The 72,089-nt window shown below is 33.6% G+C and overlaps 4 protein-coding genes, 1 long non-coding RNA gene and 1 pseudogene across 6 annotated transcripts in view; 4 read left to right on the top strand and 2 right to left on the bottom strand.

Annotated features, from left to right (window-relative positions):
• The window catches only part of LOC120139864, a 3,869-nt gene extending 322 nt beyond the window's left edge, over positions 1-3,547 (top strand). Inside the window, exons 2-5 of one of the 2 annotated variants that reach the window (XM_039154978.1) lie at positions 441-593; positions 1,060-1,131; positions 2,543-3,040; positions 3,254-3,547. In XM_039154978.1, coding sequence (XP_039010909.1) covers positions 441-593; positions 1,060-1,131; positions 2,543-3,040; positions 3,254-3,307 — 777 coding nt within the window. In that variant the 3' untranslated portion in view covers positions 3,308-3,547. Of the gene's footprint in view, positions 1-440; positions 594-1,059; positions 1,132-2,542 lie in introns of both variants that reach the window. The other variant, XM_039154977.1, reaches the window with a different exon arrangement.
• A 400-nt stretch (positions 3,548-3,947) lies between these two features.
• On the bottom strand, positions 3,948-5,925 carry LOC120139865 (reticulon-like protein B3). Its single transcript, XM_039154979.1, has 6 exons — positions 5,646-5,925; positions 4,998-5,178; positions 4,766-4,907; positions 4,514-4,583; positions 4,181-4,427; positions 3,948-4,129 (listed from the first exon to the last, which is right to left on the bottom strand). The coding sequence occupies exons 1-5, from the start codon at positions 5,833-5,835 to the stop codon at positions 4,267-4,269; spliced, it is 744 nt and encodes a 247-aa protein (XP_039010910.1). The 5' UTR covers positions 5,836-5,925; the 3' UTR covers positions 3,948-4,129; positions 4,181-4,266.
• Positions 5,926-46,684: 40,759 nt separating this feature from the next.
• LOC120139898 lies at positions 46,685-47,371 on the top strand. Its single transcript, XM_039154998.1, has one exon. The coding sequence runs from the start codon at positions 46,700-46,702 to the stop codon at positions 47,354-47,356; it is 657 nt and encodes a 218-aa protein (XP_039010929.1). The 5' UTR covers positions 46,685-46,699; the 3' UTR covers positions 47,357-47,371.
• Positions 47,372-48,098: 727 nt separating this feature from the next.
• Positions 48,099-61,088, bottom strand: LOC120140064. The gene is made up of 4 exons (XR_005517696.1): positions 60,969-61,088; positions 58,634-58,650; positions 51,083-51,085; positions 48,099-48,111 (listed from the first exon to the last, which is right to left on the bottom strand). It is a non-coding gene; the product is annotated as an uncharacterized LOC120140064 (long non-coding RNA).
• On the top strand, positions 50,355-51,519 carry LOC120140062 (annotated as a pseudogene).
• On the top strand, positions 59,257-61,276 carry LOC120140063 (probable phospholipid hydroperoxide glutathione peroxidase). Its single transcript, XM_039155124.1, has 6 exons — positions 59,257-59,447; positions 59,570-59,646; positions 59,908-59,969; positions 60,176-60,294; positions 60,715-60,882; positions 61,023-61,276. The coding sequence occupies exons 1-6, from the start codon at positions 59,400-59,402 to the stop codon at positions 61,047-61,049; spliced, it is 501 nt and encodes a 166-aa protein (XP_039011055.1). The 5' UTR covers positions 59,257-59,399; the 3' UTR covers positions 61,050-61,276.
• The last annotated feature ends 10,813 nt before the right edge of the window (positions 61,277-72,089 follow it).

Here is a 72,089-nt window from a genome sequence, read left to right as displayed (position 1 = left end):
AAGTACAAGAGCACACGCATTATTGTTCTTTCATTTTTATGTTGAATTTTGGCTTTGAGAATATGAAGCTGAAATTTTGAAATGTATTTTGTTTGTTTGCCGAGAAAATGGAGGAAAAATTAATTGTAACAAAATTGGAAGTTTTAATCCATCTAAGGCTGCCTTGGTTAAACTTTTACATATATGAAAATTTTGTTGATACTGGTTTTAGTTAGTTTGGTTCTGCTTGGTTGCTCTGAAAATGGAGGAATAAAGAGTAAAACTACGTATATGGAAACTTGATTAGGCCATTTAAACCCAGAAAGTAGCTTTTATTTACTAGAGTTATTTTTGGCTTCAATTGGTTATCTCATTTTCTCGGTTATGTTTAATGAAATTATGCTAACTGTACTATTTGTTTCTAGCTATTTATGGTTAATGGTTTTGTTTTTAAATTGCAGAAATGGAAAATTTCATGCTTTAGGCATGAAGGGGTTTCCCCAGAAAATCCAAAACCTGTATACATTGAGCATTTTCTGCCTGAAGAATTAGTGCAGATCAAGTTCGACAAGTCAAGTGCTCAGAAAAGAGATTGGAAATATACTTTTAAAGAGGTGATGTTTTCCTTTAGTCTGGTTCAATTCGATGAAGTGGCATACTTTCAGTTTAATCTGTATGCCAACTATTTGCTCTTTGGTTGATCACTGACTCTGTAGCAACCAGCCTCTTGTGAACCTGGACAATGAATTTGTGGGAAAATTAAGGTGCTGCTTCTTGTTTGTCACTCAGATATAATTTATGGGAGAATTAAGATGTTTTCTCATAGTTGAACTTATCTGCAACTGATGAGAATAAGTTTATGGCATATTTTACTAAATACCAACTTGGCTCTTAGCAAAATACAATCATGGTGGTTTTAGATCAAAGCGTTAGTAATGGATTGAAGGGATAAAAAATTTGAGCTTAGTGCAGAATTTGTCGATTGTGTCGACATGTTTGCTAATCTCTTTACATTTTTATTCTTCATTCTTTTTTTAAACTTTATAGGGAAAATGATGAAACTAGCTGGTTATGATGCAGGCTGCAGATGCAATCTTGAGGGCTATTGGTAGCAGGTGGACTGTACCATGGACAGCAGAGACCATTCTGCAGGTTAGCTTTTTTACTTGGTATTCTGTAGAAATATATTTTGAGTCTGTAACTGCCTATTTAGGTTTTATAATTAAGCATGTTTGGTCAGTTATTGTACTGAAGCAAGCAGCTAAGGTTTTATATATGTTAGTGAGACTTAAAATTTTAAAATGGACTTACCTTGTTTGGAAAATGAAAATTGGAATTGTGAAAATACTTTGAACGAGGGATTTTGGAGTGTTGATTTCTCTTTTCCAATTCTACCTTTTGAGGTGGAATTTGTTAAATTCTTTGGTTCTATGGTAAGAAATCATCATATACTATGTTTCCTTTTTTTTGTCATTCTTAATTTCTTCAACTGGTTTAAATATGTTAGGTGTCCCTGTACTATTTAAAATCTAGTCGCTATACTTTATTTTTTTGAAATTGAGTCCCTATACTATTTTTTATTTGAAAAGATAGTCCCTACTCCGGATTATGTTCAATTTTACTGTTAATTTCTTACTTGACAGTTATAAAAGAAGGCATAATAACTTTTTAGTCCCTATGTCTGCAGTTTTTATCAATTTGACCCTTAATCTTTAAAAATAAATAAATAATTTCATTAATTGAAAAATACAATTTTCCAATCATCTATGTTTACAGCTTTTTAAGTGTTCAATTGATAAAAATTGTTAAACATAGAGAACTAAAAAAATATTTTTCATTTTTTTATAGCTGCCGGGTCAACAGTTAATGGTAAAACTGAACAGAAGCTAGCGGAGGGATCAAGATTTTGAAATTTAAAATAGTAAATGGACCAAATTTTGCAAAAAAAGTATAGGGACTAAATTTCAAATTTTGAGATAGTACAGGGACCTATGACATACTTAAACCTTCTTTCAAATCTCATTAAAAAATTTATTTGTTTCATTATCTAATGTCTATACGCTTCTATAAATATAATTATACCCATATTACACTATCCCAGCAATGTAATAACCAATGCTGTTATTTGGAATTGGTGCATCTCAAAATTTTCTTCTGGAACACACCCTAAACAAATTTAAGAGAGGAGAAAATTGAGACTTTCTTTTATATCCTTCCTAATTTGTCATTAGTTGTAGTTTCAATATTTTCTGGTAGATAACATGAACAAATCTTTGTTTATTGTTTTATATCTGATATTTGATAACTTGTCTAGGAGATAGGTAAATGAATTTCAGTAAATAAGTGGAACACTATATGGTAATAGGTTGAAATGATCATATCTGAAACTAGATATTAATAAATAATCATGCTTGTTAGCATTTCAAGACTAGGAACTATAGTAATGGATTGGATGGAACTGAAGGAATGCCACTTTGTTGTATGACAATCTCATTGAAAGTTTGATGAATCACAAATGTGTCAATTAGTTGCATGATATTATGTTCTGTGCTTATGCATGCAGGTTATGCTTCTATGGGTAGCTGCATTCTGGTTCATTGGGTCTTGGATGGTTCCTTTTGCTGCTTACATGGCAGGGTTCAGCAAGGAATCTCTAAAATTCAGAGGGCAAGCCTTGGTCAGCCTTGTGACTGACGTAACTGAAGGCCTTGCTGGGATTGTAATACTCAACCGCTGCCTGTCTCAATTTCATCCCCTTCCATCAGATTGGTTTAAATTTAGCTTGAGAGGGAAGTGGCTTTTTGATGTTGCTCTAGGATGCCTCATGTTTCCTCTCGTCAATCGATTATCACAGTTCAACCTCAACTTGTTGCCACTGATGCCTTCTACTCCTGTAACCCTTTCAAGTGTTGAGCAATCAATTTTAGCAAGAGATCCGGTGGCGATGGCACTATATGCGATTGTTGTTTCAATTTGTGCTCCTGTGTGGGAGGAGATAGTTTTCAGGGGTTTCCTTCTCCCTTCCTTGACCAAATACATGCCTGTATGGCGTGCAATACTGGTAAGCTCAGTTTTCTTTGCTCTGGCACATTTTAATGTACAGAGAATGCTACCGCTTATTTTCCTAGGAATGGTGATGGGTGTCGTTTTTACACGGTCAAGGAATTTATTGCCTTCTATGCTTCTGCACAGCCTCTGGAATGGCTTTGTGTTTTTGGATTTAATGAGATAATCAATCCTGTCTTCTAATATTCAAGTGAAGCATATGCTTCAGGCCGATTTTGTGGGGTGTGCTTTGAATGAATGCGTAGAGAGGTCTGCCATCTGAATGCCACCAAGTAACACGAATGCTGCATGCCAGCCAGTAGGCAATTCAGTTGATCCAGCATGGCTCGTTGAATTGCTCCACTGTTTCTGTTTGTCTTATAACATGGACCAAGGAATGAAGATTTTATGTGCAGTTTGGCTGAAGGCAACCTACAATCTTGAAACTGTAAAACTGCGTTTTTAACTTGTTAGGTGAGGACTCTTTCATCCTTCATGGTAAATAGTATTTCTTTCTTTTCCATTTGTTGATGCCTGTTTTAAATGTCTTTCTGCTGTGTATAGGCCGAAACCATCAATCTGATTAGATTTAAGGGTTCTGATTCTTTAATTAGATATATCCAATAAAAACAAAAATGTATCGTTTTTTTTAAAATACGCTCATAATTATTAATCAGAAGAATTTTCAGGCATAGAAAATGCACGCTTCTCAAAAGACATGTCTGAAAATTATATATAATGTCGCTCTATTTTTAAATTTCAAGACTTCCTGCATTATGCTACAGTAGGTGTGGTTACATTCCAAGAAAATTCCACATGGGCATCTTCATCTAATATCCAATATTATAGGATGCAGGCTAGGCTAGTGCCTGCAATGTTTTCTCAATCTTTAATAAACACAATAGAAATTAAAAACGACCATGAATCCATCAAGCCTCCAACAGAAAGCAAAGTGAATCATTCAGAAAGATATCCATAACAAGTAGAGATAACCTTCAACCCAATGTACAACACACTGATCCACAACATGCAATATCATAACATATTGTCACATATATAGACATATAAAAGCCTACCATGTGTGTAGTAAAGACGAGAATTAAAAGATCACAAATTCGACAAATTGTGAACATATGAAAGCATGGTTCTAACTAATACTGGATAAAATTTGACACCACCTTCACAGAAACAGCTAGCAGTTGTTTGTCAAAACCTAGCAACAGCAACATTTTCACCAGTAACCTAATCTTTCTTCAATGGCCCCTTGGGAATTTTACTCAGGACTTTTTTATCGAAAACTGCACACTGCTTCTTGATCTCATGCCATGCTGTCTCAGCAAATGGATCCACCTTGTCTTCATACTTCTCATACAGCACAGGCACGGTGTGAAGTAGTGCAAAGACTACTTTGCACAACCATTAAAAAAATCAGGAAACAAAAATGTATTCGAGGGAGTGAAAGCAAAGCATTTAAAGGTAAGTAATATACCTATGTAGAACAGTGTCAAGAAGTTGCACCAATTTCCCACAATAGACAAGACCCATAAGCCAGCGATCACCTGAAAAAAATCAGGGTGCCAATCCAATATGATAGTCAAATGCAAGGTAAATTACTTGGGAATCTTCAAATAGAGCAAAGCAACCCAAGTAACCATTGCACCACTATCTTAATTCCAAGTTGGATGAATATTTGCAAATGATCAACAACAAGAAGACTATTCAGTGAAATAAAAATACATACAGAGAGGAACATCTTAAGATCTCTTCCAGATGCAATATCCCGCAGGACAGCAAAAGTCCGGTTAATCTCAAACCTAAGTGCCTGTGCAAGCTCTAAAACTGGGTCCTTGGGGATTTGAACTTCAGGAATGCGCGGTGGAGATCTATTCAAAACAATTCACCATTATGTCCAGTCAAAAGAAACCAGAATCTGAATGTATCCCCGGAATTAGAGAACAAATTCAACAGCTTACTTGTGAATGAAGGTAGCAGCATTTGACCACAAGAAGAGTAGTGCAAGAGCAAGTATCAACAAGTGACACACTAACGTGAGAAGGTGGTATTCTAGCAATTCAAACAAAACCCATATAGCAGTTGCAACACCTAGAGCGCCAGCCGAAATCTTTTTGTTCCTCCACAGGAAAATATCAGCCTCTATCACACATACACCCAATTATAAGCATGCATCATAAACAATTATTGTCGGAATGTAATAGTTACAGATGATAATCAATTAAAAGTTATCAAATTAGTATCAAGGAACATGATTGGTAAACAAATACGATGTTCTGAAATTACTGGTAAATAAAGATAATCCCAGATTTCGTTCACTCTAATAAAGCGAAAAAGTAAACTTCTGTAGAACTATTCTCATCATTCAGTTAAAGATCTCGAAACTCCATAACCTACTTTCATACTCAAACAACATCAACTAATCAAAACCAAAAGCTCGATCTAAATCATTGAGCAAGATCTACCTCTTTAACAATCGTCGATTTTTCTAACAAAATGGGAATTTAACTGTTTAAAAACGGAAATCGGGAACTTCAAAAAAACCCGGACTTGAAAAGAACTGAAATGAACAGATTTAAGGAGTGAAGAAAAGGGTTTGTGCAACATACGTTTGCCTCCACCGAGAACGTGGTGGACGGGCTTTTCTCTTCCGAAGGGACGGAAGACTTTAGCTTTCATAGATGATTCCGATGGCTTGTCGTCATCGGAATCCGAAGACGATGATGATGAATCACCTTTGATCTTGTCCGATATCTTCTCCAACAACGATTCCTCGTGCTTCTCTTCGTGCTCAGCCATGTTTTTTTCAACCGATTTTCTACTTTCCTAGCGTTTTGAAGATCCAAAAGGAAACCCACTGTTCTACTGTTCTCTTCTACCTCTTCAAACCCTCTACTATCTTTTGCGGCTTAATATAAAATCTACACGTTAGATTTAATCTGGGCCGTTTAATTTTATACGGTTTTAATCTGGACTGTTGGTAGGTTTGGAAACCCGGAGCTGTAGGTTTGGCGGAAAACCGGAACCTGAAGTGGAGCAGGCGGTTTGACGAAGATACAGCCGGACCAATCTTATACAGACACGAGGAATTTTAAGAGATGTCCGATTTATTTTTGAATTTACGTGTGCATTTCCGATATCCGATATTATATGTTCCTTATATTTCTTTAAATGACTTTTAGATACACCTTCTCTCCTCTAGGATTATGATTAAATTTAAAATTTATTAAAAAAATAATTTATACATAATAAATAATTAAACATTATAATTCTTAAGTTCAACATTAAAGGGTTCAAAATAAACATATTTATTCAATTTTAAATATCCAATTTTAATCAGATTTTTAGATGATCTAAAATTAAAATTTAGACGATGTATATCTAATCTAATTATTTATATTTTTTAAACAATAATTTAAATTATAAAAAAATTAAAAATAAATTGAAAATCTAAACTTTTTAAATCAGATCAAACATATTAAAAAAAATCAAATTAATGTAATCAAACTCTTTTACACATTCCTGATTTGAATATCTTAATGGCATTAGAAGATGGGGCGAGCAAAATTGTTAATTATTACTCCCTTTTCTCCGAATTGACAAATGGTGCTGAATTTTATTTTAAAAATTTTAATTAAAAGTTATATTGGTCATTGAGGGACCTATTTAAGTAATTAAATAATTAATAAGATAACTTATGAAAGAGGTTTTTACTTAAATATTAATAAGATAACAAATGGACACAATTTTGACAGACGTTGGTAGGATGTACAAATGTAGAAACTTTTATTCTTAAAATTTTAATATACTACTCCAGATATTTTTTTATGTTTGAAAAGTCAAAAAGTAATATCATAGATTTAAAATTATCAAGAAAAAATAAAATTAAAGATAAAAATAAGATTGTCAGGATAAAAATGATCACAATGTCCCACTGGTCCTAGATCTAAAAAAAATTATATGGATTCAAAACAAAATTATTTTAATTGAATATTTGAAAGTTTAATAATATAATTATAATTCAAATAATAACATGATTCAATCTTTAAACTCATTGTTTCACTTAAAAGAATAATTTTAAAAAATTATCTTAATCCCTATAATTTTCTTTTCTTTTAATTTAATTTTAAAATATAAAAAATAGATGAAATTGTCGATATTTTTTCCAAAATTAATTTCACCTGTCGAAAACTTTAGTGATTAGTATTCAAATTACTAAACCTATAAAGAATTTTTGGATCAATATTTCCTTTTTTCTCTCTCTCACCATGTTTACCAATTTTTCCGTTTTAAATCATCTGGAACATATAAACTATGGTGAAATTGTAGCTTAGATTGTGAAAAGAACAATTTACCTAATAATTCATCAAGCAACCATGATAGTTAAAGAGAATATTGTTATTTCTAGATGTCTAGAGTTCGAACAACTATAGTATATGTATTATACTAAAATTATAAAAAAGAAAAATTAGATTCGTTGTTAGTACTTTGGACCATTATCTTACATTTACAACCACAAGTGGAGTTTCCTCATGGGGCCAGAAGAGGAACAAATATCCTTCCTCCAAATAACCAAACAAAAATATGTGAAAGAGGGACCAATAAAATAAACATCACAACTTGAAAAAAGACAGCAAATTCTCTCGCTCAAAACTCTTTTGAAGATTGAAATGTATGAATTTTGAATTAAACCAGTTGATTTAGATGAGACTACTACCTACTAGTCTCTATTTCACATTCCATTCCTATAAAAAAAATTATAGATGACATTTAATAAGTCTAATATTCGAATCTTAAGATTACGATCTCTTTCATGGAAGAGATGTTTGAAATATAGTTACACCCCTAAAAATTTCCATTTCCTAACCACACAAAAGAAGATCATGTTGCAATTTGAGTTCCCAACATTAGTTTCCTTGCAATGTTGCATGTAAGACTAGTTCGAGTGTTCTTGAATCTTGATCAAAATCTCACCATAATAACTATTATTCATTTTCACTTTGATTATCAATCTTTTAATTTTATCAATCAGATCGTTTAACTATTTAAATGATACTAATCGAGTCACCTGTCGTTAATATTTAATGAAAATATGATGTGACAGTTAACAAAAATTGTATAATTACACATTTAATCCTTATTAATTATATATTCTATCAATTCAATCATAATTTTAAATTAATTCAATATATTTAATCATCCAACCATACACATGGTTTACCCTACTAAATAAACTAAAAGCAGAATCGAGGAAAAAACACCAACTGCTAGGCAAAAGTATAGTATGGTAACTTACCTCATTTGTTGCTGTAAAGATTGAAAAAAAAAGGCACTGCAGAAACCCTTTTCTATCTGGCTGCATGATATATGCTTTAAATTAACCCCCCCAAAAAAAAAGACTTGAGCTTCAAATGCCGGGAGTGGAGCTTTAATTGACCATATTTGAAGCCAATTTTTCTCTCTTTGGATTTGACCGATCTAACCATATCGAAAAGATATAATTTGAGGCTATGGTCTGTAGTCTTGAGTGGAAATAAGGGCATTGTTGTCAAGAAAGCCAACGACAGGCTTTTCTTTTTGATCGGAAAACTGCAGGCAGGAGAGAAGCTAAGAGGATATATATTATAGGAATATTGCTTTGTTTGTAAAAAAGAACATTCCACAGCTCGACGAATATGCCAAACCACTACGCGTATATGTATATCAAGTATTGTGACCCACTTATTTGGGCCTTCTTACAACCTAAAAGGAAGACAAAATCTTGATATCATGGATAATCCCTCGTTAAAAGATAACGATATACATAATAATCCTAAGATACATCAAAATTTTATAGAAAGATTTAAACCGATTAAAGTAGCTGATTCAATGATTTTAAAATGACACAATAAAAATCAATAATTTTTAGAATATGTTGTTAAAAATTTTCAGTTGACACATTTTCTTTCCCTTAAATTGTAAATTATCCTCTCTTCAAGTAAAAATTATTTAAGAAAAGAATTAAAAGTTTTAAATTTACACTCGTTCACACTTCAAATCTATAATGTGACATCTAATAGTTATCAAACCAAATTGAGGTTGTTAAACACTACTTCAAGTCCCATATGAATGCTTTCAAAAGAGGCTTCCGCAAAAATACTTGTGGAGGAGGTCTATTTGAGAGTCATTCATCGTACACTCCCGTAAGTTGATTCTTTTGACCCATGTCTCTGTACACGCTTTCTTGACGATTGATCGATGTGATCGTAATCGTCAGGTCCAATCTAAACCAAAACATGATATCACTAGAGATAAAGTAAGTTAGACTTAATGATAGGAGATTGATGTAATATTTTATGTTAGATGATGAATTTATAAAATTTAAAAAAATAAAAAATTTAATAAAAAAATATAAAAATGTATCTAAAATATATAGGACTTTAAATTTTCAAAGGATAACTACTCTCACCTACCTCGATGCATCCCTACTAATGATGGTCTTAATCTACTAATATCAATCCCATCACCTTATTCCTCTCTACCGTCTATATGTGTTCAACACATTACACCTTGAGATGGAATACAAATAAGGTATACTTCTTAATACATCTGATCATCATATTCAATGAATATTTATCTAATTTAACCTGGATGAATGGTCATAAATTATTGTATTCTATTTATACCTTCAACAAAACTTTACTATTATACAAGGTAAAGTACACAAATGGTTCTTTAACTATAGAGTGTTACTTTGTTGAGTCATCGGGCTATTAAAAGTTACAAAATGGTCCTCCGACTATATGATATTGCTTTGTTAAGTCCATCAACTATTAGAAGTTACAAAATGGTCACCTGACTATTCATATGTTTCAAGCTCATCATTTTTCGGTAAAAAATAACAGTCGTCTGAGCTGGACGTTAACATATTGCATGAGATATGATATTCATTTGAGATTTTGGGATCAGATTTTAGCATATCTCAGTCAGTAGGTTAACGTCCAACTCAGACTGCATTTTTTTCAACGAAAAAGGATGAGTTTTGAACATATGAATACTCGGATGACCATTTTGTAAGTCTTAATAGTCAAGAACCTCAACAAAGAAATGTCCAATAGTTGAATGACCATTTTACAACTTTTAATAGTAGGAGGACTCAACAAAACAATGTGTTGGGATTACATGAAGCTCAAATAAACAACCAGATAATTTGCCAAGAGGGGGCGAATTGACTTTTTTGAGTTTAACGAGTAAGGAGTATAAAGAGATAGACAATTTGCACAAGGATTTATAGCGGTTTGACTTCTCAAGCAAGTCTACATCTACTACCTTAGCTCCCCACTAAGGATTTTCTAACACATTTACTAATTTGTTCTTTTTTTCCATGATAAAGAGATAACCTTTACAACTCCCTAGCTTTTCACAGGCTAAGCTAGAACCAATCCCCTTTTATAAAGGTTGAAAGATGTAAACAAGAAAACCTCTCAAAGGAAGGGTGCTTACAAGATTTAAGCTCACAAAAACAAAACCTAAGGATATACAATTAAGTTCAAAACACAAATATTTACAAGAGAAAGAAAATAAAGATTGAAAACTTTTCTCTTGTGTATGAATGCTTGGATAGGTGTTGTTAACCTTCTTCAAGTGTAATCAACTTGTTTTTATAAGTTGGAATGAGTTTGTGGCCGTTTCTAGAAGTTGGGGATGTTTTGGAGCCATTGGGGATTAATTTTATGCAAAATAAAACTGCCATGGACAGGGAGTATCGGTACTCCTTTAATGAGTATCGGTACTACCTTTGTAATATTTAAATAAACTAGCATTTAAAAACCGTTGGGTTTGACCAATATCCTATGCTTCATGGTATCAATACCACTATGTAAAGTAGTATCGATACTGTAACACCCCAACCCGTATCTGACCTGGATCTGAGTCTGAGGTGTCACATTGACTTTTCAAATCTTTGCTTTTACAAAACAACTAAAAATGCAATTTGTCATTTACAATAAAACCGAATAATCTCTATTATATAAAACATATGGTTTTACAAAACCTATCAGAGCATACTTGAACCAAATCTTTATTTACATGCCAATGAACATCAGTGTTATAAAATACATATGATTCAATTGTTTTCTAATCTAATTCTTGGAAATGAGGAGCTGACATGTCTTGCCTGCCTTCGATCCCTTCTCATCTTCTCGAACCTATGTGTGAAACACTCACACACTAAGTCATTGACTTAGTGAGGCATAAAACACATATAATAGAAACTCTAGATACTTAACAATGCATGAACATTTTATATTTCATATAATATACTACAAAAATCATATAATAATTCACATAACAAACTATATACATGTACATATATCATCACTGTCCTAATCACATCATTGTCATTAATCCATTTAGAACATATAATCTTGTATTTAACCTTTATAGCAATTCATACCATACCTTTCATAAACAAAGCACATAACATCACACAATGTTTATTTATGTTATTTATTTTATTAACCCGTGTACACTTTTGAGAACTAAAAATATGTGAGTACATTGAGGTTGTGCACATATGCTGTCACCACAACTCATATAAATTCCCACTAAGGGTACATAGAATTTATCCCGAAGGACCACGTAAAATGTCCCGAAGGACCACATATAACACATATGTCCCGAATGACCATTCCTTAAGAACCATATACATATTCCAATGGACCAAATAGGTGTACCGAAGTACCTCATATATGTTCCAAAGGATTACATATATGTCCCGAAGGACCACGTAGAACCCTCGACTCTTGGCATGCCAACTATACCTCTAGCTCTCATTACACATAACATGACCATTATCATTTATTTCATTTCACATAGTCATATCACATAAACACATATTCTCATAGCTTCTTATAATATAACTCATATCACATATACTTGTATTCTCATAGTTCATAACCACATAACTTATATTCTTCTTCACATAATCACATAAATCAATATCATTGAGCTTATTTCACTTTATCATGTTATTACATAAGCATATAATTTCATAAAATCACTTATATTATCACATATACATGTACTCATATAATTCTTATCATATAGGTTCACACCACATAACATATAATACAAACAAGACATATTCACATAATATAAATCAAAATCATGCTTCTACTAATGCAATCATATATCCAAAATATCGGAAACATACTTGTCGCAAGTCTAATTCCCATATAACAATACATATATGCTAACAGTATGCACTTACCTGGCCTCACTAGTTAATTCCAAACTTATAACTCTTTCTTGCTCGATCTTATCACGTTGACTCATCAGATACTCGCTTCCGATCGATATCTACACAATTATCTAACTTATATGAATATCGGAGTTTGAACCACTTGTAACCAATCAATATAATGTAAGATGAAAGAAACATTTAACTTATCATTTTATACATAATAGTATTGGTATTCCCCATATAGTACCGATACTACTCTTCTATGGTATCGATACCCCTCCTCGGTACCGATACCATTTTTACATTCGATGTTTACAACTTATAATTTTGTGCCTTATGGTATCGATACTCCTTCAACCAGTATCGATACCCATGCTTCAATTAACACTCATTTTCTCTTTGAAGTATCGGTACTGGATGAACAGTACCGATACCTTTTGCCCAAAATTCATTTATCTTACCTGAAAATTTACCAAACTTACTTATATCTTCTACCATAACCTCCTTTTAGTCCTTTAAGCTTAACTACACTTATTCTAATCAACTTAGATCACTTTAATTCATCTTAACTTCCCATATCTAATTAGTACACTTGAATTCAATAATCATACCAATAAATCAACTTGTTCCAAATTCATTTCTAACACTTTGAATTTCTTAATTAGACCCTTGACAAGTCAAATTCAACTTAAAAAATCATTTACTCTTCTTTTTCAATAATTCACTTAAAAACTCTTTACCTTCAATCTTTCATAACTTACTCATCTTTGAGTTTTAAGCCACCTTAAGCTTTCTTACCATCCCAAGAATAAAATCCAACTTTAAAATGAAAGAAAACCTTAACTGAAGACAAACTTACATTATGCAAGAACCCATGGTGAAGAGGAAGAAGAAAGCTGAAGAAGACTCTGGATAAGTTTTCTCCCATTTCCCACGTGCTTTATGTCATTTAAAGAGGGAATATAAAAATCTTTATGTTGAAAACATTTTGATGTTTCGATATAACAAATAAAGTATTATTGAATTTTAAGATTTTCAATTTTAAATTATATATTGGATTAAATTATTCGAATATCAAAAATATTACTCCAAGTTTTCAATATCAATTTTAATCCTTACTTAAGTATAAAATTGTATTTTAATCTTAAAATATTTAGAAACAATTTTTACAAAGTATTTCGAACCTTAATCGAGCCAAAAAAAGTTTAAGCAGGGGTGTACCGATACACTATTTTGATGTACCGATACCCCTGAATGTCGAATGTAATAAGGGTACCGATTGTAACATCCCAAAAAGCGGGATAGTGACCAAAATGTAAATTTTGAAAGCTTGAGGATCAAAGTAGAAAATTGGGAAAAGTTTAAAGACCTAAATGGTATTTTTCCCAAAAAGAAATTTATTCTATAAATGGATTTAGTTTAGTGACCAAATTATAAATTTGTAAAGTTTGGTGACCAAAGTATAAACTTTGAAAAGTTTAGAGACCAAACTGATAATTTTAAAAAGTTACAAATTGGTCAAGAAAATAAATATATTATTTTCATATTTTAAAAATGTTGGAAAATAATATTTAATGGTTTAATTCCATGTTTAGTTTGGACCTTTGGATTAAAGTAGAAGATTGTAATTTTTGGAAATTACAAGGGCAAAATTGTAAAGTGAGAAAATATTTTGTTCATCTTTGACTATTGGAAGATGATAAGGTTGTTGTTTCTTGGTATTAATGTAAATATCAAGTTCATTAAGGGTAAATTAGTAAATATATTTTAATTTTAAAGGTAAATTGGTAATTCAATATTTAATGAATTTTTAATTCATTAAATATTAAAAAATATGAAGAATTATCAAAATTTCTTCATCCTCATCAGAGTGGTCGTGGGTTTCTCTCAAAGGTAAGAAAAAATTTTCTTTTCCATTTTTGAGCAATTTTCTTTGGATTTCGGGTTATGTCGTGAAATAGAAAACTGTTCTACGCGAAAAACGCTATCATTTGATACCAATATTGCTTTCTAATCTTGCTGGATTTTAAAGATCCCAAATCTAAGGGTTTATGTTCATGATAGGATTCATGAAATTGATTTTAATTCTTGATGAATTAGAGGTTGTAGATTCATTTTCAAGCTTGATTTATTGTTAAAACATGTTCGATCTTTCTAGAAATTATTCTTTAAATTCGACCAAAAGAGGAAACTGTAGAACTTTGTGTTCTGATGAGATTTATTAGGGATTTTATTGTGGAGATGTTAAAAGGTTGATTGAAAGTTGATTTCATGCTTGAATCAAATCAAAATCGAGAAAAATCATGAAAACGTAGTTTAAAGGATAAAGTATTGGAATAATGCAAACAAATACCCTAACGTTTGACACTACATGCATTTGTGCCCAAATCGTTTTTTAGCAGTTCTACCCACAACGTTTGTTTATGAGGCATAAGTCCCCCCCCCGTTGTATGGAATTCGTTAGTCAACTGACGGCCCAACGGGTCCTTCTGATGTGGCATGCACATGGTCACTGACGATGACGTGGCATTTCCATGTCATTATTTTATACTGATGTGGAATTTACACAAATGATGATGTGGCATGTCCACGTCACTAATATGTGCTAACGTGGAATTTACACGTCAGTTTTTTTAAATTTCAATTAAAATTTTGTACCAATAGGAGAGCGACATGTATCACTCTCCTATTGGTGCATTTGGAAAGAATTAATAAAATGTTGTTATTTGCGTGGAAGGGGAATCAAACCTGGGGAAAGGGCATGAAATGAGATGGCCCTTGCCACCAGCCAAGCATGCTACTTGGTTAAGTAATGAAACAAAATCTTATTTAACCCATCACCCGATTATAAAACAGAAATGGACGTGGAATGCTATACACCTCTTCCTTATCTGTTTATAATACAATTACTAATATTTAATTTATTAATTTTGGATACAATTTGCAAACTCATACACCAAATATTCTACTGACCATTCTCAACTAGTTCTTCGGTCTTCACCCGACGCGAGTATTGTATGGCATTGAGTTTTAGACTAGAGAAAAGATTGGTAGCACATATTTTGTGAAGAGTTCTCCAAAGTGGTGAAACGGGTATAAACGAGAGCCCAAATTCATTGAATCGATAGGCTTGGACGACATTGACGATGGTTCGGTTACAAAATACGAGGTCTTGTTCTTTCAAGACTTCTTTCGTGGTTGTTTTCAATGAAACGACGACGGTGAATAAGCTGCCGAGTTAGAGACCCATAACGGTGCCGTGAACCTGAGCGAGCTTAGCCAATAACATGTGGGGTTTATCACCAAGATCGAAGAGGTTGCCGAAGAGGACAACATCGACAACGGTATGGTTATAGAAGATGAGGTCCTGTTCTTTCAAGACTTCTTTCGCGGTTGTTTTAAATGAAACGATGATAGTGAATAAGCTGTCGAGTTGGAGACCCATAACGGGGCCTTGAACCTGAGCGAGCTTAGCCAATGACCTGTGGGGTTTATCGCTAAGATCGAAGAGGTTGCCGAAGATCGGCAGCCACCTGGGCCGGGTGGGAGCTTGGTTTTACTTTGTTTACTTCTGTTTCTAAACGAGCTTAAAGCTTGAAAAACACTTACCCTTTCTTAATTGTCGTCGCCGGAGTCAAAACGTCGGTTCAAGAAGTTGAGGAGCCAAGTTCCTCTAGACGTTGTAGTGGCTTGCCGGGTTTGGGGGCTTATTTTTTTAGGTTTAGACTGAGAAAGGAGTTGGGTTTGTTGTAGGTCTGAGTTTTTGGTTAGGTAGACCACCATAGGTGGTGGCCAAAGGGTAGAAGAATGTTGATTTACGACGGCGCTGGTCTCTCTTTAGCTTCTGTAGAGATTTAAAAAAAGAATGGAAAGGAATGTGAGAGTTGTCGGCGTTTTTGGGTTTGTTTGGGCCTCTTCAGCTACCTCAAGTGGTGGTTGGGGAGTAAACTGCCGTCGAGGTCCGATGGCTGGGGAGTCGTAGCATTGGGGCCTTTGGGGTTGAGAGGCATCGCCGCTCGTGCATGTGTGAGGAAGAGAGTGGAGAATAAGAGGGTTGTTTAGTTTATATTTTAGGGTTTCCTTTTAAACAGATTAGTAATAACAGTAATAACATGTTTGGCCTGGTGGCAAGGGCCATCTCATTTCATGCCCTTGCCCCAGGTTCAATTCCCATTCCATGCAAGTAACAACATTTTATTCATTCTTTCCAATACGGACCAATAAGAGAGTGACACGTGTCGCTCTCTTATTGGTACAAAATTTTAATTGAAATTTAAAAAAAAACATACGTGTAAATTCCACATCAGCACATATTAGTGACATAGACATGCCACATCATCATTTGTGTAAATTCCATATCAGCATAAAATAGTGACATGAAAATGCCACATCATCGTCGGTGACCACATGTGCATACCACGTCAGATGGACCCATTGACCGTCAGTTGACTGACGGATTCCATCCAACGGGGGGGGGGACTTATGCCTCATAAACAAACGTTGTGGGTAGAATTGCTCCAAAAAAATGATTTGGGCACAAATGCATATAGTGCCAAACGTTAGAGGTATTTGTTTGTATTATGCCTAAAGTATTTGATCATGATGTATTATGGAAAAATTATATAAGGTCTGGAAATGATGTACGAAGTATTCTACAGAAAAATTTAGGGACTATTTTATAATTTTTGAAAAATTGGGAGACCAATTGGTAATTTTGGAAAAGTTGTGAATGATTGTATAATTATCTAATAGTTGATGTACTATACTGGAAATTATTGTTTTGGGATTGAAATGAGCGTTTAGATGTGAAATATGATCATTTTGGAAGTTTGAAAAGATTAGTGATTTAAGTGCAACATTCACATAGTTGGAGTGCTAAAATGTAATTGTACCTTTGTAAAAGTACTTGGTTGGTAATAATTTCAGTACTGGAATTTTTTGTATTTAAAATTTAAGTGATAAAATGGTGAATGATCATTTTGTGTAAATTGGAAAAGTTGGTGCCAATATTAAAAGGAATTATTGAGTGTTAAGTATTTTGATAGAAAATGAGTTTCAAGTATATTATGGATTTTGCTTTGGGATGTATTTATGTTAGTACAATACTAACATATGTATCGTTATGAAATTGTGATTTGTACAGATTGTGATTGATTTGTGACTAAGACAAGTCAAGTATAAAACGGTTGTTGTGGATTATAGTAGGGAACATCTTATAGATATATAAAGTGTCAAGGTGAGTGCAATTTAATTTGTACTTATGTTATCGAATAAACATTGGCTTGCGATGAGCCAATAATGGAGTTATTATGGTAAGAAGTGACTCCTAAAATGTTATTTGATTTGTGATGCATGCATAATATTATACATGGATGTTTTATACATCATTGGGTAAGATTTACGATAAGTCTATTTCCCATGTTTGAATACATGATTCCATAAATACAAGCATGTGATTGATATTATTCTTATGTGTGCATGAATAAATAAAAATGGGTATATGTGTCTGACATGTTATTTTATGTGACATGATCGATGTGAACATATGAGAATAAAATATGTGATACGTAAATCTAATATATGTGAATACATTCATATGTGAGCAAGATATGACATACGTGTTTATATGAACACATGAGAAATGATATAAGCTATATGATACGATCTACATGGTTATATGCACATATGATATATGTGATATGATATGAACCTATGTGATATGGTTATATGAAAAGGGATCTATGAGATCATACAAGTGATATGAACTGTTATAAATGATAATGCCCATGTTATGTGAAATGAAAGCTTGTGGTATAGTTGACATGCCAAAAGTCGAGGGTTACCTATGTTCTTCGAGACATATGGACAGTTTACCTATGTTCTTCGGGGACATATGGACAGTTTACCTATGTTCTTTGGGACATATGGACAGATTACCTATGTTCTTCGGGAATATGGACATATTATTATACGAGTCGTGGTGACAACATATGTGTGCACAACCTTAAAGTACTCGTATACATTGAGTTATCAATAATGTACATGGGCCTATAAAAGATATCAAAAGTATACATGGACTAGTGAATGGGTTATTAAAGAGATATCATAAATAAAATGTATGTGATGTATATGCTTTGTTATATGAAATATATTACAAGATTTATATGCGATACTCTGTATATTGCTTTGTGAAATGTATTATATGATATGTTACAAAGGTTAAGTACAAGATGACATGTTTTAAATGGGTTAATGATAATGATAGAGATCATGATAATGATGTTGATGTTGATAATGGTGACATATGTGCATGTATGTATTATGTTATATGAAATGTTCTATGGTTTTTATTATATGCTTTATATGCCTCACTAAGTCAACGACTTAGTGTGTGATTGTTTCACACGTAGTTTCTGAGAAGAAGATGATTGATAAAAGTTAATCAAGACAGGTCAATTTCTCCTTTCCAAAGATCATATCAAAAAAGAATTGAGTGGTATGTATTTTGTAATACTGATTGTGGATGGCATGTAAATAAAGATTTAAATTCGTTTATGCGCTAATAAGTTTTATAAACCGTTTTGAGATAATTTATTTAAATTATTCAGTTTTATTTAGTGGAAGATTTAAAATTATTCACTATTTTGTACAAGTAAAGGTTTGGAAAAGTCCATGTGACACCTCGGATTCATATCCGGGTCGGGTACGGGTTGGGGTGTTACATTTAATGGAATCAAAGCTATGGTTTAGCCGGTTCTAGGCTTAAACCGAAGTCAATTGTGTTTTAAAAAGTATACATGCCAACATGAAGTGAAATTTTTTTTGATCTGATAGTGTAAAGAGTGTGTTGTCTTATTAATAGAGAATATTTTTCATGATGTTGAATGATATTTTGATTTGTTTTCAATCTTCTGATCCTTTAATTCATAAAATGAATGTATCAAAAGAGTTAAAAGGGATAAGAGCAGCACCCAAGTTCAAGGGTGAATTTGAGGAAGGTTCTGTTGTTACAAACCTTTGGTTAAATGATATGAAGATAATGTTAAAAGGGTTTTCACTACTCCGAAGTGGAGAACTTAGATGAAGTAGTTTCGTTACTATGTGGACAAGCTAGAATATGGTGGACAAATGTCACCATAAGAATGATTCAAAAGAATCTTTCAGCCGTCATTAAACTCTTTTTCCTTTGTAAATTCGTAACCTTAATTTAGGGTTATACAGACTAGTAAGGCGTGCCCATGCCTTAACTGAAGACTTCCTCTGCGATAACTCAGAATGAATAAGTCGTGCCCACGCCTTATGCGATAACTTCTTCTGGTATTGTCAACTTCTTGAATTCTGATTTTTTCCTCCTTAATTTGAGGAAAATATCATAGAATATATGAGATTGAAGCAAGGGAATTACACCGTATATGGATATGAATGTAAGCTTAATAAGTTAAGCATACTTGTAGCTAAGTTATTAGTGAATCAACCGATTATGAGTTGGATTGAGAATAGATATCAAGTCCATAAAACTTGATAGAGTTACCTTTTGAAGGTAAATTTACGAAAATGGATTGTATACAATTCCATGCTGTAATGAATTATTGTTTAGATTGAGATGGAATCTCAAGAACTTGAAAAGTGTCAAGTTTGTAATGATAAGAAAAAGAGTAAATTTGTTTACTAGGGTGATTTTAGCATTAACTGCTATGAAGTTGTTGCTACAAATTGTCAATTCTTCTTATTGAACAATGTGGACATTTAAAGTTTCATTTGATATGGAAAATGTTTCAACTGTTTGAAAATAATTTCAATGGATCTGGAAAAGTTATACAGATTACCATAGGAATGAAATAAGGAATTCTAAATTAGAGATATTCAATTCAACTGGATAAAAAGTGTTATTATTATTACGGAAGACCTATGGGTCATGATACAAGTGTTAGTCGGACAAATAGTAAATGTCCGATAATTATCGGTGAATCTTATGGTATTATTATTAACGAGTTTTAGATCATTTTAATCATAAGTTGGTTGTCTATTTATTAAGGTTGGGTTAATGGTCGCAAGAAGCGATTAATTTAGAAAGATGCGGAGAAATTAAAAAAAAATTAATGATTGATGAAATAGTGAAATCATCAATAACGTGATATCAACAATGGTTACGATTAAGATGATGTAAAAGGATGTATAACTTTTCTAGCTAAGGTGATAGATACTCAAGTATCTGAAGTAAAATTATATGATATTTCCATAACTCGGGAATTTTCATATGTCTTTTTAGATTTATTATTTGGGTTACCTCCATATTGAGAGGTGAAATTCAATATTTATGGTTATCAAGGCATTGATCCTATATCTATGGGTTTGTATCGAATGGTTGTGATTGACTTGAGAGAATAAATAACTCATTGCAAGAATTGCTAGATTGAGGATTTTTTAGACTGAGTATTTTACCTTGTGGTGCACCGATGTTGGTTGTGAAAAAAAAGATGGATCTATGCGATTATGCATAGATTATCGATAGTTAAACAAAGTAATTATCAAGAACAAATATCCTATTTTGAGGATTGATGGCTTGTTAGATCAACTTAAAAGGAGCATCAATTTCTCTAAATTGATCTTCGAATGGGATATCACCAGTTAAAGATTAAAGAGGAAGATGTTTCAAAGATAGTTTTCAGAAAACGGTATGGACACTACGAGTTCGTAGTAATGCCGTTTGGTTTGACAAAGGCTCCGAAAACATTCATGGATTTGATGAATCGAGTATTTCAAATTTTACTTGGATCAATTTGAGATGGTCTGTATTGAGGATATTATGGTATACTCGAAGACAAAGATAGAGCATGATGCTTATCTTCGTACTGTGCTCGAGATACTTAAGGGTAAAAAGTTATATGCCAAACTATCAAAGTGTGAGTTTTGGCTGTCAGAAGTTGTTTTTCTTGGTCATGTTGTCTCTGCAGAAGGCATAAGAGCTAAAAAAAAAAGAAAAAGAGGAAAAAAAGAAAAGAAGAAGAAGAAAAAAAACTGAAAAAATGAAAAAAAAACAAAAAGATGAGAGATGCTTAAAAAATGTTTCACTTGTGAAAAAATGTGAGACTAAAGACTTTGAAGTCAAGTCTGATGGGTGTCTATTTTATCGAGGAAGAATTTGTATTCTACATAATGATGAGTTAAAGAAATATATTCTTTCTGAGCCACATTATAGTCCACTTACTATACACCCAGGTGAGAACAATATGTATCAGGATATAAAGAGTCATTTTGGCGGCCGATTATGAAAAGAAACATTACTGAGTTTGTTGCTAGATGTTTGACGTGTCAGCAAGTTAAAGCTGAACATCAAGTTCATTCAGGATTGTTGCAACCAATTTCTATTCTCCAGTGGAAAAGGGAGAATATGACAATGGACTTTGTGACGGGGTGACCTCTAACTCCGAATAAAAGAAATTCGATTTGGGTGATAGTTGATCGATTGACCAAGTCAACATATTTCATCCCTGTTTAATCTGATTTTTCTACGAAAAAGTATGTTGAACTGGTATGAACTCAAAGATCGGAGTATTGTTGGTCCGAATTTGATTCAAGATGTAAAAGAGAAAGTTCAGGAGATTCAACATAGTCTCAAAGTGACATCCGATAGACAGAAGTCGTATGTTGATATTAAAAGAAAAGAAATTGAATTTCAAGTCGGACATAAAATATTCCTGAAAGTTTCTCCTTGGAAGAAAGTGCTACGTTTTGGTCGAAAAGGAAAACTTAGTCCCCGGTTTATTAGACCTTATGATGTTGTTAAAAGAGTGGGACCAGTGGCATATAAATTAGCTTTGCCACCAGAAATAGAAAAGATTTATAATGTTTTCCACGTTTTGATGCTTCGAAAAGATAGATCTGATCATTCTCTTATTATTGCACCAGAAGAGATAGAAGTTCAAAATGACTTGACTTATGAGGAAGAACTGGTGTAAATCTTAACACATGAAGTGAAACAGTTAAGAAATAAAGTGATTTCGTTGGTTAAGGTATTGTGGAGGAATCACAAGATAAAGGAAGCAACGTGGGAACGTGAAGAATACATGAGGAATCAATACCCCTATCTCTTTGTGCAGTGAAAATTCGAGGACGAATTTTCTTAAGGGGGAGATTTGTAACATCCCAAAAAGCGAGCTAGTGACCAAAATGCAAAATTTGAAAGTTTGAGGATTAAATTAGAAAATTAAGAAAAGTTTAAAGACCTAAGTGGTATTTTTCCCAAAAATAAATTTATTCTATAAATGGATTTAGTTTAGTGAGCAAAGTATAAATTTGTAAAGTTTGGTGACCAAAGTATAAATTTTGAAAAATTTAGGGACAAAATGATAATTTTAAAAAGTTACAAATTGGTCACGAAAATAAGAAAATAAATATATTATTTTCACATTTTTAAAATGTTGGAAAATAATGTTTAATGGTTTAATTCCAAGTTTAATTTGGACCTTTCGATTAAAGTGGCAATATTGTAATTTTTGGAAATTGCAAGAGAAAAATGGTAAAATGGGAAAATATTTTGTTCATTTTTTACTATTGGAAGATGATAAGGTTTTCGTGGCTTGGTATTAATGTAAATATCAAGTTCATTAAGGGTAAATTAGTATGATATTTTAATTTTAAGGGTAAATTGGTAATTTAGTATTTAATGAATTTTTAATTCATTAAATATTAAAAAAAGATGAAAAATTATCAAAATTTCTTCATCCTCATCAGAGTGGTCGTGGGTTTCTCTCAAAGGTAAGAAAAAAAATTCTTTTCCATTTTTGAGCAATTTTCTTTGGATTTCGGGTTATGCCGTGAAATAGAAAATTGTTCTTCGCGAAAAACGCTATCATTTGGTACCAATATCGCTTTCTAATCTTGCTGGATTTAAAAGATCCAAAATATAAGGGTTTATGTTCATGATAAGATTCATGAAATTGATGATAAATCTTGATGAATTAGAGGTTGTAGATTCATTTTCAAGCTTGATTTATGGTTAAAACATGTTCGATCTTTCTAGAAATTATTCTTTAAATTCGGCCAAAAGAGAAAATTGTAGAACTTTGTGTTCTGATGAGAGTTGATTAGGGATTTGATTGTGGAGATGTTAAAAGGTTGATTGAAAGTTGATTTCATGCTTGAATCAAATCAAAATCATGAAAACATAGTTTAAAAAATAAAGTATTCGATCATGATGTATTTGATAGAGAAAAATTATGGAAAAATTATATAAGGTTTGGAAATGATGTAGAAAGAATTCTACAAGCCTTATAAAAATTTGGGGATCATTTTGTAATTTTTGAAAAGTTAGGGGATAAATTTGGTAATTTTGGAAAAATTGTGAATAGTTATATAATTGTCTAATAGTTGATGTACTATGCTGGAAATCGTTATTTTGGGATTGAAATGAGCATTTAGATGTGAAATATGATCATTTTGGAAGTTTGAAAAGATTGGTGATTTAAGTGCAACATTCACATAGTTGGGGTGCTCAAATATAATTATACATTTGTAAAAGTACTTGGTTGGTAATAATTTCAGTACTGGAATTTTTGGTATTTAAAATTTAAGTGATAAAATGGTGAATGACCATTTTGTGTAAATTGGAAAAGTTGGTGTCAATATTAAAAGGAATTATTAAGTGTTAAGTATTTTGATAGAAAATGAGTTTCAAGTATATTATGGATTTTGTTTTGGGGATGTGTTTATGTTAGTAAAATACTAACATATGTATCGTTATGAAATTGTGATTTGTACAGATCATGATTGATTTATGACTAAGACAAGTCAAGTATAAAATGGTTGTTGTGGATTATAGTGGGGAACATCTTGTGGATATATAAAGTGTCAAGATGAGTGCAATTTAATTTGTACTTATGTTATCGAATAAACATTGGCTTGCGATGAGCCAGTGACGGAGTTACTATGGTAAGAAGTGACTCTTAAAATGTTATTTGATTTGTGATGCATGCATAATATTATACATGGATGTTTTATACATCATTGGGTAAGATTTATGATAAGTCTATTTCCCATGTTTGAATACATGATTCCATAAATACAAGCATGTGATTGATATTATTCTTATGTGTGTATGAATACATGAAAATGAGTATATGTGTCTGACATGTTATTTTATGTGACATGATCGATGTATATGTATGAAAATAAAATATGTGATACGTGAATCTAATATATGTGAATACATTTATATGTGAACAAGATGTCACATACGTGTTTATATGAACACATGAGAAATGATAAAAGCTATATGATACGATCTACATGATTACATGCACATGTGATATATGTGATATGATATGAACCTATGTGATATGGGTTATATGAAAAGGGATCTATGAGATCATACAAGTGATGTGAACTGTTATAAATGATAATGCCCATGTTATAAATATGAGAGCTAGTGGTATAGTTGGCATGCCAAGAGTCGAGGGTTACCTATGTTCTTCGGGACATATGGACAATTTACCTATGTTCTTCGGGACATATGGACAGTTTACCTATGTTCTTCGGGACATATGGACATTTTACCTATGTTTTTCGGGACATATGGACAGTTTACCTATGTTCTTCGGGACATATGGACAATTTACCTATGTTCTTCGGGACATATGGACAGTTTACCTATGTTCTTCGGGACATATGGACATTTTACCTATGTTTTTCGGGACATATGGACAGTTTACCTATGTTCTTCGGGACATATGGACAAATTACCTATGTTCTTTGGGACATATGGACAAATTATTATACGAGTTGTGGTGACAACATATGTGTGCACAACCTCAAAGTACTCGTATACCTTGAGTTCTCAATAATGTACATGGGCCTATAAAAGATATCAAAAGTATACATGGACTAGTATATGGGTTATTAAAGAGATAACATAAATAAAATGTATGTGATGTTTATGCTTTGTTATATGAAGTATATTACAAGATTTATATATGATATTGTGTATATTGCTTGGTGAAATGTATTATATTATATGTTACAAATGTTAAGTAGAAGATGACATGTTTTAAATGGGTTAATGATAATGATAGAGATCATGATAATGATGTTGATGCTGATAATGATGGCATATGTGTATGCATGCATTGTGTTATATGAAATGTTTTATGGTTTCTATTATATGTTTTATATGCCTGACTAAGTCAATGACTTAGCGTGTGATTGTTTCACACGTAGGTTCCGAGAAGAAGAAGATTGATAAAAGCTAATCAAGACAGGTTATTTTCTCCTTTCCAAAGATCAAATCAGAAAAGAATTGAATGGTATGTATTTTGTAATACTGATTGTGGCTGGCATGTAAATAAAGATTTGGATCCGTTTATGCGCTAATAAGTTTTATAAATCGTTTTAAGATAATTTATTTAAATTATTCAATTTTATTTAGTGAAATTTTAAAATTATTCATTATTTTGTACAAGTAAAGGTTTGGAAAAGTCAATGTGACACCTCAGATTCGTATCTTGGTCGGGTACGGGTTGGGGTGTTACACCGATATACAGCCGAGTGTATCGATACCCCTCTAGCTCTGAGAAACATCGAATGTAATTAGTGTACCGATACCCCTGGAGTGTATCGATATACTACGTCAAATAACGGTCGAAATATTTGAATTTTGCATTGAGTGTACCTATACCCTTTGATGATGTACCGATACACCTACGTTCCCAAATTTTTTAAATGGTATTCACAGCATAACAACTCTATTGACTCCACCAATGATGAAGAACGTTCAGAATCAATCCAAGGTGTATTTAAACAAGTTTTGAAGCCATTGATCAACAAGAATTGAGAAAGAATCAAGAGAGAAAGCATCAAACATCAAGTTTGTGAAATTCAAGCCAATTTTCCTTCAATATTCATTTTGTTTTCAAGAACACATTTTGTGATCAATTGTATTCATCTTTGAGTTTTATTTTCTTGTTCTAGAATTGTGTAAACAATCTACCTTGTGAGATTTTTCTGTAAAGTTTGGGAATTTGTAATTTTCTCTTTGAGAAAGAGTGTTCTCAAGAATTTGGGGTATAATTTTTGAGGGAGTTGTAAGGTTACTCTTTGTCATCAAAAGAAAGACAAAATTAGTGAATTTGTGAAAAATCCATAGTGTGAATAGCTAAGGTAGTGGATGTAGACTTTGGTTGAGAAAGTCGAACCACTCAAAATCGTTGTGCAAATCTTTTCAAATTTTTGCAAAAGCTTTCACCGAAAATTTTTTAATTGCCAATTCATCCCCTCTTGGCCAATTCATCGGATCGATTAACTCAACAATTTGTATAAGAGGTACACTCATTTAAAGGTTTTACCACCACTTGAGTTAATTCGGGAAGAGTTATATCGATATTCAAATCATCAATGACCTCTACATCAAACTTTGACTTCGCTCTTTAGTTATTGCCCGTCAACAAGCCTCATTTCTTCAATGGAGTTAACTATGCTTATTGGAAGAATATGATGAGATACTTCATTCAAGCTAGTGACATGGTAGCATGAAAAATCGTGATAAACAGATACTCTAAATCATTCACACATCCAAATTTGTGGAGTAAAGAAGAGATAGAATGTTCCAGCTCAAATTAAAGGCTATCCATATTCTCTTTTGTGCTCTTGGACCAGATGAATACGGGAGAGTTTCATCTTGTACAACCGCCAAGGAGATATGGGATAAACTACAAGTCATTCATGAAGGCACTAATGAGGTAAAAGAATCCAAAATCAGTCTTCTTACTCGTAGCTATGAAAATTTCAGGATGAAACCGGATAAAGACATTAAAGCTATGACGGATAGATTCTCCGTGATTGTCAATGGCCTTAAAGCGTTTGGAGAAGTAATCCCCAACGAGAAGCTTGTGAGGAAGATAATTTATTCTCTTTCAAAAGCTTGGCAATCGAAGAAGACAGCGATTATCGAAGCTAAAGACCTAAAGTCTTTAACTCTTGATGAGCTCATTAGTTCTCTCCTCACTCATGAAATGATGATTCAAGATAAGGTAGACCTCGAAAAGAATGACAAAACAAAGAAGGAGACAGAGAAAAAGAAGAATGTTGGAGTTGCTCTTAAATCCACAAAAGTTGAGAGTGATTCTGATGATGATGATGATGATGAAGAGATGACATTATTTGCCAAACGGTTCAGAAAATTAATGAAGCCCAACAGAGGAAGAAAATTCAAAAGAAATGAAGCCTTCAAAAATTAACCAAGGAGAAGGATTCGATCATTTGTGAATGCAAAAAGCCTAGGCATGTCAAATATGATTGCCTGCAATTAAAAAGAAGGTCAATCAAAGAAGAAACACAAGGCACACGTGGCTACTTGGAGCGATGATGATGAATAATCAAATGAAGATGAACAAGAAGTAGTGAACCTGTGCTTGATGGCCACCGGGGAAGATTCTCAGGTAACCTCTAACTCATTTGATTTCGAAGATTATTCTTATGATGAGTTATTAGAGGAATATATTGGGTTGGCTTCGGATTATGAGAAATTATTTTCAAAATACAAGAAAGATATTTCAAAATTGAAAAATGAAAATAATCTCATATCCAAGGCCAACAATGATCTTGAAAGTAAAATTAATGATTTGAAAATCAAACTAGATGAGTTTGAAAAGAAAAATACCGATTTTCATAGCTTACTTTCAAGAGTAAATGACGATCATCAAAAAGAAATTGATGATCTTAAAGCTTCTTTCAATAAAGTTGGACCAAAACGTTTTGAAAAATGAAAAAGTTCGAAATCAACTATATTAGAAATAATTTTAAATCTTACAATCATAGAGGTCCTCAAAGAACCTCTAATGAAAAAATAGTTAGAAGTATACGAGTTCTTAAAGAACTCATTACTACTAAAGATAAGGATATCCTACACAAATGGATACCCAAGGGGACTAGAATTTTAGGAACTAATGAATATGGACCCAAAAGAATTTGGGTACCAAAAATCAAAAATTAATCTATGTTTGAAGGAAAATGAGCATGGCTACAAGGCATAAAATACAAGTTCAAATTCATGGTTCCTTGATAGTGGATGCTCAAGACACATGATCGGAGACAAGAGCCAGTTTATAGAGCTTAACGACAAAAATGGAGAAGTGGTAACCTTTGGTGACAACTCAAAAGGTTACATTGAAGGTATAGTAATATAGGTAATTCCTCTTCCATACAAATATAAAAAGTATTATATGTGAATGGGTTAAAGCATAATCTATTGAGTATTAGTTAATTATGCGATGAAGGATACAATGTCTTATTTGAATCAAATGGTTATAAAATTGTTGACATTGCATCTAATCGGATTATGCTTATTGGTCATAGAATAAGAAACATATACATGGTGCATTTAGATTCTATGAAGATGACTAATTTGTGCCTAGTTGCTAAGGATGAACATGATAGTTGGTTAAGGCATATGAGACTATGACACACTAGCATAAGTGTTTTACAAAGACTAATTCAAGGATATTTAGTAAGAGGGTTGCAAAATCTAAAATTTGATAAAGATAAAATCTATGATGCATGCTCAAAGGGAAAACAAAAGAAAGTTTCATTAAAATCCATTAATGATGTATCAACTAGTAGAGTATTACAATTGATCCATATAGATCTTTTTAGGCCAATTAGGACTACTAGTTTGGGTGGAAAACAATTTGGTTTTGTCTTGGTAGATGACTATTCTAGATATACTTGGGTTCTATTCTTAAGTACTAAAGATGAAGCATTAGAAAATTTCATCACATTTTCAAAAGCAATCTAAAATGAAAAAGGTTACTCCATTTTCAGTGTTAGGAGTGATCATGGTACTAAATTTGAAAATCTTGGATTTACTGAGTTTTGTAATTCAAATGGGATTAGCCATAATTTTTCAGCACCTAGAACCCCTCAACCAAATGGAGTTGTTGAGAGAAAAATCGAACTTTAGAAGAAATGGCTAGAACCATGCTTTGTGAAAACAATTTGCAAAATATTTTTGGGCGAAAGCCACAAATACCGCTTGTTATGTTATAAATCTAGTAATGATTAGTCCTATTTGAAGAAAAATCCATATGAACTTTTCAAAAATAAAAATCTAACATTAGCTATTTTCATCCATTTGGATGTAAATGTTTTGTTTTAAACAACGATAAAGATAATCTTGGCAAATTTGATGCTAAAAGTGATGAAGGAATTTTTCTGGGTTATTCATTAAATTATAAAGCTTATCGAGTATTTAATAAAAGAACTATAGTGGTAGAAGAGTATATACATGTTAATTTCGATGATAATCCCCTTCCGATGAAGGATTTTTATGTTGATGATGACGTAGGTATTGTAAATGCACATGACGTTGGACATGACGTTGGAGAATCATCATCAAAGGAAGAAGTGAAGGATGAAGAAACTCAAGATGCCCTCGAGAATCCAACCATTGAAGAAAAGGAAGTCTCTTACCCAAGAGAATACAACTATGTCAAGGATGGTGAAATTATAGGTGATCCATCCAAAGGGGTAACTACTCGATCTTCTCTTAGAAATATATGTAATTATGTTGCATTTATCTCATGCATAGAGCCTAAGAATATTCAAGAAGCATTAAATGATGAAAATTGGATTATGGCTATGCAAGAAGAGTTAATCAATTTAAGAGAAGTAAAGTATGAACATTAGTTGAAAAGCCTAGTGATAAATCTACTATAGGTACTAAATGGGTGTTTGGGAACAAACTTGTTGAAAGTGATAATATAGTGAGGAACAAGGCTAGACTTGTTGCTCAAGGCTATACTCAAGAAGAGGGCACAGATTATGATGAAACATATGCTCCAGTAGCTATGATGGAAGCAATAAGAATGTTATTAGCATTTGCATGTTTCAATGAATTTAAATTATATCAAATGGATGTTAAAAGTGCATTTTTAAATGGTTTTATAAAAGAAGTGTATGTGAAACAACCTCCTGGTTTTAAAGATTCAAAATTTCCAAATCATGTTTTTAAGTTGACAAAAGCTTTATATGGTTTAAAAAAAGCTCCTAGAGTTTGGTATAAAGATTGTCAAACTTTTTAATCGAAAAAGGTTTTTCAAAAGGAAAGGTTGACATTACATTGTTTTTAAAGCGAAAAGGTAAAAATTTAGTAGTTCAAATTTATGTTGATGATATAATATTTGGTTCTACTAATGATGCTATTTGCCAAGAATTTTCTAAGCTAATGCAGAGTGAATTTGAGATGAGCATGATGGGGGAGCTTTTATTTTTCTTGGGTCTCCAAATCAAGCAAAGAAAAGATGTCATCTTCATCAATCAAGCAAAATAAATCAAGGATATGATCAAGAAGTTCGGCTTGGAAAATGTCTAACCCAAGATACTCCAATGAGCTCATTTACAAAGCTTGACAAAGATGAAGGAGGTAAATGTATAGATGTTAAAATTTATAGGTCTATGATTGGCTCTTTGCTTTATCTAACCACAAGTAGACTAGACATTATGTTTAGTGTTTGCTTATGTGCTAGATTTCAATCATGCCCTAAGGAATCACATCTAAAAGCCATTAAGAGAATCTTAGATACCTTAAGGACACTCCTAGTTTAGGACTTTGATATCCAAGAGACTCTAGGCATGCCTTTTCTGATGCGAATTATGGAGGATACAAAATAGATAGGAAAAGCACATTCGGTACTTGTCAATTCCTAGGAAATATGTTGATTTCTTGGTTTTCAAAGAAACAAAATAGTGTTGCATTATCTACCACTGAAGCAGAATACAATTCAGCGGGTAGTTGTTGCGCACAAGTTTTATGGATGAAACAACAACTTTTAGATTATGGAATTGAAGTTGGTATCATTCCTAACAAGTGTGACAATACTAGTGCTATATGTCTCACTAAAAATCCCATCCAACACTCTAGAACTAAGCATATTGAAATTAGACATCATTTCATTAGAGATCATATCACAAAAGGAGATATAGTTTTAGAATTTGTTGATACTTTGCATCAAATAGCTGATATTTTTACAAAACATTTAGATAAAGAAAGATTTTGGACACTTAGGAGAGAATTAGGTTTAATTGATCTACCTTGACTTAGTGTTTAAAATGATTTTAGCACTTTTAATTAGACATAAAAATGCTTATAAAAATAACATTTTTGAATGCATTCTATGCTAATAGTTAGGAGGAGTTTATGATCTTTAGTGAAAATTAATAATATGTTCAAATAAAATTTAAAGATAGATTTGATTGATTGAACATTGTTAATTTTTGAAATATGAGTTGCCAATACCACTAGAGCAAATTAATTTAGCATTCTAAGTGCTTAAAAATATATTTTAACATTTTTGTGCATAGTGTATCGATACCTGCAAATTAATTTAGCATTCTAAGTGCTTAAAAACAGATTTTAACATTTTTGTGCATAGTGTATCGATACCTAGGTATCGATACCCCCTTGCTACGTATACACCTTGAATGTGTCGATACATCCTTTGAATGTGTATCGATACCCCCGACGGGTTTTAGGCTTTAAATCTCTAAAAACCTTTATTTTTTTCAAAAATATCAAAAACCCCAAACATTCGATGTTCATCCCTCTTTCTCACCCTATTCTCTTTTTGCTCAAAACCTTCAATACAAGTCGGAATTCAACTAGTTTTCAACATAGAATCCTACTAGCATCATCAAATTAGTGCAAATATCATCACATCTCACTCAATCTTCAATTTTCAAGGTAATTTTTCTAAAACCACTATTTTATTGATTTTTGAACATAGGACTAGTTTTAGATTAGTTCTAGTTCGAAATAGATATCGGGCATTTGATTGATTTTGGTTTAGAACAAGAATCTACAACAAATTTCATCAAAAACACAATTTGTTTTTATTTTTCTTAATTTTCGAAATAAAAAATGATTTTATTTTAAAATTGTTTTTTATTTAATTATGTTGTTTTGAAAACTATATAATAATTTTCAAACTTAATTTTCAAAAAGTTTTCAAAATTGCCCATTAGGATATTTTTTAGAGAACCTTGAATATTGATGACTCATATTGAGTTTTGAGATTGATATTATTGCATACATGTGTTTTTCAAATTGCAGGTATCCTTATCCCATTCCGATTTAAAAACATGTCTCATTCCAAATGACTTAGGACCTCGTCTAGTCGGTCAAACAAACCTCCTATTCCACCTCCCAATCCAAACTCAAATGAACCCGAAATGACTATATGAAATTCTTGTTTTAACGAACCTGTCTGTCGGGAAAACCTCTACACTAGGTTTGTTGATCTATTTGAGTCATACAATATTCGGGAAGAATGTATCACTTCTCTTCAAGCTATGATCGATATGAATTTTCAATATCTTCCTACCCTCAAATCTTGGAATTTTGATAAACTTTTTCAGCTTAAACCTATCGTTTATCACCAACTCGTCCGCATTTTCTACTCCAATGTGGTTTGTGTCCAAAACAAGTCCCAAACTGCCACTGTCAGTATTCTGTCTTATCTTTTAGGCTAATACATTCACATTGACTCTGACTCAATCGCTAGGACATTCGGTCTAGATAACGATGGTTTAGATAACGAGAGAGAAATTATGGCTACTCCTTATAGAGCCAAGGCTAGTGCGAGTACTTTGTTAACTTATCATGAATGGTTTCTTCATTTGATCATCTCTTGGTGGTTTAGACTATCCGGAGGTAGATACTCCATCCTTAGGGCTTTAGATTTATGGTGGATACATTGTATCCAACATAATAAGAAAATAAACTTGCCACAAATTGTATTTACTGAACTAGTTGAAACCGTAAACAACGTCCTGTCTAAACACGTAGAAACCTTAGTTTACGGTTGTCTTCTAAGTAATTTGTTTATCAAATCAAATCTTAGGGTCAACTTGATGTAGCCATCCCTCTTAAAAGCCAAATAAATCTCAAAACCTTGAAAAATAGGGATGGTCCGGGGATAAAGATCAATGGGTTCGATCAACCCAGAAAACATCGGGTGATAGTTCTTCACGAGCTGCACCGGTATTGGCTAATGATCCAGAACTAGATGAACTTCTATAGGATATCAACGATCCCGCTAACCTACCAGAGGACGAGCCAGCCGAGCAAGATAGTTCGATGTCTCCATACTTTTGCTCATTCATGGAGACATTAGATATGATGTTTGCATCCATAGAGTCTTACTTAACCACTATGGGGGCTCAACAATTGGAGAATCAACGGGAGATGCGAGCTAACAATGAAGCAATGAATTATCGATTCAATGCTATGGACGATAGACTCAATGCACTTACACTCGATATCTCTTCTATACAAATATAAAAAGTATTATATGTGAATGGGTTAAAGCATAATCTATTGAGTATTAGTTAATTATGCGATGAAGGATACAATGTCTTATTTGAATCAAATGGTTATAAAATTGTTGACATTGCATCTAATCGGATTATGCTTATTGGTCATAGAATAGGAAACATATACATGGTGCATTTAGATTCTATTATGATGACTAATTTGTGCATAGTTGCTAAGGATGAACATGATAGTTGGTTACGGCATATGAGACTAGGACACACTAGCATAAGTGTTTTACAAAGACTAATTCAAGGAGATTTAGTAATAGGGTTGCAAAATCTAAAATTTGATAAAGATAAAATCTATGATGCATGCTCAAAGGGAAAACAAAAGAAAGTTTCATTTAAATCCATTAATGATGTATCAACTAGTAGAGTATTACAATTGATCCATATAGATCTTTTTGGGCCAATTAGGGCTACTAGTTTGGGTGGAAAACAATTTGGTTTTGTCTTGGTAGATGACTATTCTAGATATACTTGGGTTCTATTCTTAAGTACTAAAGATGAAGCATTAGAAAATTTCATCACGTTTTCAAAAGCAATCTAAAATGAAAAAGGTTACTCCATTTCCAGTGTTAGGAGTGATCATGGTACTAAATTTGAAAATCTTGGATTTACTGAGTTTTGTAATTCAAATGGGATTAGCCATAATTTTTCAGCACCTAGAACCCCTCAACCAAATGGAGTTGTTGAGAGAAAAATCAAACTTTAGAAGAAATGGCTAGAACCATACTTTGTGAAAACAATTTGCCAAAATATTTTTGGGCGGAAGCCACAAATACCGCTTGTTATGTTATAAATCTAGTAATGATTAGTCCTATTTGAAGAAAAATCCATATGAACTTTTCAAAAATAAAAAATCTAACATTAGCTATTTTCATCCATTTGGATGTAAATGTTTTGTTTTAAACAACGATAAAGATAATCTTGGCAAATTTGATGCTAAAAGTGATGAAGGAATTTTTCTGGGTTATTCATTAAATTATAAAGCTTATCGAGTATTTAATAAAAGAACTATAGTGGTAGAAGAGTATATACATGTTAATTTCGATGATAATCCCCTTCCGATGAAGGATTTTTATGTTGATGATGACGTAGGTATTGTAAATGCACATGACGTTGGACATGACGTTGGAGAATCATCATCAAAGGAAGAAGTGAAGGATGAAGAAACTCAAGATGCCCTCGAGAATCCAACCATTGAAGAAAAGGAAGTCTCTTACCCAAGAGAATACAACTATGTCAAGGATGGTGAAATTATAGGTGATCCATCCAAAGGGGTAACTACTCGATCTTCTCTTAGAAATATATGTAATTATGTTGCATTTATCTAATGCATAGAGCCTAAGAATATTCAAGAAGCATTAAATGATGAAAATTGGATTATGGCTATGCAAGAAAGTTAAATCAATTTAAGAGAAGTAAAGTATGAATATTAGTTGAAAAGCCTAGTGATAAATCTACTATAGGTACTAAATGGTGTTTGGGAACAAACTTGTTGAAAGTGATAATATAGTGAGGATCAAGGCTAGACTTGTTGCTCAAGGCTATACTCAAGAAGAGGGCATAGATTATGATGAAACATATGCTCCAGTAGCTATGAGGGAAGCAATAAGAATGTTATTAGCATTTGCATGTTTCAATGAATTTAAATTATATCAAATGGATGTTAAAAGTACATTTTTAAATGGTTTTATAAAAGAAGTGTATGTGAAACAACCTCCTGGTTTTAAAGATTCAAAATTTCCAAATCATGTTTTTAAGTTGATAAAAGCTTTATATGGTTTAAAAAAAGCTCCTAGAGTTTGGTATAAAGATTGTCAAACTTTTTAATCGAAAAAGGTTTTTCAAAAGGAAAGGTTGACATTACATTGTTTTTAAAGCGAAAAGGTAAAAATTTAGTAGTCAAATTTATGTTGATGATATAATATTTGGTTCTACTAATGATGCTATTTGCCAAGAATTTTCTAAGCTAATGCAGAGTGAATTTGAGATGAGCAGGATGGGGGAGCTTTTATTTTTCTTGGGTCTCCAAATCAAGCAAAGAAAAGATGTCATCTTCATCAATCAAGCAAAATAAATCAAGGATATGATCAAGAAGTTCGGCTTGGAAAATGTCTAACCCTAAGCTACTCCAATGAGCTCATCTACAAAGCTTGACAAAGATGATGAAGGTAAATGTATAGATGTTAAAATTTATAGGTCTATGATTGGCTCTTTGCTTTATCTAACCACAAGTAGACTAGACATTATGTTTAGTGTTTGTTTATGTGCTAGATTTCAATCATGCCCTAAGGAATCACATCTAAAAGCCATTAAGAGAATCTTAGATACCTTAAGGACACTCCTAGTTTAGGACTTTGATATCCAAGAGACTCTAGCTTTATCTTGCATGCCTTTTCTGATGCGAATTATGGAGGATACAAAATAGATAGGAAAAGCACATTCGATACTTGTCAATTCCTAGGAAATATGTTGATTTCTTGGTTTTCAAAGAAACAAAATAGTGTTGCATTATCTACCACTGAAGCGGAATACAATTCAGTGGGTAGTTGTTGCGCACAAGTTTTATGGATGAAACAACAACTTTTAGATTATGTAATTGAAGTTGGTATCATTCCTAACAAGTGTGACAATACTAGTGCTATATGTCTCACTAAAAATCCCATCCAACACTCTAGAACTAAGCATATTGAAATTAGACATCATTTCATTAAAGATCATATCACAAAAGGAGATATAGTTTTAGAATTTGTTGATACTTTACATCAAATAGCTGATATTTTTACAAAACCTTTAGATAAAGAAAGATTTTGGACACTTAGGAGAGAATTAGGTTTAATTAATCTACCTTGACTTAGTGTTTAAAATGATTTTAGCACTTTTAATTAGACATGAAAAATGCTTATAAAAATAACATTTTTGAATGCATTCTATGCTAATAGTTAGGGGGAGTTTATGATCTTTAGTAAAAATTAATAATATGTTCAAATAAAATTTAAAGATAGATTTGATTGATTGAACATTGTTAATTTTTGAAATATGAGTTGTCAATACCACTAGAGCAAATTAATTTAGCATTCTAAGTGCTTAAAAACAGATTTTAACATTTTTGTGCATAGTGTATCGATACCTAGGTATCGATACCCCCTTGCTACGTATACACCTTGAATGTGTCGATACATCCTTTGAATGTGTATCGATACCCCCGACGGGTTTTAGGCTTTAAATCTCTAAAAACCTTTATTTTTTTCAAAAATATCAAAAACCCCAAACATTCGATGTTCGTCCCTCTTTCTCACCCTATTCTCTATTTTGCTCAAAACCTTCAATACAAGTCGGAATTCAACTAGTTTTCAACATAGAATCCTACTAGCATCATCAAATTAGTGCAAATATCATCACATCTCACTCAATCTTCAACTTTCAAGGTAATTTTTCTAAAACCACTATTTTATTGATTTTTGAACATAGGACTAGTTTTAGATTAGTTCTAGTTCGAAATAGATATCGGGCATTTGATTGATTTTGGTTTAGAACAAGAATCTACAACAAATTTCATCAAAAACACAATTTGTTTTTAATTTTTCTTAATTTTCGAAATAAAAAATGTTTTTATTTTAAAATTGTTTTTTATTTAATTATGTTGTTTTGAAAACTATATAATAATTTTCAAACTTAATTTTCAAAAAGTTTTCAAAATTGCCCATTAGGATATTTTTTTAGAGAACCTTGAATATTGATGACTCATATTGAGTTTTGAGATTGATATTATTGCATACATGTGTTTTTCAAATTGCAGGTATCCTTATCCCATTCCGATTTAAAAACATGTCTCATTCCAAACGACCTAGGACCTCGTCTAGTCGGTCAAACCAACCTCCTATTCCACCTCCCAATCCAAACTCAAATGAACCCGAAATGACTATATGAAATTCTTGTTTTAACGAACCTGTCTGTCGAAAACCTCTATACTAGGTTTGTTGATCTATTTGAGTCATACAATATTCGGGAAGAACGTATCCCTTCTCTTCAAGCTATGATCGATATGAATTTTCAATATCTTTCTACCCTCAAATCTTGGAATTTTGATAAACTTTTTCAGCTTAAACCTATCGTTTATCACCAACTCGTCCGCATTTTCTACTCCAATATGGTTTGTGTCCAAAACAAGTCCCAAACTGCCACTGTCAGTATTCTGTCTTATCTTTTAGGCTAATACATTCACATTGACTCTGACTCAATCGCTAGGACATTCGGTCTAGATAACGATGGTTTAGTTAACGAGAGAGAAATTATGGCTACTCCTTATAGAGCCAAGGCTAGTGCGAGCACTTTGTTAACTTATCATGAATGGTTTCTTCATTTGATCATCTCTTGGTGGTTTAGACTATCCGGAGGTAGATACTCCACCCTTAGGGCTTTAGATTTATGGTGGATACATTGTATCCAACATAATAAGAAAATAAACTTGCCACAAATTGTATTTACTGAACTAGTTGAAACCGTAAACAACGTCCTGTCTAAACACGTAGAAACCTTAGTTTACGGTTGTCTTCTAAGTAATTTGTTTATCAAATCTAATCTTAGGGTCCAACTTGATGTAGCCATCCCTCTTAAAAGCCAAATAAATCTCAAAACCTTGAAAAATAGGGATGGTCCGGGGATAAAGATCAATGGGTTCGATCAACCCAGAAAACATCGGGTGATAGTTCTTCACGAGCTGCACCGGTATCGGCTGATGATCCAGAACTAGATGAACTTCTATATGATGTCAACGATCCCGCTAACCTACCAGAGGACGAGCCAGCCGCAAGATAGTTCGATGTCTCCATACTTTCGCTCATTCATGGAGACATTAGATATGATGTTTGCATCCATAGAGTCTCACTTAACCACTATGGGGCACAACAATTGGAGAATCAACGGGAGATGCGAGCTAACAATGAAGCAATTAATTATCGATTCAATGCTATGGACGATAGACTCAATGCACTTACACTCGATATGACTGCTCTACGAGCACATTTTTCTTCTCCGATCCACCGATGGATGATTAGACTTCTCTTGCTTAGTTTTCATAGGTTGAATTTGAACTTATTGTTAAAACATTTTGATGTGTTTGGATGATTAAACTTGGATGTTTGTGTTGTGGATGTTTGGATTTATTTGTTTTTGGTTTGAATGATTATTATGAACTTTAATTGAATTTTCAATAGTTTTTGCATCATTTACATATTAGATATCATATGACCAATTACCATTTCACATTGTTTATGAATATTGATTATGGACTAATGGATAACAATTCTCTTTAGCAGCGCCATATCTATATAAATCACTTGGCTATTTTTCTTAAAAACTTGTTTCGAACTTTTCATAGAGTCTTTTTGATTTAACAAAAAGGGGGAGTAATTTTCAAAATTGATTTCAAAAATGATTTTCAAAAAGAAAATATTTAAATTACTAAAATGTTTGTTATATCAAAAAGGGCGAGATTGTTGAAAACATTTTGATATTTCGATATAACAAATAAAGTATTATTGAATTTTAAGATTTTTAATTTTAAATTATATATTCAATTTTAAATTATATATTCGATTAAATTATTCTAATATAAAAAATATTACTCTAAGTTTTCAAATGTCAATTTTAATCCTTACTTAAGTGTAAAATTGTATTTTAATCTTAAAATATTTTTGACATAATTTTTACAAAGTATTTTGAACCTTAATCGAGCCAAAAATAAGTTTTAAGTAGGGGTGTACCGATACACTATTTGGATGTACTGATACCCCTGAATTTCAAATGTAATAAGGGTACCGATACACAGTCGAGTGTACCGATACCCTCTGGCTCTGAGAAACATCGAATGTAATTAGTGTACCGATACCCTGGGTTGTACGATACACTAGGTCAAATAACGGTCGAAATATTTGAATTTTACATTGAGTGTACTGATACCCTTTGATGGTGTACCGATACACCTACGCTCCCAGTATATTTTTTAAATGGTATTCATACCATAACGACTCTATTGACTCGAAAATGATTCCCAACGTTCAAAATCAATCCAAGATGTATTTAAACAAGTTCTGAAGCCATTGATCAACAAGAATTGAGGAGAATCAAGAGAGAAAGCATCAAACATCAAGTTTGTGAAATTCAAGCCAATTTTCCTTCAATATTCATTTTGCTTTCAAAAACACATTTTGTGCTCAATTGTATTCATCTTTAAGTGTTCTTTTCTTGTTCTAGAATTGTGCAAATAATCTACCTTGTGAGGTTTTTCTGTAAAGTTTGCGAATTTGTAATTTTCTCTTTGGGAGAGAGTGTTCACAAGAATTTGGGGTATAATTCTTGAGGGAGTTGTAAGGTTACTCTTTGTCCTCAAAAGAAAAGCAAATTAGTGAATTTGTGGAAAATTCTTAGTATGGATAGCTAAGGTAGTGGACGTAGACTTTGGTTGAGAAAGTCGAACCACTCTAAATCGCTGTGCAAATCTTTTCAATTTTCTGCAAAAGCTTACACCGCAAATTTTTTAATTGCCAATTCACCCCCTCTTGGCCGATTCATCCAATCGATTAAATCAACACTTTCCTTTGAAAATACCATAATACCCTTCCAATAATCCAACTTTGATATCAAGTCCTAAACAAAATTTCCAAAATAAATCCTTGAACTTTTCAAGTTATTTTAATTAAACCACTAAACTTTAAATTCTTATAATTTGGTCACTGACCCTGTTTGGGATGTTACAGATACCCCTTTGAGTATCGGTACTTATTTACATTCTGGAATTTGAGCAATTTGAAAAACAACTGGTAGTATCGATACTACCTAGAGAGTATCGATATTTCTCTTACCTTTGGTATCGTACCATATGAACAGTATTGTTGTTGTTCATGTATTATCGATACTGTAAGAACAATATCGGTACTACTACTCATAAAAATTGTTTTGTGCTCAAATTCTAGTTTAATGGACTTTGAATTATTTTTGAAAACTTTGAACAAATTCAATCAAGTCCAAAAACATTTTGCCTTAATTTGTTATATCAAAATATTATAAAACATGGTTCAATAATCTCCCTCTTTTAGATATAACAAAACATTTGAAAAAAAATGTTTTTGGAAAAACTCTCTTAATAAAACATTTAATGAAAAAATATATATTTGGAAAATATTAAAGCTCCCCCTTTTTCATTCAGAAATTGAATTTTTAAACTCATACTTCTCCTTCCTTTTTGTTATATAAAAAATAATTCAAAATTTTAAGATACAAAAACAATAATGGAGAGTAAGTAGTAATTTTAACATTAAAATCATTTTCAAATTCAAAGCTCCCCCTCAATAAAAGCATTCCAAACAAAAAAATTGACTTTAAAAGCATGACACTTAAAAGACATTGAATTTGAACAAAGATGAACAAACAAGTTAGTAGCACAAGAAACTAAATATATTCAAGTCTAATATACTTTATGCAATACCAATTATAGTATTTAAGTGCATGTGCATAAAGCTATCCAAAAATATTATGCATTTGAAAAATTGATATCGATTGTTAGAGAGATATCATTTGTAATAAATCACACGCATAAACATTTAAATTAAGGTCAAAAATTAAAATTTGTTAAAACAAAGTATTAAAACCAATTTTGACCAAAATTCATTATGATGAACAAAGATTTATGAAAGATCATTAAAACTTTAGAAAATGTTCATCATAATACACTTTTCAATATACATGAGATGAAAAGCTTAAAATTATTTAAAATCAAAATTCATGCATGCGTAACCTAATATATGCAACCAATTATGCAAGATAATCAAAATAAGCTTAGAGGTTACCCATTCCTTTTCAAGTGTGGCTAGAGCATTTGAATATCTTCACTTTCATCACCATTGCTCCCATACACATACAAGAGACATTCATTTGGATTTGGTATCCAAATTGCTTTGGATCCATGAACGTTAGTTTCAACGCTCCTTGTTCCTTTAGGAACCCATACTTGTCTAATTTTAAAATGTTTTCCTTTCTTTAAATGACAAGTATGTTCATTGTGACAATGATAATGACAATGCGAACATTTTTTCATTATGAAATTAGATAAATTATTTAAAATGATTTTTTCCTTTTGTTAAGCATTCAAGCTTAACTTTTAAATCAAAGCATTTTTTCAAAATTTTCAATTTTTACTTTTGAAAGCTCTAAATCCGTTTTCAAACTTTCATTTTGATTTTCAAATTTTTTTTTGCTTTCAAAAGAAAATTGTTTTTAACTTTAAATTTTGAAATCATTTTCTTATATTTAGAGTTCATGTTCTCAAACTCCAAAAATAATTCATCGTATGCATCTTGTAACTCATTAAAAGAATATGAATTAGATTCAATAGAGTTAGAAGATACCTCGGGATTTCAAGAGTCATTACGTACACCACCTTTGTTGGTTCTTCTTTTTATTTCCATGAATTTCTTTGAGCTTATTCTAAACCTCATTGGCATTTGAACAAGAAGAAACTTGTTCATAGACATCATGACCAAATGCACAAAACAACATGTGCATGGCCTTAGCATTTTGTTGAGTTTTATTCCGTTCTTAGGCACTCCACTCCTTCGTCTTCTTCTTTGGAGAAGAGTAGTCATTCTCGATCATCTCACATGCTTCAAGATAATTGGATTGGATGAATTACTTCATTAATTTCTTCCAATGATGGTAGTTGGCTCCATTAAAGTATGGAGGCTTTTCGATCGGTTGGGAGTATTCCATGTGGAACTAGCCGGAGGTGAAAGTCATCTTCTTGGTTGTGTCGAAAATGGATAGAGCTTCTTCAAGGATAGTCTCAAGGTTGTTAAACCTTCTAATGAGTCAAACTCTGATACCAATTGTTGGGATTACGTGAAGCTCAAATGAACAATCGGATAATTTGCCAAGAGAGGGTGAATTGACTTTTTGAGTTTAGGGAGTAAGGAGTATAAAGAGATAGACAATTTGCACAAGGATTTATAGTTATTTGACTTCCAACCAAGTCTACATCCACTACCTTAGTTCTTCACTAAGGATTTTCTAACAAATTCACTAATTGGTTCTTTCTTTTTCCATGATAAAGAGAAAATATTTACAACTCTCTAGCTTTTCACAGGCTAAGCTAGAACCAATCCCCTTTTACAAAGGTTGAAAGATATAAACAAGAAAACCTCTCAAAGAAAAGGTGTTTATAAGATTTAAGCTCACAAAAATAAAACCTAAGGATATACAATTAAGCTCAAAACAAAAAATATTTACAAGAGAAAGAAAATAAAGATTAAAAAACTTTTATCTTGTGTATGAATACTTGGATAGGTGTTGATAACCTTCTTCAAGTGTCCTCAACTTGTTTTTATAAGTTGGAATGAGTTTGTGGCCGTTTCTAGCCGTTGGGGAATTTTGGAGCCGTCGGGGATTAATTTTCTGCAAAATAAAGCTGCCCAGGACAGGGAGTATCGATACTCCTTTAATGAGTATCGGTACTACCTTTGTAATATTTAAATAAACTAGTTGTTAAATACTGTTGGGATTGACCAATATCGGTACTATGCTTCATGGTATCGATACCACTGTGTAAAGTAGTATCGGTACCCCTTTGAGTATTAATACCTATTTTATTATGGAATTTGAGCAATTTGGAAAATAACTATAATATCGATACTACCTAGAGAGTATCGATATTTCTCTTTCCTTTGTGTCGGTACCACATGAACAATATCGATATTATTCATATAGTAACGATATTGTAAGAATAGTATCGATACTAAATACCCATGAAACTATTTTGTGCTCAAATTATAATTTAATGGACTTTGAATTATTTTTAAAATATTTGAAAAAATTTAATCAAGTCCCAAAACATTTTGCCTTAATTTGTTATATCAAAATATTATAAAACATGGTTCAATACAATGCCATATAATCAAGGAACCATTTGTGTATTTTTTTCTTATTACATAATTGATTTTTAATTATATTTAAATAAAACTTTTAACATTAATTTATTAAGTTTCTAATAATTTTTATTTTATTTAGGCTTAAACCCAACCTATGCATGTTTTTCCAGTTTAGTGTATAACGTTTATTTCGTTCCAATTTGGTGCATAACATTTCATTCTATTACTCAAAATAGTTCAAGTATTAACGGACTGTTAATTTCATCTGTTAAGTGACATGTGTCACAATTATGATAATTTTAAAAATTTATATAAAATTAAAAAATAAAAATTATATTTTTTAAAAAAGAAAACACATAAATTTCAAAATAACCCTAAAACTTTGAAAACCTTCATTTCAACCCCTAAACCCATGCCAACCATCACCCTTTTCCGTCAACAAAGCTCTACCCGACCTTACCTCCCCTCGGCGACCAAAACCCATATGAAATCATAACTGATCAACGGCCGATCAATGACTAATCGATGTTTTATACCCCGCGAAACCTAGGATGAAAATCGTAATCCTAAGCTATTTCGAAAGCCAATCAACGACAACTACAACAACTCATAACTAGGATGATGATAAGGACTACGTCTGCATCGGTGGGCACTGCCGGAAAAGGCGGAGGTGGGGGTTAGTGTTAGGATTTAGTGATTTAGGATTTTGATTTTTTTTGTAATTTAAAAAAAAGGTTTTTTTATAAATATAATAATATTTTTAATATTTTCTAAAAAATTCAAAATTACGAGATTTTGACATGAGTCACTTAACGGAGAGAACTAACGGTCCGTCAAAGCTTGACCCATTTTGAGTAACAGAATGAAACGTTAGACACCAAACTGGAACGAAATAAACTTTAGTTATTAAAATGGAAAAAGGACATAAATTGGACATCTTTTGTATATTTAACCCTTTTATTTATTATGATGTAACGTACTATAATTCATCGATATTCAATATTGTGGATACATAAATAGAATCACTATTTTAAAAACTATCCATACAAAATAATGTTGTAATTAATGTTATATCTTACTACTCCTATTATAAAATTAATTAAATATTTCATGTAGCAAACCCTTCATAAAAGTCGACATGGATCTAGGGGTGTTCATTCGGTTAAAACGGTGGCCGATCGAACCGAAATACCATTAATCGAATTAATCGAATTTTTTTCTTTAACCGTTAATCGAACCAAACTTTTTTTGAAAGTATTAACCGAACCGAATAAATTTTGATTAATTCGGTTAATTTTTGAATTAACCGAAATTTTTTAGAATTTTAGAATTTAATATTTTTTAATTAAAAAACAATTTACAATTAATTTAAATAATATATAATTAATTTGATTCAAATATTTTGTATTTAGTATTGAGATTATTTTAATTAATTAATATTGATTTGAGTTTTAAATAAGTTTTAAATGGATTAAGCCGACTATATCTCTTAATATAATTATATTTAAAGTTTAATTCGGTTAATTAATCGATTTCGAATTGAATTAATCGTTCCCTGACTGAACTAATTCGGTGACCGACTGAATTAACCGAACTAATTCGGTGGCCGACTGAATTAACCGAATTAATTCGATGACCGACTGAATTAATCAAACTAATTCAATTCGATCAATTAATTCAGTTAAAATCGAATTTTAAACACCTCTACCTACCAATTCTTTTCTTTAACATGTATGAAAGCTTGCATCACATTTCTTATATTGCGGCTATAATCATGTGTGCTTCAGCTACCCTATAAGTTTCTAATATTTTTTTTATCAAAATATAAGTAACTAATAATGATATAGAGACATACCTGCCGTGTGTATAATATCGGTTGATCTATGTATACCATCAAATATAAATTAATATTCATTATTTATTTTAATTTATTTAAAGTATAATTTTTAAATTTAACATCTTAAAACAAATCTTTTAGCTCCGTCTTTGATTAATAATGGTGATTATTTTTTTATTTTTTTTAAATTTTTATATAATTCAAATACTTTTTATATTTTTTATCGATAATTTTTATCCTTAAAATTTTATAAATGAGTCTTTTACTATTAATTGAGTAAAGTACACAAATAGTCTTTCAATTATAGTACATTTTTTGTTAAGTAATTCGACTATTACAAAATAATCTAATGACTATAGAGAATTATTTTGTTGAGTCCCACTACTATTAAAAGTTATAAAATAGTCACTCAATTATTTATATGTTCTAAACTCGTCATTTTTCGTTTAAAAATTGGCAACCGTCTGAGCTGGACTTTAACATGTTGATTGAGATATGATAAAATCTGATCTCAGAATCGTTTGAGCTTATGGATCAACTCTCCGTTTACATTATGCCGTCGAGTTAATGCTTAAAACATTATGTCGTCGAGCGAATGCTTGAAAGAAATATCGGTGTCAACATACACCATTTAAATATGATTTTTATCATATCCCAGTAACATGTTAACGTCCAGCTCAGATGATCGTTAATGTTTTAATGAAAAAGATGAGTTTGAAACATATAAATAGTCGGATGAATATTTTGTAACTTTTAATAGTTGAAGAACTCAACAAAATAACATCAAATAGTTAAGAGACAATTTTATAACTTTTAATAGTTGAAGGACTCAACAAAACAGTATCTTATAATTGGAGATAATTTATATATTTTTACGGTATAAAATTTTACGTTGGTCAATAATACTAATGTTTCATTGCCATTCAGACGGAAGAAACTGCATTGAGTCTTGGAAGATAAGCATGTGGCATAGGTCGTCATGATTACGTAATGTACAAAACAAATAAAAGCACATTTGAAATAGAATCCAAGTTTTTCACACCAATAAAAAAAACCTCACAGAAGCTTCTAAATTTGAACGATGTTATGTTCATACTTTGAACAAAACAAAAGAAAGCAGAAAAAAAAAAAGAAAAAAAAAAAAACCCTCAAATTATATTTTCTCAAACAATGGGAGACTAGTCCAAGTCAAGACGTACCAAGTTCGCAACCGCGTTCGGCGTTTACTTAAGACAAAAACGGAATGTAATTACTCCCATCTGCTACATTCTATATATATGCATCATCACCTACCACCAAAGCTTCCAAAACAAGGCCATGGCCGAGCACGAACAAGTCAAACCCTTAGCCCCAGCCACCTTCCAAGCTCGAAGCGATGACCGCGAAGTGTTGTCTACGCAATCGAATCGTAGAAAGAAAATATATATCCAGTGTTGCGGTTGCATGGCCGCGCTTTCATTAATTCTAGCGGTCGTAATTATAGTCCTGTTCTTCACAGTTTTTCATATACATGATCCCAGGATCAAGATGAATTCGGTAACAATCCAGCGGCTGGAGCTTGTAAACGGGACACTCAGGCCTGATGTGAACGTTACACTTTTAGCCGACGTTTCATTCAAGAACCGGAATGTAGCGACCTTCAAGTTCAACAACAGCACCACGTTGGTGTATTACGGAGGGACGGTGATCGGCGAGGCGGTTCATCTCCGAGGCGAGGCCAAGGCTCGGCGTACACTGAGGAGGAATGTGACGGTGGAATTGGTTCCTGAGAAAATCATGGGTGTTCCGAGCTTTATGAGTGATGTTAATTCAGGGGCGTTGAACATAAGCAGCTATAGTTGGATTTCGGGTCGGGTCAAAATCATGAAAATTATAAAGAAAAACGTTGTGGTTCGATTAAATTGTACCATGACTTTTAGAATCTCCAGAGGAGAGTTTGTTGGAGAGACTTGCAGGCCCGAACTTGATTTCTAAACTAGCTTTTTTTTTTTACAACTATCTATTTAATATTTTATTTGTTTTTAAATTTTTCTTTAATCATCTAATTATTTTTGTTGGAGAACAATATCTCTTTAACAACTGAGATGACACAATCGATTTTTTTTGTTGCTCTCCCGGTTTTAAGACTTGGCTTTAACTAATCCAGATCGACCTACGTTGCACACCTGACTTTGGTTAGTGAGACTCCCAACATAAATTTTTTGCATATACAATGATTCAAACTCAAGACCTTGTTTAAACATTATCAAATTACTTATCACTTGAACAAGCTATGTCGGTGACACAATCAATTTTTTCTCATTTGATTTTCTTTCATTATTATTGAGATCTTTAAAAATTGAAGCTGCCTAGTCTCTCTCACAAAGTATGATTGACCAAATATTTATTTTTTATTACAGTTTAAGCACGAGTGCTTATCCTATAGAATTTATTTATTTACATTCCAAACTAAATTTATGTTGTTTAAATGCAAAAATTACTAAAGCTGGAAATTATTGTGTGAACATCACACAATAAAACATGCAATAAGTCAAAGGAACCAATTCATTTTTCAGAAATTAAAAAATAAAATCCAAAACCGTACCATTTCTAGGATCCAAACAAACAACTTTTTGCTTTTGCTCCTGTTAGAAATTTGATGAAACAACTTATTCTCTTATAGTTAGAAAATATTCATTTATCCATTTACAGTAAAAATTCTTTAAATTAATACTCGATAAATTAATAAACTCTCTAAAATAATAAATTTGTCCTGTCCTGACTTAGGCCAATGTAAAAAATTGAAAAACTCGATAAAATAATAAGATAATAATTTTTCGTAAGATCTCTTTATAATTTTCGGTCCCAAGAAAATCATAAATTAATAATTCATAGAAACTGAAAAAAATATATTACACTCTATTGAAATATGATTCAATAGTTGTCTGTTTTCTTTTAAAGTTCAAATCTATTTGGAGCTCATTATTAATTTAACTCATCTCTTGCAACATAATTCTAAGAGTCATAGACTAATTTGTCTTTTTGTTTGGTATGTATAGTATAATTACTTAAAAACTCTCTAAATTAATAAATTTCTCTGGTCTTGACATTATTAATTTATAGAGTTTTAACTGTATAATGTATTTATCATTCATTAGTATTTACTTATTATTTTATATATTTTTATTATCTTCAATTATTTTTATTAAATATTTTTTACTAAAAATAATAAAATTATAGTTAGTTATAAAGTTATTTTATCTATTGTTAAATTAAATTATAAAATGTAATATTTTTGTATCTATAATCCAAATCTTTGTTTTTTACTCAAATATCATTCATTAGAAAATTATTTATCATTTTAACACTCATCTAAGATTATTTCTCGAACTAGTATCCTTCTTGCCCATATCTTGTACTTGTATAATTATATGTAGAGGTGAGCGTTCGATTAAGTCGAATCGAGTCTAAAAATTTTAAGTTATTCGAGTTGCATGACAAGTCCTATTTTATAACTCGAAGTTGACTTAAAATTTTTTTCGAGTTGAGTGAAGATGAATTTTCGAGTTTTTGTTTAAATTTAATTGAATTTTTTAATAATATTATGATATTATATGATTCCAATTTAAATTATTTTTTCTAACCATATACAATGCATATATAATTCTTCATATTTTTTTCATATGTAATATACATATATCATACAGAGTCGAGAAACTCAATTTAATCTTGAAAATCAATCTACTAATTACCAAAAATTTTGAATTATTCAAGTTGTATTTTACAACTCGATTTGAACTTGAAATTTTTTCAAGTCGAATTTATGAAATTACAGACTCTCTCAATCATTTTCTTGGTGTTGAAGTTGTGTCCATTCAGCCTATCTTATTTCTACCTTAGGAACCATACATTCAGATGTTCTAGCTCAGTTTCACATGCACCATGTCAAGTATATTTTTATACTTATGTCTTCCTTTGATAAACTACCACCGTCTGATCTGTCTACCGCAATAAATACTTTCAGTTATCGTTAATTCCTTGGATTTATTATCTTGAGCTCACCCATTTATTGATTTTGTTGTTAATCATTTGTCAAAATACAGGCATTATTTTGTATCTATCCACTGGATAGTAACTAAGTGTGTTATTCAATACCTCGAAGGTACCTTGTTCGTCATATTTCTTCAAAAACTTAACTTGTAGACACTTTTACAAAATTTTGATATAAATAATTTTTTTATTTTCGGTTAAAGATCGGTATCTCTGACGGATCTTTCATCACGTGGGGTGTATTATAAATAAATAATATTATTTTTTAATTAATTATTAATTCTTGTATATCTTATCTAATTGAGATTATGACATATATAATTGGGTCTCTATGTAATTATGTATAATAAAACTCTACTCTATCCAATGTTTATTTTATATACTCATATATTACTACAAAGTTATTCATCAATGCACAAATATTTTACATAACGTATAGACCAAGCTGGCCTACCAACGGCGACTGAAAAGCTGAAAAAACGATGACCATTAGCTTTCCAACCACGACAAACACTATTCGCATACAAAAACATATGACAACGGGATCATCGATCTCCACCATTCCCTGTTTTGTTTTGATATCAACAGATTGAAAACTGTATAATACAGTAAGTTTATCTTGAATTTCTCCCCGTCGACACATTTTACGGTTACCATTTTCGTCCTCTTCTTATGAATCCTTGAACCAATGGAATAGTAACCTAACAAATTCTTGAAAGAAGGGAAAAATTTGGAATCTTGGGATTTTACAACGTTGTGGAATCTAGACCACATGAGATGAAATTACAACCCTTTTTTTTAATCCCAACAAAATTGTCCTTGTAAAAGAGGTTTAAGAGTTACGTAAAAAGTTTTCTCCAAGGAAAAAAAACTATAGCTTAACTATCCTATATAGGTTAGATGCATATAGTCTATAAATATATAGTTTCCCATTACCTTTTAAAATACTTCTTACGGACAGAAACATAAGGACGAAAAAAATGTTTCTTTCCCGGAAATCTTTGTCAATATCAGTCCATGATGAACATCAAGAACATCCAGAGTTATCCAAAACCCAAGGTGGCCATCTGTGCACATCGCTAACGGTGTGGAGAAAATCACTTATAGTTAGCTGTAAAGGGTTTACTGTGATTGATTCAGATGGAAATCTGGTTTACCCAGTCGATAGTTACACGGGAAAACGCCCCAAGGAAATTCTTCTTATAGACGGTTTGGGGAAACCCATCTTCACAATGTGAAGTCACAAGGTAACGTTTGATTTTAAAGTAAAAAGTCATCTAATTAACGTTCGACTAAAAAATCACTTTAGTCTTTATTCTTTTTGAAGCATACTAGCCCCTAATGTTTCGTTTTAAGACAAAAGAGCATTTATTTTGGATCGTTGTCTATTTGTTAATTAACAATTTCTATCCACTCAAAATGAAATGTTGATAGTCAAAATACTATGAGAAATGGGTGATTAAAGTAATATTTGTTCACAATATTTCTTAAATATTGACAACATGAACTTCCTAATGCATCTATTTGAATCCAGGATGTCAAGGGAGAACAACACTTTCTTTAATCATCGAGACCATTCATGGATTCTAGTTAAAATAATTATTTGGTCAAACGTTAAGTGTATTTCTTACCCTTATGCCATATATATTTCATCTTGTATAACTTTCTCACGATCTCATGTATAAATGGTAGTTATCTTGGAGCTTGATAATGATATATATATGTTCTTTTTATGGACAGAATCTTAGACCGGTAGATGCTTGGCTTGTCTACGGAGGGGAAGTAGGTGAATTGTGTACATCAGAACAACCGATTTTCTACGTAAAGAAGAGCATTAACATTTTACATGCCAAACCTAATGTGCTAGCATATGTTTATCGCCGGTCAACGGATAAACGACATGCATATACGATTGAAGGATTGTATTCGCAGAGATCATGTAAAGTGGTGGATTAGAGAAGAGATGGGTGGCGGAGATCAAGCCAAAGGATGCGATGGATGGATGCATTTCTCTCGGCCTAGAGGTTTTTGTGTTGATTGTGCAGGCTGGACTTGATCCTGGGTTCGCAATGGCTCTGGTTCTTCTGCTGGATCAAATGTTTTCATAGTATTGAAAATTGGAGGAACTGCTCTTGCGTCTTTTTATTTGATCATATGTCAAAAGCAACTCTGTCTCGTGTTTCTGTAAAGTGAAACCTAAACCTCGAGCCAAGAAAAGATGGTAGAATGATGTCGGATCAAAATGTTAAAATATTCTTTCTTCCAGAGATGTACTCAGCAGCTTGTTTGTTTTTGTTTTCCTCTCGAACACTTTTGTTGCACTAGGTGCCACACGGTGATCGAAGATTGTCGACCACTATGGCTTTCTCGTTCGAGATTTCTCTAATAATTCTAAAAATAATTCTTTTAAAAATTAATTATACCAAAAATTAATTATATGATCGAATCGCAAGAGCCTTATCAATTTTGCAGGGGCAGCAGCAATGCCTGGTGCACCAGAAACATAAGGTCGATACTTATAAATCAGTGCAATTCAGATGAAACCGACCAAATGCAGGATTCTAAATTGTAGTTCGGGTGGATGTGACAAGAAATGGGTATTCGGCTCGCTTGTTCCGGATTGTATTCTGGTTCTGTTCGACCCATTTGCAGCTTACTACCAATATCCACGGCATTTACCAGAGGATCACAATGGTATAGTTTTAGAGGAATAGAAAGGATAAAAGAAGGAGAAATTAGAATTGAGAGATTACATAAAGGAGATACTTCATTCATTACTTGAGAAATCAATTCTTCTTAGCCATTGTTTTATTTAGTTACAGGGCTATAATTGTAATTTAAAATGTGCCAGCTGTCGGTACTCTATAACAGCTATAACTAACTCATATTCTCTTCTCTCCTCAAGTCCTGGGCCATCGAACTTGGGCTCATTCCTCTCTTGTTGGACTGTAACTCGGACGTCCCACTCCTTGACTTCAACGTTTAATCTTCTCCACATCAGAAGGTAAATATCTCATTCCCTCTTCTTTTACTTTAATCCCTAAATCCTCAATTTCAAATTCCTCTCTTCCCTCGATCCCCAATTCTCCCTCATCAAACCCTAACCCTTGACCTCCTCTTCCCTCAATTCCTTCGCCATTTCCACGCTCTTCTCCTCCTACTGTAACAACACCCACCGCTGGAATCGATCCTTGACCCCAAGGATCAAAGCCTGGAAATTGCCCTCGCAAAACAGTATAATCTTCCCATGTATCATTGGTCTCATCCAGGTTCGTCCATCGCACCAACAAATGTGTAACAGGTTTGTTTTGTCTGTTGATAATCCTTCTGCCCATCACCTTATAAGGTTCTATTCTCATATGTCCTTCTTCGTCCATTGCAGGAGGAGTCGTTGAAGAGACTGCTGAGGGCCCGATATGTTTTTTTAACAGACTTACATGAAAGACTGGATGTAGATGTGATGATTCAGGTAAGTCTAATCTATATGCAACTTCCCCAAATTTTTGAATAATTTTATGAGGGCCATAAAATTTCGCTGCTAGCTTTAAATTTTTTCGCAGGGCCAAGGAAGTCTGTCGATATGGTTGCAGCTTCAGGTAAACTGTATCTCCGACTGTAAAAACCCTTTCTGTTCTATTCTTATCTGCTTTTTGTTTCATCCTGTTGCTAGCATTCTCCAATTGTAGCTTTACTAACTTTCTAATGTCCTCTCTGCTTTTCATTAAATCATGAACTGATTGTACGTGAGAGTCTGCCTGCCAAACCATAGTAGGAGGCTTGTAACCATACAATGCCTGAAAAGGTGTAATTTTCAGGGCAGTGTGGTAGGTAGTATTATACCACCACTCTGCATGAGGCAACCACTTAACCCATTGCTTAGGTTGAAAAAAGCATAAACCCCTTAAATACTGCTCCAAACATTGATTTACCCTTTCTGTCTGACCATCAATCTCAGGATGGTAAGTTGTACTGAACAGTGTAGTAGTTCCAATATGCTTCATTAGTTCTCTCCAAAAGAGACTAGTGAATGTTTTATCTCTATTTGAAATAGCTATTTTGGGTTGACCATGTAACTTGTAAACATTATCAAGATAGAGTTTAGCCACCTCCACCATAGTATAGGGATGAGACAATGCCATAAAATGACTGCATTTTGTGAACTTATCCACCACAACCAATATACAATTCTTTCTCAAAGAAGTGGTAAGCCATCAATAAATCCATAGTAACCACCTCCCAAGCTTGTTGAGGAATAGGAAGGGGCTGTAGCAGTCCTGGTTTAGATATATGCTCAACCTTAGTTTGCTGACAAACTGTACAACATCTTATATAGTTGACCACCATTGCTTTCAGCCTAAGCCAATAAAAATAGGATCTAATCCTATGATATGTAGCTTGAGTCCCAGAATTCCCTCCATGAGGAGAATCATGTAGAACTTGAAGAATTTGGAGTCTAAGAGACCCATTAGATCCAATGTAAACTCTGCCTCTGAATCTTAGTATCCCTTTTGAATATGTCCAATTAGGAGCAGGAGTAGGTGTTACAGATAATAATCTGATCCAATCAGCAGCCAATCTGTCATCCTTATAGCTAGTTTCAACTTCATGTACCCAGCTAGGAATAAGCAAGGTAGTTCCCATGGACAAACAGTTACCAGTATCTTCCCATTGCCTTGACAAAGCATCTGCTACAGTATTAGATTTACCCCTTCTATATTGAATAGTATAGTCCAACCCCAATAATTTAGTCAACCCTTTCTTTTGAATTGTAGTGGTCATTTCTGCTCCAATAAGTACTTTAGTGGCTCATGATCAGTTTTAATAATAAAAGGCTTACTCTCTAAGTAATGCCTCCACTTAGAAACTGCTAGTAAAATAGCAAGATACTCCCTTTCATAGATAGAGAGGGCAGCATGTCTAGGACTTAAGGCCTTACTGAGATAAGCAATAGGTATGCCCTCTTGAGATAACACAACACCAATTCCTCCTGAGCTAGCATCTGTTTCCAAACAGAAACTTTTGCTGAAATCAGGTAAAGCCAAAACTGGAGCCACACACATAGCCTGTTTTAACAATTCAAAAGCAGTCAAAGCTGCAGTATTCCACTGAAAATTATCCTTAGTAAGCATTTGAGTTAAAGGCTTACTAATGGATCCATAGTCTTTAATAAACCTCCTGTAATAACCAGTTAAACCCAAAAATCCACGCAAAGACTTCAAATATTTAGGAAGAGGCCAATTCTTCATAGCTTCTATCTTACTAGGATCTGTTGCTACTCCTGCTGCAGAAATAATATGTCCCAAGTACTCCACTTGGGTCTGTCCAAAAAAACACTTGGACATTTTTGCAAATAGTTGATTGACCTTCAAAATCTCCAAACTAATTGCAAATGAGTAATATGTTCTGCCATAGAATTACTGTAGACCAATATATCATCAAAGAACTCCAAAGCAAATTTTCTAAGAAATGATTAAACAAATCATTCATTAGTGCTTGAAATATAGCAGGAGCATTAGTAAGACCAAATGGCATTACCTTGAATTCATAATAACCTTGATGAGTTCTGAATGTTGTTTTGTAAATATCCTCCTCTTTAATTATGATTTGCCAATAGCCTGACCTTAAGTCAATCTTGGAAAAATAAACTGCTCCATATAATTCATCTAATAAGTCCTCCACCACAGGAATAGGAAACTTGTCCTTTACTGTCATATTGTTTAATTGTCTGTAATCAACACAAAACCTCCAAGTCCCATCTTTTTTCTTTATCAATAGGCATGGAGAAGCAAGGGACTCTTGCTAGGTTGAATAATGGAAGATGATAACATTGTAGAAATCTGTCTTTCAACTTCAGTCTTCTGGGTATGAGGAAATCTGTAGGGCCTCAAATTAACATGACTATAACCAGGTTTGAGGGAAATAGCATGATCATGAGTCCTTGTAGGAGGTAATCCTTTAGGTTCATCAAAAACAGAGCTATACCTCTTTAAAAGAGGTTTGAGAGCTACAGGAACTGACTTAGGAGTTTCAGTCATACTCAATAAAACCACATGCCCCAAAATAGCTGCCTCAGATGTTGTCATTTTTAATAAAATAGCACCCGAAATCTGCTGTAATAGCAGTGAAGGTTGTTGTCCCTGTATAACAATATTTTCACCTTGATACTAAAAAAACTCATTGTCAGTTGATTGAAGTCCATCAAAATTGGACTATATAACCTCATCCAATCAACCCCTAAAACCATATCACTGCCTCCCAATTTAAGGAGTCTAAAGTCATGTATAAAAGAGTGCCCTTGCATCTGCCACTCCACCTTGTTGCATCTAGCTGAACTATAGAGTTGTTGGCCATTAGCTACTGTAATAGCTAAAGGATAGGGAGTTAGAACCTGAAATCCAGCATCAGCCCATTCTGGTGTCAAAAAGCTATGTGTACTTCCACTGTCAATCAAAATATTCAAAGGTCTGCCTTGTATTGTTCCTTGAATCCTCAAAGTATTATGACTAATACCCCCGTAATAGCATTCATAGATATCTATAAGTTTCCTCTTCTTGTAATAACTGCTGCTCTGAATCAATAAGAACTGATTCTGTAGGAATAGGATTGTCCTCTTCAATCATCATATTGAGGTTTTGTTTTACATTGATGGCCTGGCTGAAATTTATCTCCACACTTAAAACAAAGGTTGTTTTGTCTTATGTACTCAATGAGAGTCTGTTTAGTATTGGAATTGGGGAGGATTTAATAGGCAGTGGAACTGAATTTGGCCTGGAAGTATGAATGGGGTTTGGGTAGGGTGGGCTTTTAAAGGAAGGTCTCAACCATCTACTTTCAAACTCCACAGACAACTCATAGAGCTTAGCTTGCTTGCATGCCTCAGATAAATTTTTAGGATCTAAAGCTTTTACTCTATGTTTGATGTCATCTCTAAGCCCACTTATAAAAAGTGACACAAAAAATCCTCACTCAAGGTAGGATTTTGTAATAACATGTGTGGTTGTAACTCCTCAAACCTTTCTTGATAGTCTTCAACAGATCCTTTCTGAGTAAGCTTAGTAAATTCCTCCACAATGTCAGAAAAAGACCTATCACTGAATCTATGGCACAAATCAGCTTCAAACTCATGCCAAGTTACATGATGCTTCTGCATAATATAGCCATCAAACCAAATTTCTACTTTTCCTGTAAGATACATAGTAGCCACTTCTACCCTTTGATCTACAGAAACATTGCATAAAGAAAATACTTGAGACACTTCTGCAGCCACCCCCTAGGATTAACCCCCTCAAAAAATGGTAACTCTATTTTGGGTCTATGCCAAATAGTCCCTGAACTGTTAAATGAACCCCCTGCTCCCCTGTTTTCAGTTTCCAATCCCAGCATAACAGGTCTATTATTACTGTTTTCACTCATTTGATTCTCAGGTCTAGGACTATTCTTAGGGGCTAAACAAGCATCAGGTTTGTCCCTCAAAATCCCAGGTTCATCAGTTTTATAAAGAATCTGGATTTATCCTTAACTACAGTCACCAAAACAAGATTTTTCTCCCCATCTTTAGAACTATTAGGAGTGTATACCTGATCCCCTGCAGATTGCTCTTGTTCACTATTTCTGCCAGTTAAGATCTTCAGGATATCTTCCACATAACCTTGATTCGTGGACATCCTTGCCTCCAATGCAGTGATCCTGTTTTCCTGATTCTCCCACCATTTAGGTGGATTAGTCTCATTTTGACCTTGTTTCACCAAAGCAGCAAGGTCTGCAATCTGTTTTTGAATCTCAGCTAAATCTGATTCTGCCATCGATTGGTTCTTCGTTGGCATGCCCTCAAAAAAAAAATTTGCCAGAATCGTAGCTCTGATTACCAATTGTTATAGTTTTAGAGGAATAGAAAGGATAAAAGAAGGAGAAATTAGAATTGAGAGATTACAGAAATGAGATATTTCATTCATTACTTGAGAAATCAATTCTTCTTAGCCATTGTTTTATTTAGTTACAGGGCTATAATTGTAATTTAAAATGTGCCAGCTGTCAGTACTCTATAACAGCTATAACTAACTCATATTCTCTTCTCTCCTCATGTCCTGGGCCACCGAACATGGGCTCATTCCTCTCTTGCTGGACTGCAACTCGGACGTCCCACTCCTTCTTGACTTCAACGTTTAATCTGCTCCACATCAGAAGGTAAATATCTCATTCCCTCTTCTTTTACTTTAATCCCTAAATCCCCAATTTCAAATCCCTCTCTTCCTTCGATCCCCAATTCTCCCTCATCAAACCCTAACCCTTGACCTCCTCTTCCCTCAATTCCTTCGTCATTTCCACGCTCTTCTCCTCCTACTGTAACACACAACAAGTATTCAGTGTTCATAGACCAAGAAGAGGTGAGAGAGATGAAGGTAAACATAGTAGAAAGGCCAGTGAAGGTTCCTGTAAGGGGATGGAGGATATAAGAAGGTTCATATTGTTTATGAACTAACGCCTGATTTGGTGTTGGGGGGTTCATCCGAATCTCCTTCGCAAGTAACTCCGAAATAAAAAGATCTTTTAAAGGATATCCTCCATCGTAATAATCTATTGTCAAACAATTATACTTGTTTTATCCATCATTCTATGTGTAATAATTATGTCCCTAAACCTGAATTATTATAAAACTCACAGTCAGACCTAAAGGAAGAGATTTCATCTTCTATCTTATTTTCACTTAATATTTTTAAGGATTAAATTATATTAACTGTTTGTGACACATCATAAATCATAAATCATCAATTACAACTCTTCACTAAAGTTAAGAAAGGAAACTGCCTATAACCATTATTAACTCAAAATCCAAATATTATAATCAATATGACCCAAATTTCAAGACGCATTTTCCATGACAATGAACAACTTGCTTGAACAGAATAATTGGTTCTTCCATATTGTTTTCTCTTTGTTTCATGACACATGAGAGTTTTCTAACATAAATTGATCCCATGTTGTAAATTATATGAAGCAATGTCACTATCAATTTTGGAATATACGTAAGTATGCTTAGCTAAATCCATCAGCATAATGGTTTCGTCCGCATATATGATCTTTCTTCGGGGGAGAATCTTTCCAGAAACTACCAAAGGAATGCCGCTCAATCCAACGTTTTCAAATTGAGGAATCGGCAAAACCACAGAGCGATCACACGCTCAGAACCAACAAATGAAATAATTAATATTTTAGTCCTTGTACTATAATTAAATTATTAGCTTGGTGTTTCTATCAGATTAGTTCTTATACAATCATTCTGTCCCAACGCTGTCCCGTTATAATTTTTAATTAAAATTTAATATATGACCTAATTAGTGGCTCGTGCAATTAAATTAAAATATGAAAAAAAGTTAGAATTTATGTTTTGTTTTTATATTTTTTAAATTATACTTAATTTTTTAAAAAATAAAGTTTTATAAAATTCTTAAAATTTTAAAATAGTTGAGTTATTAAAATAAATTTTTAGGTTTTCAGCCTTTTAATCTTTTACTATTATTTTATTTGAATTTTATACTATTTTGTAAAATGTTTAGTTTTGATTTTTATTACACATGACACTTTACAATTGGGTCACATTAATTTCTTTTTATAGAAATACACAATAAATAACATATATAAAATTGGTAGTAATGTAAACTGATTAAAATTGTATAGGTACCAAACTAACATTTAGTTATAGAACAGGGACTAAAGAGGAATTAACCCAAACAATCCGCCCCATGACGTATTCCCTGATGAAAACATTGCCCAGCTATCCGACGTGTAAACAGGTGAAACTCCACGTGTATACTTCTTCTTCACAGTCAAAGAAACGCGATACGCACACGACAATTTGACCTTAATTTGAAGAAATCTTGAAATAATTGTTCTGCTTCTCTTCTACTGAGTTTCAAGCGAACTCCGTTCCAATTCTCGTCAGATTTCCCCAGTTTCTCTGGTTAATTTCCGATTTGAATTTGATCATATTATGGCCAGTCAATCCTCCAAGGGATCCATTTATGACTTCACTGTTAAGGTTGGTTTTGGGTATAATTTCAAATCTATGCTCCATAGATGAATTTTAATTTTTCTTTTATTTATTTTACTGGGTTTCTTTTTCTAAGATATGGGTTTTGTTTTTGTATTTTGGCTCTTCAGGATGCAAGAGGAAATGACATTAATTTAGGCAATTACAAGGGCAAGGTCCTGTTGATTGTCAATGTTGCATCTCAATGGTACCCTTATAACCATTTTTCAAACACAAGAGACCTTTTCATTAGATTGCATATTTAGATTATGAGGCTACGAAGATATTGAGTGGTGTCAGTGGTAGTGCCTAGCTAGCATATGGGATGCGAGTAAGAAAGATTAAGAAGAGATACTATTTTATGATCATCCAGACTATTTTTAAAAAAATTATGATGCTGCATTTTGGCTTTTTTTTTAACTGCTGGTGACTAGACAGTTTTTGATTTGCTACTTAAATGTTGATGCAGTGGCTTGACCAATTCCAACTACACTGAGTTGAGTAAATTGTATGAGAAATATAAAGATCAAGGTTTGTTTTAGGCTTTTACTATCTTTTTGTGTGTGTCTGAATGTATGTCATTTTTTACCTGGAATATTTACATGGAAAAAAGCTAATAACACTTTAGTTTTCAGTTTTATTATTTCTTAATATTCCAGGAATAGTAATTTGATCAATTGTTTTGTTATTTCTCTCCTAACTCTTTATGTTGTTTTACTTGGTACTATCTTGTTCAGGTTTTGAGATTCTTGCATTTCCATGTAACCAGTTTGGAGGTCAGGAGCCTGGAAACAATGAGCAAATCTTAGAGTTTGCTTGCACTCGCTTTAAAGCTGAATACCCCATATTTGATAAGGTATACCATTTGGCTATATGATGGAAGCACGGCTTGTTGTAAACTTTAATGTTGTTTCGCAACTTTGAGACCATAAACGACTTTCAAAGCTTTCACCCTAGGTTATACTTAATGTCAAGGATCAAAGATATATAAACAGACTCCACGGTTGAACTAAGAATAGGACAAACACTGTAGAGTCATCTCAAAATTGTACCCTTTGGGTTAATCAGTCTCAAAACTCTTTATTCTGCACGGTGATAATGGTGGTGTTGTGCAAGCCTTCTTGATGCTTTAGTGAAATTATGAATTCAATAGTATTTTAAGTTATATAGTATCAGATGCTCCTGTCTTCTCCATGAGATTGTAGGTTCTACAATTTTGTTGTTGGTTATAATAGAACCGAGTCACCGACGTTATCGTTGTGTTATTTCATTAAAGGTCGATGTGAACGGTGAGAAGGCTGCTCCCATATACAAATTCCTAAAGTCTAGCAAAGGTGGACTTTTCGGGGACAGCATCAAGTGGAATTTCTCCAAGTTCCTGGTTGATAAGGAGGGCAATGTCGTCGATCGTTATGCTCCCACTACTTCTCCTCTTAGCATTGAGGTAAGGCCTGTTAATGGCATTCTGTGACATTCCAACTTAAATTACAGAAAGATCATAAGATTTATATTCATTTATAAACTATCAACTTAGTCTGTGTGCTGGGTGTGAAAACTTCTAATGGTTGCTATTTCTATTTGCAGAAGGATATAAAGAAACTGTTGGCCTGAATCCTATGACTGGAGGAGGTTACCTGATCACTTCAGAGAGTCCATAAACTAGATACTTTTATGAATAAAAAGACTATTCTATCTCTGTTTATATTTCCTCATCTCCTAATGATGGGTTAGACTGCATTACAGTTTAGAAGTTGTCCCTTACCTTTTATAATGTTTTATTCACCGCGGAAAAGTACATCTGTCTTCATACTTGAATATATTTTGCTATTAGCAACTAAGTTATCAGGATTTCCAGCTTTACGATGATATTTATGTAGGATTCATGTGGATTTCAGTGTGATTTCGTAGGGGGCAAGAAAAAACAAAAAAAAAAAAACCAGAATCCCAGATTATGATATCAGACATTGGAAATAAAATTCCATGCACATTATTAAGGGTGAGTATTTGAATCACAACTAAGTGAGCAGTTAAGGGGTTGTTTGTTTACTTTAAAATGATTCAGAGGTTCTGTATGAATTAGTTCTGAATGTGACATGCTGTTTGAAAATTGCTCTGAATCATTTAGAATATACTTCTATGTTGAATCATTCAGAATGTACTTCTATGCTGAATCATTCAGAATGTACTTCTATGCTGAATCATTCAGAATGTACTTCTATACTGAATCATTCAGATTGTACTTCTATGCTGAATCATTCAGCGCTATTTTGCTGAATCAGACAGTACTGAATCATTCAGAGGTGCGAAACAAACGCGCTGAATGTTAAACGATTCAACGTTGAATGTTAAACGATTCAACGCTGAATGTTAAACGATTCAACGCTGAATGTTAAACGATTCAACGCTGAATGGTTCCATTAAGAGACAAACAAAAAGCCCCTAAGTATTCATCCATTCACCTAAAAAAAAACTGAACCTTTAAAAGGCAAACCCAAAAACCAGGCAGCATATATTTGTGTTAGTTTTACTCATTGAAAACTGCTTACAAATTTCTTTCTCAATACAGAAAATATATAGTGCTCCTCACCCGACGGTTATGTTGTTGTAACAATCCAGCAGTATTTCCCTCCACCTCATAACAGCCTACTGACTTTAATAAACCGTCATTCACTCTGCTTCATCTTGTGACAGCACCTAAATACATGCCTTCAAAGGCATTAACACCTTGTCTAAACAAAACAAAAGAGGAGTTAGCGATTTAGTGAGCCCATCTGTCTTTCGGTGTTGAGCTGGTATACAGTTGACATCAAGATTCCCGGCACCAACTCTCTCTCTCACAAAAATGAAAATCTAGCTCAACATGTTTCGAGCTGACGTGAAAAATAGAATTAACACTCATTTTTGTAGCACTTGTATTATCATTCCATACAACCAGACTATCGGCTAATAAAACCCCATATCTTTCAACAAGGCTTATAGCCAAACAATCTCAGAAACAACAAAATACCCAGAAATTGAGCGACAATCATCAGCATTACTTACCCAATTAGCATCAGCAAAAGCAACCAATTGAGTTGTATGAGGGAACACGGCGAAAAACCAACCCATAATCAAGAGTACCACTAAGATAACGTAGGATTCATTTTACCACTTGCCAATGATGCACACATGACTTATGCATATACTGTACAACTCGATTTACACTAAAAGAAATGTCAAGTCGAGTATAACACAAATAAAGAAGAGATCCAACTATGCTACGATCAACAGCGGAACTATCTCAAAATTTTTAAAAATTCATATTAATCTTCAATTTTTTTTAATATTCTCAATAAAACTCCTCCCATAATTTATACAAATTTTCATTAAGTCTCTCAAAATTTTAAAAATTTTAGTTATAACCCAATTATTTAAGAAAAATGTAAACTGAACCCTTCAAAATTTTTTAAAATTTCAAGTTGACCCCCGAATTCTATCACCAAGTTCCGTCACTGACTTTAATAGTTTTGAGCATCATCACAAACAAGTTTGGAAGAAGCCATCATTGGTGTCGAAACCGAATTTGCTCCCCTCATGTTCGTCTTATCAAGCAGCTCAAGCACGAACTTACGTTTTCGAAAGATGAGAGAGTCATTGTTACGTTCAACCTCAAGCTCTAAAAAATAACTCAGATCGCCAAGGTACTTTAAGGAAAACTTCTCGCCCAACAACCTAACAACATTCTAAAAGTCACCAACATCATGACAGGTGACAATTATGTCATCAAAATATTCCAACACATAAACCATACGACCATTGGTACGACGAATAAAGAGAGACACATCAGCTTGTGTGCCTTTAAAACCAGTTCCAATGAGAAACTCTCGAAGTTTAGCATACCAGCGACGAGGTGCTTGTTAAAGGCCATACAATACCTCCTCATGCAAATTTCCATTAAGGCGGGCATTATTAATAACTACTTGGCGAAGCATCCATCCATTCGTGACAGCCAACGAGAGAACAACATTGATTGTGGATGGTTTCACCACTGAGCTGAATGTATCCCGAAAATCCTGCCCTGGGACTTGAACAAAACCTTTTACAACTAGGTGAGCTTTGTACTGAGAACTAAATTAGGGTTAAAACGTGAAACAATTTTAGTTTAACCTTTTGCAATAGATGTAGTACAAAAGCTTCTAATCGAGCACTAAATTCCAAAATCATGTTTACAGTCTTAAGTACAAGGAAGGCAGACCACAAAATCAGGGTTCAAACGTGAAACAATTTTAGTTTAACAATGGATATGTATAATATAAGGGCAAGCAATATATCTCTTCCAAAGGAAAACACCAAAGGGTGTGTTAACTGTGAATGCACAAACAGCATAATTGTCTATAACAAATATGAACAAAAATAAAAATTTAAAGAAACATAGTTGTTTCCTACCAGAACATATTAGCAACATTCCAATTTTAACATCAAAATCTAGCAACATCTAACCTAAAGCAGTTAACTTTTGCTTCCTCCCAGTCCCTGGAGGCCGGCCTCGGTTTCTTTTTTTATCAGTAGGAGTGGCGAATGTTAAACCACTTTCAGTTGAGTGGTGGTTAGAAGCTGTTAAGCAGTTAATTGGTTAAGTATAACCGATTGTACAGCTGTGTATTACAGCCATTAAATAGCAGCTCAACTTGTGTAAATCAACATGATTCATGTGAATAGCAAATCTCTCCTTTTCTGCTTCTCTTGCTAAGTTTCTTCCATAGTTAACATGGTATCATTCGCCATTAGATCCTGAATAAGCTTTTGCTGTGCGCTGTTCTTTCTTATTCCTTGTCCTTCTGGTTCTAGGCTGCTTTCGAAGAAAAGTCATGGTGCAAGGCTTGATCATGACAGCTGAGGATGAGCAAATAACAGAAGCAAGCTCTCATACCTTTGCTAATAAAGAATCAATGTCTGCCTAACCGACTCAAACTATCTGCTTGGAAGCAACAAGTAATTCTCACAATCAGAGGGCTCGGACTCGAAGGCTTTCTTGATGATCCATGTGGTTCCAACAAAACTAACGGTTAATGATGCTGGTGAGCAGGTTGTTAATCCAGCTTTTCTACGGTATGTCAGCAAGATAGTTCCTTGGCTTCTTCCACGTTAGTACCAACATCTTCCTCAATGGTTGGTGTGAATCTACGGCTGCTGTCTGGAATGCCATCACCAGACTGTATTCGAAGTTATCCACCACAAAAATAAGGCCCTGCATTGTCGTCTTAGATCAATGAGAAGGCACTCAATCTATGAGACTACACCATGTCCATTAAAGAATTGTGACTCTTAGCCACATGTGGCAATCCTATCTCAGACATTGATCACATCGCCACCATCCTTATGGTCTTCCAGCCGAGTATGAGCCAACAGTGGCTGCGTTACTGCGAGCAGAGAATCATTGTTCTCGACAGTGTGGTATTGGTTCTCATTGATGCTGAGTCCGCCTTGATGACTCCTCAAGATTCCCAATAGGGGTCAATTTCACACGCTACAACACCAGTCAGAACTCGGACTCTCAACAATACAAGAATCGTGGTCTGCAAAGTCTAACAATACTGTAGTAACAAGTATAAGGGGAGACCCAAACAGCAATGTCAACTATGTGGAAAGTTAGGTCATCTAGTTGACAGGTGCTGGCACAGGTTTGACCAGAACTTCAAAGGTGTAACTGCTCAGCAAGTTCCTCGTCTAGTGCCATGCAGGCGAACGTGTGCTCATGTTTTCCTCATGCAACCGACTGTCATTACAGTCCTTTTATAAACACCAATACAGAAGATGAAGATTCACTGACACCGAGCCACATGACAATGCACAAGTCAATGCATTAATGGCCAGTGGTCCTCTGAACCATGCTAAATGGTTTCCTGATTCAGGAGCCACTCACCATGTAACTGCACTACTTTTGACTCTCGAGCAAAAACCCTACACGGCATGGTAAGGTGCATCTAGATGGTTCCACTATTCAATTGCACACATTGGTTCAAATATTTAAAACTGACTCTAGGATCTCTTGCTTGATCACATGCATGTTCCAAACATTAATAAAAATCTCTTGTCAGTTTCGAGATTCACTAGCTTCATTTTCTTTGAGTTTCAAAAATACTTGTTATGTTAAGGATGAGAGTACAGGAGTCGTGCTGGTAGAAGGGAAGCTTGATGGAGGACTGTACAGCTTGACTGTCAAACCATGCATGATACAGCAACACTAAATAACACTGTTGCAAAAAGTGCCAACGAATACTGGTTGTGGCACAAAAGATTGGGGCATCCAGCAACTGAAAGTGGTTTAACAGCGAATTCACCCTTAACTCAGGGTGGACAGCCATACGAAAATTTTATGTTATTAATGCTTTTGTGTCCACCCTAAATAATTTCCGGATCTGCCAACGATGAGAAGCATATGATCCTGATGAAATCTTAGGCTTGTCAGACATAGGCAAAGCCCAACGAAACCTGGCCATGAGGCGCATATTTGCGCGGGCTCCTCTCCTTTTCTCTTCCCGGTGCATCTCAGAGGAGGCATTCGTGTTAATGCCATGAGGGAAACTGATATTATTAATCTTCCTGTAAAGTTTGATCCGACATCTGACTGTAGCTGAACCTGAGAGTTAGATAAAGGCTGGAGCCTAGGCTGAGAATGAGATGCTGATACCAGTGTGTGTTACTGACCATAACTAAACCCACCAAACCCTCCATGATAGAATAAGGAGTTGACCGCCAGATCAAGCCATAGCTTCTCTTCCATTCATGCATTACATCTAAGATACTGGATTTAAAAAAATTGGTGTGGTCAAAAGCATCCTTTACTTGTGGAATCCTTCCTTCTTGAACATGTTGGTCCAGGGTTTACTAATTTCTCCATAAATTTTGATAAACTTAATGTAGTAACAAGTCAACCCTAGGAACCCGTTTAAAGCTTTCAGGTTCTTAGGTAAAGGCCAATTTTTCATAGCTTCTATCTTGGAAAGATCAGTACTACCCTCATGTGTGGGATTAAATGCCCTAAATACTTGTTATCCAAGGACACACTTGTTTCTTTTTGCAATAATTTATGCTTCCACGTAATTTCCAATACTAAGGTTCCCTGCATGAGCTGTAAGGTTAGAGCTATAGACCAAAATATCGTAAAAAAATAAGCACAAATTTCCTAAAAAATGGACTGAACAAATCATTATCAAGCTGGAAGGTGGTAGGGGCATTGGTAAGACAAAAAGGTATTCCCTTAAATTCAAAATGTCTATGATGGATTCTGAAGAAAGTTTTAAGAATGTCCTGAATTTAGGTCAATTTCGGAAAAACTGGCAGCTCCATGTAGTTCATTCAATAAGTCTTCTACTATAGGTATACAGAACTTATTCTGCACTATTGCATGTAGTCAACACAAATCTTCATGTACTATATTTTTTTGACTAACATACAAGGAGAAGCAAAAGAATTTTGACTGATTGTATAAAGAGAGGATAACATGTCAACAATTTATTTCTCCCTTCTTCCTCGCGATGATATGCAAATCTGTAATGCCTCAAATTTACTAGATTTCATCTGATTTAAGAACAATGGCATGTTCTTGCTTTATTGGATGCATCCTTTGAGGTTCCTTAAAAACCTCCTTAAACACATTAATAAGGGTTTGAGTTCTCAAGGCAACAAACAATCTACTATTTAACACTTCGAAAGTAAATCTCGTCCACTAGTTCATTATCCTTTTTTTGTCATCTTTGTAACTCTCCACAAACTACTTTTCAAAGGAATTTTTTACTTTCTTTTATGACTACATTCTGTTATTCCTTAGGAAAACTCATCGTCATTGCATTAAATTTCATAACTATGACATTAAATTCTTTCATCCAATCAACTCTCAGCACCATATCACTTCCCTAGGGGTAACCCTAAATTCATGTTTGAATTCATACCTCTACCTTCCAAATCACTGATTACTCTTGGCTATGCTAAACGGCTTCTTTCCATTGGCTACTGTGATGGCCAAGCGTTATGTTTTCACCAAATCAGTTCCTTGTTTGACCCATCTGAGAGTCACAAGTTGTGAGTGATTCCAACTTCAATGAGTATGTGAATGGTTTCCCTCTGAACCCTTGTATTCTCAATGTATTGCATGTATTGTATTTTACACACTCAATATTCAATACATTTATTGAGATCTACAATGTTTCTCCATCTCATTCTTCAACATTATCATGACTGTCTTCCTTCTCTTCCTAGCATCTAATCTTCCTCTTCTTCCATAGAAGTTAACTGCCTCATTTTGCATTGATGCCAGGAACTTCTCTCTACTCTTAAAATAGGTTGTGTGCTCTCTTGTATTCCAATAAACTTAACTATTGGTTCGGTCACATGGGTTAGGCCTCTAACTGAAGAAGGATTGTAATTCTTGGCATGGTATTCTGGTTGGAATAAAGGATTCTTCATGGTAATTATACCCTTTTTTTTTCTTTCAATCTCCATTGGCAATTCAATAGCTAAGCTTATCCATAAGCTTCAACTAGTGACTTAGGTTCTTGAACTTAAATATGTTTTAGTTCTTCCTTCATGTCACTCTCAAAGCTGGATACAAAATATCTCTCCAGGTGAGTGTTCGGATTAACATGAAATATTTTAATTCCCTAAACCACTCTTGGTATTCCTGCACGTTAGTCTTTTGCATAAGCTATTAAGCTCCTCTGATGTCTATATCCCCACAAAATCTGTGACATATCAACTTCAATTCATGCATAAGCCGTGTCCAATCTTTGTTATGTTGAAACTCTAGAAAGGTTTTAATACATCAAGCACTTCTAGTCCAATTCCTAGGATTACTCCCATCAAACACTTGTAATTCTAGGTTTGAACATAACTGTCCTTGAATTCCAAGGAAAGATTTTGAGAACATCTAGTGCCAACATACTCATCATAATAGTATGGAGTTCATTTGCGCTTCCTAATGTTATTCCCCAGTTTCAGTCTTGTGGATCTTGAGGTAAGTTGTAGAAAAGCGGTGGTCTAACCGGAAGATTTTGTTGTGACAGGTTGGGTTTTGATGACAAAGTACCAAGTTCATCAGGTTGGTAAGAGTATTTATCTTTTTTCATTAATTATGGTTCTTTTTCCTCCCACCATTTGGGAACTTTAAAATCATCTTTCGGTTGCCCCAACTGATTCTAGATGTCTTCCATCCATTGCTGAATGGCAGCTAAATTTGTATTTCTGTCGTTGATAAACTTTTTTTTTCTTCTTACTTTACTGTTTTCAAGAGATGAATGCGGTATTGTTGGGGAAGAGAAAGCCTAGCCCAAAATTCCATTTTTTTAAAACTTTCCTTGGCAGCCGACACGTTGATTTGCAGGTGCTGAGCTGAGATTTGATTCAACCAGCCACTGTATGATCTTCTTCTTTACTCATTCTGATTTCTGTGCTTTGCTTTCTGTTTGGTTGGTTCCCGAGAAACCGCGAGAAAATTTGCGCAAACTAGAGTTTCTCTTGTTTGTAGTCGGCTGGTGCTAGTTTTCTCATCCCCATATCTTGTTATGTGTTCTGCTTTCCTTTGATTTTGTTTAGATTTATATGTATGCATAAAAGGGTGTGCTTTGATTTGTCTTGGCTGTTCTTTCACTGTTTGATGCAAGATCTAGATCTGGATCTGGGTTTTCTTCGTTATACATATTTCATTTCTTATTTGAGACTTTGATCATCTCATACACGCCAGCATCAACGCTAGGAAGAAAGAAAAATTTCATCTTTTTAGGAGGCAAGAAAAGAAGCGAAAGAGTCTGTTTTTAATACTGGACAGGCCCATCTCCTGTGTTTTTCCGATTTGATTTCTCCTCTCTAAACTCAAATATTCTCAGCTTTAAAACTGTTGAAAATTCCTTTAACTCCTCTCGTTCACGCAAAAGAAATTTAATAATTCTGTTGCTCTCTCCTTTGCTTTTAGCTCTGCAAATCCCCAGATCTACTCTCTCAGCCATTTGATTTCCGTTCCTCAGTGCGTTTCTTTCCTCTTGTCTTCTCCTTTCTAATTTTCAGAAAGTTTAGAATCTCTATATCTTTAGTTAATTTTAATTTGACTGTTTTTTTTTCAAAACAAAAAGCTTATTTTTACGAAAATCAACTTCCCACCGGCGAGTTTGACTCGTAATTGAAGGTTCTTTGTTCTATTTTTTCTCCATTATTTTGTTCATAGAAAAGCGAATCCTATTAAGTAACCAACTAGGCTTCTTAGTACCCTCATTCTCTAGCGTTTTATTGGTGCATCTTCTTCTTTGGATTTCTTTTCATAGTCCCTCATAGCTTCGATTATAGATGATTACTTGAGGTCATGTCATTCTTTAGATCCCATAGGCGTAGGGGAGGGGGAGTGGTGTCAAGGAGACTAGACTTAGAGTTTGTTCGTTAAATGTGGCACATTAATGCTAGGCTGCTGGAGCTGACAGACGTACTTAGTAATAGGAAAATAGATTTGATGTATTCAGGAGACTAGATGGAAAGGGGCTCGCGCCAGAGAGTGTAATGGGTACAAGTTGTGGTATTCAGGAGTAGATAACGCTAGAAATGGGGTGGGTATCTTGGTATCCTCTAGTCTCAAGGAAAATGTAGTTGAAGTTTGTAGATCCGAGATAGGATGATGATTAAGGTTATTAGAAGCGGAAGTGGTGAATGTCCTTTCAGTGTACGCTCCACACGTTGGCCTAGGGGGGGGGAGAAACGTTGCTTCTGGGATCAGTTAGATATTGTACTTAGGAGCATTCCAGAGGAAAAGAGTTTCATAGGGGGAGACTTCAATGGCCATAGGTAGTGAAATCGACGGGTATGACGGTGTTCATGGGGGTTTCGGTTATGGTAGCAGGAATGATGAGGGGCGTACGTTGCTTGATTTTGCTACTGCTCACGATTTGGTGATCTAACTCCTTATTTAATAAAAGAGATGCGAACTTGATTACGTTTCATAGCGGGGGACGTTGTACCCAAATCGACTTCATCTTGGTTAGAAATCGGAACGATGGGCTTGCATTGACTGTAAGGTGTTCCTGAAGAGGCATGTGCATCACAACACAAATTGTTGATTTTGGTGTTCCGCGTACCCAACGGCGAGCACTCATAGGAGGGCTAAACTGGGTAAACCTATGATCCTGGAAGAACTTACATGGAGCGACAACTGATGACTTTAGGAGTAAGCTTTTGTCTAATACAGGTTTTGAAACTACAAACTCAAATAACGCAGATATGTTATGGAAAAATATGACAAATTCCATCAGAGAGGTGGGCAAAAACACCCTTGGGTTGTCGACGGGGAAGGCCAAGGAACATAAAGAATCGTGGTGGTGGAACGACGAAGTCCAAACTAAGGTGAAGACAAAACAAACTTGCTTCAAGGAGTTTCTTCAATGCAATGAGAGAAAGGCGAGAGCTAAACAAAGATACAGGAGGCAAAGCGGGAAGCCAAGAAACGTAGCTAAAGCAAAGGATAAGGCATATGAGGAAATGTACAAGATTAGACACTAAGGAAGGACAAAATGACATCTTCAGACTTGCAAAATCTAGGGAGATTAGGAAAAGGATCTAGGTAACATTAGGTTTAAGGACAATAATGGTGTTTTAACGAAAGATCATGATATTAAGAGGGTTTGGGGTAGTATTTCTTTGGCTTATTAATGACGGTGCTCTCCATGTAGAGATAATATCGTTGTTGGGTCAGCCGACCATCATATACGGCCACTGCCCTACAAGTAGGATTGGGTTTGAGGAAGTCAAATGGCTCTTAGAAATATGGGAAGGGAGAAAGCTGCGGTCCTGATCAAATTCCTATCACTGTGTGGTTAGCCCTAGGAGATGAGGGAGTTAAGTGGTTGACCAACATCTTTAATATTATTTTAGAGACTGCCAAGATGCCAGAGGAGTGGAGAGAGTCTACGGTGATACCAATTATAAAAATAAAGGAGATCCCAACGTTGTGGTAACTACAGAGGTATTAAACTACTCAGCCATACCATGAAGCTATGGGAAAGGGTGATAGAGGCTAGGTTGAGACAAGTCATAGGGTTTCGGAAAACCAATTTGGCTTTATGCCAAACAGGTCTACCACAGAGGCGATTCATCTACTTCGACGGCTTATGGAGAAATATAGGGAAAAGTCTAGAGATCTTCACATGGCGTTCATTGACCTTGAGAAGGCTTATGATAGCGTTCCTCGCGATACGATCTGGAAGACTTTGGAAACGAGACGGATACCAACTGCTTATATCCGGGCGATTCGTGATATGTACTGTAGATCTACTACTTACGTCAGGACTACAGTTAGCGACACCGAGGCATTCCGGTGGAAATCGGACAACCCTTGTATTCTCAATGTATTGCATGGTATTGTATTTTACACACTCAATATTCAATACATTTATTGAGATCTACAATGTTTCTCCATCTCATTCTTCAACATTATCATGACTGTCTTCCTTCTCTTCCTTAGCATCTAATTCTTCCTCTTCTTCCATAGAAGTTAACGCCTCATTTTGCATTGATGCCCAGGAGTGAACTTCTCTCTACTCTAAAACATAGGTTGTGTGCTCTCTTGTATTCCAATAAACTTAACTTATTGGTTCGGTCACATGGGTTAGGCCTCTAACTGAAGAAGGATTGTAATTT

Source organism: Hibiscus syriacus, unplaced genomic scaffold (genome assembly GCF_006381635.1).
Source record: "Hibiscus syriacus cultivar Baekdansim isolate YM2019G1 unplaced genomic scaffold, ASM638163v2 tig00110777_pilon, whole genome shotgun sequence".
Taxonomy (NCBI): Eukaryota; Viridiplantae; Streptophyta; class Magnoliopsida; order Malvales; family Malvaceae; genus Hibiscus; species Hibiscus syriacus.
The sequence above is the reverse complement of the archived record's forward strand: the minus strand, read 5'-3'. Positions and strand labels throughout refer to the sequence as shown.

What these genes read in the sequence shown, in the direction of transcription:
- LOC120140063 (XM_039155124.1), top strand. Translation starts at nt 59,400, where the DNA reads ATGGCCAGTCAATCCTCCAAGGGATCCATTTATGACTTCACTGTTAAG. An exon ending in AATACCCCATATTTGATAAG is followed by an intron (nt 60,295 to 60,714) that starts GTATACCATTTG and finishes ATTTCATTAAAG; the next exon opens with GTCGATGTGAACGGTGAGAA. An exon ending in CTTCTCCTCTTAGCATTGAG is followed by an intron (nt 60,883 to 61,022) that starts GTAAGGCCTGTT and finishes TTCTATTTGCAG; the next exon opens with AAGGATATAAAGAAACTGTT.
- LOC120139898 (XM_039154998.1), top strand. Translation starts at nt 46,700, where the DNA reads ATGGCCGAGCACGAACAAGTCAAACCCTTAGCCCCAGCCACCTTCCAA.
- LOC120139865 (XM_039154979.1), bottom strand. Translation starts at nt 5,835, where the DNA reads ATGGCTGAGCACGAAGAGAAGCACGAGGAATCGTTGTTGGAGAAGATA. An exon ending in ATCTTAAGATGTTCCTCTCT is followed by an intron (nt 4,584 to 4,765) that starts GTATGTATTTTT and finishes GATTTTTTTCAG; the next exon opens with GTGATCGCTGGCTTATGGGT. An exon ending in CTTGACACTGTTCTACATAG is followed by an intron (nt 4,428 to 4,513) that starts GTATATTACTTA and finishes TGTGCAAAGTAG; the next exon opens with TCTTTGCACTACTTCACACC.